General features: G+C 37.6%; 2 protein-coding genes across 7 annotated transcripts; both read right to left on the bottom strand.

The window, feature by feature from the left end:
- Window positions 1–3,518: 3,518 nt before the first annotated feature.
- On the bottom strand, window positions 3,519–17,933 carry LOC127433898 (metal transporter CNNM3-like). 5 transcript variants are annotated; one of them, XM_051686218.1, is made up of 10 exons: window positions 16,466–17,931; window positions 15,201–15,344; window positions 14,954–15,112; window positions 14,212–14,381; window positions 11,269–11,365; window positions 10,841–10,971; window positions 8,500–8,626; window positions 8,125–8,189; window positions 7,895–7,913; window positions 3,519–4,961 (listed from the first exon to the last, which is right to left on the bottom strand). In XM_051686218.1, exons 1-8 carry the CDS (start codon window positions 17,847–17,849, stop codon window positions 8,140–8,142), a joined length of 2,262 nt encoding a protein of 753 aa, XP_051542178.1. In that variant the 5' UTR covers window positions 17,850–17,931; the 3' UTR covers window positions 3,519–4,961; window positions 7,895–7,913; window positions 8,125–8,139. The 5 variants fall into 5 exon arrangements, with proteins under 5 accessions (XP_051542178.1, XP_051542176.1, XP_051542175.1 ...); XM_051686216.1 differs by lacking the exon at window positions 7,895–7,913; XM_051686215.1 differs by lacking the exons at window positions 7,895–7,913; window positions 8,125–8,189 and having other exon boundaries at window positions 16,466–17,930.
- A 486-nt stretch (window positions 17,934–18,419) lies between these two features.
- On the bottom strand, window positions 18,420–59,956 carry LOC127433773 (metal transporter CNNM4-like). 2 transcript variants are annotated; one of them, XM_051685958.1, is made up of 8 exons: window positions 58,415–59,956; window positions 54,895–55,038; window positions 48,668–48,802; window positions 48,356–48,525; window positions 34,967–35,063; window positions 32,858–32,947; window positions 24,901–25,076; window positions 18,420–23,646 (listed from the first exon to the last, which is right to left on the bottom strand). In XM_051685958.1, the coding sequence occupies exons 1-8, from the start codon at window positions 59,790–59,792 to the stop codon at window positions 23,233–23,235; spliced, it is 2,604 nt and encodes an 867-aa protein (XP_051541918.1). In that variant the 5' UTR covers window positions 59,793–59,956; the 3' UTR covers window positions 18,420–23,232. The 2 variants fall into 2 exon arrangements, with proteins under 2 accessions (XP_051541918.1, XP_051541919.1); XM_051685959.1 differs by lacking the exon at window positions 32,858–32,947.
- Between the last annotated feature and the right edge of the window lie 992 nt (window positions 59,957–60,948).

The raw sequence follows: 60,948 nt of genomic DNA, 5'->3' as shown, positions 1-60,948 counted from the left end.
ATGCTATAACCTTTGATTGCTTTATCTTATCGATACAAAATTTTTCTCAGTTACAATTAACATGATTGGGAACAAAATAAAAGATTATTTACACCCAGAGATATATAATGTCAAATCAGAAAATTAAAGAGTACATTTTTGGCTTAAGTTTGTTTGTGAATTTTCAGCAGTTTCTTAGGATGTGAGAATTATTATTATTATTATTTTTTAAAGTTTTCTTTACAATGATACCAGACACTTGACCCTCATTTGTTTTTTGTATAAGCCTTTAATTTTGGGTATGCCATTGAAACAGGAAATCTTTAAAAACACCTTCAGAGCTTAAAGGGTTAAAGGCAGAAATGTGAAGCTTATAATTTTATAAAAGCACTTACATTAATTCTTCTGCTAAAATTGTGTTTAAATAATTGTTTTACAGTCGTTTCAGCAGTTACACCATCATGGATATCAGATCTTCTGTAACTTTACAAAGAAAAGGTTAGTAAGCTGATAACACGCACATTGTTTACACTTTGTGGCTATACTTTTCAAACAGTGAGTATTTTAATGTTTACGGATCACTTCCATTAAGTGCTTTGTACTTGTATATTTGTATATTTTATTAATAAAAAGGAGGGTGAGTCGATATTTATTTTTGCCACAAATGCTGTCAGTGGAGCTTAACTTGTATTGAGCCCATAATATTAGTTAAAAAACAACATTACATGACTCTCTGAGTCAGGCAACAATAGAACAGAAAAGGGAATTTCTTGATTAGAAACATTTCCTTACAAATATCACACCTTTCTTTGCACCAAGAAACCCAAAGTAGGCTGGAATGTCATTTAAAAGCTCAAATAAGCTACTAAGAATGTTTAAACTCAGAATTTCCAAGCATTCTTGCATCTCGGATAAGCAAATGGAACAGTTAGAGGATATGTTTGAACAAAATACCCTGTAATGGCAAAAAAAAAGCTGTAGAGTTGCTTCCAGGCTCTTCAAGAAATAGGTTAGAGATTAATTACCCATCTAGGCAATCTTAAAAATATGATACAACCTTAAATAGAGGGATTTTCAGTATTGCTAAAATGTATTTTCCAGTCTACATCAATGGAATGGTCTGTCAGCAATGGTATGGAAAAAGTTTGCGATGTTTTACGCTTACACTGTTAGCTAGATTGCTACAGTCATGCATTAGGTATCTAGTCACCTAATATTATTGAAATGTTTCTCAAATAGTGAATCAAAATGCATGCATGCTGTAAATATTGTGACAAGGAAGCATTGTTGTTTTGGACGTACCGCATGGCATAGAGAATTACGAATAGTGGTGTACATATCAAGTGTGCAAATGTCAATGCCCTCGCATCTGTCTCGCAAAACTGGACGGGTTTGGACTGCACTCAGAAATCTATCGAGTTTTAGATCAACAATACAATGTCTCTACAATAAACTTGAAACCTAAACCTAACTGATAATATCATAAAAGCAAATGTGAGATGAAAAACAATTGCTGAAGCAACCTCGTGATTTTGTGCTGCTTCAATGACACTTTCGGCTCAAGTTTCGACTCAAGTGCTCTTAAGGACTCGTACCTCTATCCTTTACATCGCAAGTGCAATGCTCTATCAGTTGAGCTAATGCGCTGTTTTACACGTAATTTGAGTGAAAGAGAATAGAAGTTGTTGTTTTAGTGCCTTGTGTTAAGTTCACTAGAAAACTGCCACAATATACAACGAGCCATGGAAAAACTCCTTTTTGCAAAAATGTAGGTATAGTAACATTTATATAGTAATGTAAGATTCTATGAGACAAGGTTGCAGCAATAAGCATGATGTCACTTTCAAAATTATGCTTTTGGGAGTTTTGAGATTTGATGCAGGTACAAAACATTAAGGCATGGGTCTTTAAAAAGTAATGATTATCTATGGGACCATTGTAGACATTTCCAAAAGTAAGGGGGACATGTCCCCTCCCCAGTAAATGAATGCTACGCCCCTTCATCTAAAACATATGTGATAACACTTCAAGATGTCCCTAGATTATATATATATATATACACAGGTGCATCTCAATAAATTAGAATGTCGTGGAAAAGTTCATTTATTTCAGTAATTCAACTCAAATTGTGAAACTCGTGTATTAAATAAATTCAATGCACACAGACTGAAGTAGTTTAAGTCTTTGGTTCTTTTAATTGTGATGATTTTGGCTCACATTTAACAAAAACCCACCAATTCACTATCTCAAAAAATTAGAATACATCATAAGACCAATAAAAAAAACATTTTTAGTGAATTGTTAGCCTTCTGGAAAGTATGTTCATTTACTGTATATGTACTCAATACTTGGTAGAGGCTCCTTTTGCTTTAATTACTGCCTCAATTCGGCGTGGCATGGAGGTGATCAGTTTGTGGCACTGCTGAGGTGGTATGGAAGCCCAGGTTTCTTTGACAGTGGCCTTCAGCTCATCTGCATTTTTTGGTCTCTTGTTTCTCATTTTCCTCTTGACAATACCCCATAGATTCTCTATGGGGTTCAGGTCTGGTGAGTTTGCTGGCCAGTCAAGCACACCAACACCATCGTCATTTAACCAACTTTTGGTGCTTTTGGCAGTGTGGGCAGGTGCCAAATCCTGCTGGAAAATGAAAGCATCTTTAAAAAGCTGGTCAGCAGAAGGAAGCTTGAAGTGCTCCAAAATTTCTTGGTAAACGGGTGCAGTGACTTTGGTTTTCAAAAAACACAATGGACCAACACCAGCAGATGACATTGCACCCCAAATCATCACAGACTGTGGAAACTTAACACTGGACTTCAAGCAACTTGGGCTATGAGCTTCTCCACCCTTCCTCCAGACTCTAGGACCTTGGTTTCCAAATGAAATACAAAACTTGCTCTCATCTGAAAACAGGACTTTGGACCACTGGGCAACAGTCCAGTTCTTCTTCTCCTTAGCCCAGGTAAGACGCCTCTGACGTTGTCTGTGGTTCAGGAGTGGCTTAACAAGAGGAATACGACAACTGTAGCCAAATTCCTTGACATGTCTGTGTGTGGTGGCTCTTGATGCCTTGACCCCAGCCTCAGTCCATTCCTTGTGAAGTTCACCCAAATTCTTGAATCGATTTTGCTGGACAATCATAAGGCTGCGGTTCTCTCGGTTGGTTGTGCATCTTTTTCTTCAACACTTTTTCCTTCCACTCAACTTTCTGTTAACATGCTTGGATACAGCACTTTGTGAACAGCCAGCTTCTTTGGCAATGAATGTTTGTGGCTTACCCTCCTTGTGAAGGATGTCAATGATTGTCTTCTGGACAACTGTCACATCAACAGTCTTCCCCATGATTGTGTAGCCTAGTGAACCAAACTGAGAGACCATTTTGAAGGCTCAGGAAACCTTTGCAGGTGTTTTGAGTTGATTAGCTGATTGGCATGTCACCATATTCTAATTTTTTGAGATAGTGAATTGGTGGGTTTTTGTTAAATGTGAGCCAAAATCATCACAATTAAAAGAACCAAAGACTTAAACTACTTCAGTCTGTGTGCATTGAATTTATTTAATACACGAGTTTCACAATTTGAGTTGAATTACTGAAATAAATGAACTTTTCCACGACATCCTAATTTATTGAGATGCACCTGTATATATAAAGAGGTTTCGTCAAAGACACTTACAATGGAAGTGAATTGGGCCAGTCCATAAACAGACTGATCTCACTCCATAAACACTAAAATACTCACTGTTTCTAAAGTAAAGCCACAAGATGTAAATATTATAAATGTTGACAGGATTTTAATGTGATTAAATCCCTTTCAGGGTTTACCAGCATTACGTCATCATGGCAAATAAGTTGTTACATTGGATATAACCTTACACTGATGAGGTTAGTGAGCGATTTATCATACTAACATCATGTTAACATGTATAATGTTTACGTCTTGTGAATATACTTTTAATATAGTGTGTATTTTAGTGTTTATGAACTGGCCCCATTCACTCCATTGCTAAGGTAACAATGATTTTTGCATTTCTTAATTATATTTTAAATAAATGAGGGACGAGGTGAAATTATTATTGCTGATAATCAACACTATGCCACAAATGCTGCCGATTGAGCTTAACTTGTATTGAACTTGTCATTATTTACCCAAAGAACTGCTGTTACATGAAAACAAAATCAATAATAAAAGATAATATGATTTTCGTTTTTACGTGATTTTTTTTTTTTAACTATTTCTATAAGTATTTTCAGGATGCTCTCTTCTTCTGCTATATCTCTCTCACTCTGAATTTTGGCACATTAGGGCTTTACAAATATGGAAGCATTAATACTGCCTCTATAATACAGCAGGGATGGTTAATTGGCACACCATCATTTCATTTAGAGGGAAATTGCAAACGTACACACCTTAAAGAAACAACTGAATTTAAAAGAAATGCTCAAGAGGAAGTGACATCTGAGGGAATGACTAATTAAATACAATAGTAAGAACAGTTCCCATGTGACCAGCATTACATGTTCTGAACATAATTTTCCCCCCATCTGGCTCAATCGCTGCAATACAGGAGTAAAATAATAATTTAAAGCGATTAGTTCACTCAAAAATAAAAATTCTGTCATTACTTACTCAACATGCTGTTCCAGACCCATATGACTTTCTTTCTTAAGTGGAACACAAAAGGAGATGTTCTCAGTCACCATTCACTTCCATTGCATTTTTTTCTCTCCATACAATAAAGTGAATGGTGACTAAAGCCCTAAAATGTCTTTTTGTGTCCCATGCAAGACTGGAACAACATAAAGGCAAGTAAATGATAGAATTTGTATTTTTGGGTGAACTATCCCTTTAAGACGACAAAAACAAATCAGCTGTCATAATAAAATCCTTGTGAGTTCTGGAGAAAGTTCAGCTAGAAGGTCAAAAAGCTCCTCTCTGGCTGTGAGGCTCCTCGTCTGAGCTAGATTCCTGATTCTTGCTCGCACCTGCAGATCCCAAAAATGAAATGATCCATAAGAAATAATGATTAATTCTTCTGTGTTAACATATTCTGACATCATTCAGTGGACTGTGTCCAAAATTAACAGACAGACTGTAGTGAAATATTTTTAAATAGTTTGAGAAATCCATTTAATTTTACAAATATCTATGAATTGTACTGATTCACTGGAACAAACATCATTATGAGTAGAGGCACAGTCAAAAGTCACATAAAGTTTAGAAATACAAGTCAGAAGGGGGGTGGGGTGTCACATAATGATTAAAAAAAAGTCTGATAAAAATAGGGATGCAGCAGTTGTTTTGTGGCTTATGTCGATCATTTTTTAATTTTAATTTATGGACAATAATGCCTGAATAATATTTTACCTGCTTTTATGCAAACAATCTTAACAGAATGTCCCAGGTTCAATAGATACCTTAAGTCCAGATAAGCTTAAATGGCAGCATTTGTGGCATAATGTTGATCACTAAAAAAATTCTAATTTCAACTCGTCCCTTGTTTATTTTTAAAAAAGCAATTACAAAGCAAAGGCAATTACAATGGAAGTGAATGGGGCCAGTTCATAAAAATTTAAATACACACTGTTTCAAAAGTATAGCCACGAGACGTAAACGTTATATGTGTTAACATGATTTTAGTGTGATAAAATCAGGGATTTAATGGTTTTATAGCATCAAGAAGATTAAAGGGTTTACTGCTGTTATGTCGTCATGGCAAAAAGTTATAATACCGGATATTACTTCACACAGAAAAGTTAGTAAGTGATATTATCAACACGTATAATGTTTACATCTTGTGGCAATCCTCGGAAACAGTGAATATTTTAATGTTTATGGACTGGCCCCATTCACTTCCATTGTAAGTGCCTCACTGTAACCGTGTTTTTTCTTTTAATAAACTTAATATTTTTTGTATTAAATCAACATTATGCCACAAATGCTGTCAATTGAGCTCAACTTGTATTGAGTCCAGAATATTCCTTTAACTGTCCTAAAAATATGCTTCATTTTGTAAATGTAATATATACAGTAGACATATATAAGAGCTGTCAAAATAAACGCGGACCTCTTATCGCTATTTGTATGTACAAAGCAAGACTTGTGACAGAAAGTAAGTACTTTGCGGCCTCTGTAAGGCACACTTTAACTACCACAGAAGCACGTCAAGTCTTAACTATAACGAAATCGCAGAATGAGACGTTGTCTGCAACGTTTTTCAGGTTGGCATTGACGCCCTAATGCGAATCATAAACGCAGCTTTGATTGCTATAACAAAGCGGATAGCCACAGTCTACCGGTAGATTAATATTGTGGAGGATGAGAGTTTAAGAGATTTAATGCCCATTGCAATGAAAATGCAACCTGTGGGGAAACTAGTTCTTTCAATTAGTCAAACTCCCACTTAAGACTTTAGGAAACGTTTAATGTTACTTGAATTGGTGCTATTTTAGTGCATTTCTATCTTTATACTGTCATCATTATATTGTTACAAATTTTGTTTTGTTTTCTTTCCTAAAAAAGGAAATAAATACATTTTGATAAGAAGTGTATATAGAGTCAAATTGCAGCACTTTCATAATCTGCGGTTAATCACGATTAACTATGAAAAAATATGCGATTAATCGAGAAAATATGTATTTATTTTTTAGGTTACATTTTACCCATATACACTATATTGCCAAAAGTATTCGCTCATCTGCCTTTAGACGCATATGAACTTAAGTGACATCCCATTCTTAATCCATAGGGTTTAATATGACGTCAGCCCACCCTTTGCAGCTATAACAGCTTCAACTCTTCTGGGAAGGCTTTCCACAAGGTTTAGGAGTGTGTTTATGGGAATTTTTGACCATTCTTCCAGAAGCGCATTTGTGAGGTCAGACACTGATGTTGGACCAGAAGGCCTGGCTCGCAGTCTTCGCTCTAATTCATCCCAAAGGTGCTCTATCGGGTTGAGGTCAGGACTCTGTGCAGGCCAGTCAAGTTCTTCCAGCATCCGCTGACCCCGCTCTGTCGTTTTACGTGGCCTACCACTTCGTGGCTGAGTTGCTGTCATTCCCAATCGCTTCCACTTTGTTATAATACCACTGACAGTTGACTGTGGAATATTTAGTAGCGAGGACATTTCACGACTGGACTTGTTGCACAGGTGGCATCCTATCACAGTACCACGCTGGAATTCACTGAGCTCCTGAGAGCGGCCCATTCTTTCACAAATGTTTGTAGAAGCAGTCTGCATGCCTAGGTGCTTCATTTTATACACCTGTGGCCATGGAAGTGATTGGAACACCTGAATTCAATTATTTGGATGGGTGAGCGAATACTTTTGGCAATATAGTGTATGTTCTTGAAGGGTTTTGTGAGAATCACCCGTATCCTGTTCGAATTGTGCTGAGTATTACTGTCTTAAAAAAAAAGATTTTTGATAAATACAAACATGGTCGTAGATATCGTGCATCTCTAAAGAAAATTGGGACCCACTTTATATTAGTTGTATTTAACTACTATGTACATAAACATTTGATCAAATGTACATATGTGTTGTCACATTGTATTTAGATTTAAAAAACTGCATTTATAGTTACACTGTTAAACTTACCTCTAACATTAAACCTAACCCTACCCCAAACCATACCCTAATCTAAACCCTAACCCCAACCCTAAACCTACCCGTACCTCAACCTCAGTAGCCGCAAATGTGAATTTTGCAGAACAGCATGTAGTTACACAATAAATACATTGTATTTTATTGTATATAAAGACACCTATTATAAAGTGGGACTGAACATTTTACTATATTAATATTTAAGGACATCCTAAAGTGTCTTTAGATTTACTGTTTATATATTGGCCATTTTATTAGTTACCAAACATTTTCTACCAGTTTGGTACAGTAAAGTGACAGAAAATGACTTACCTGGACATTTAAATCCTGTCTGAGAGTTTAATGTGGAGGTACCAACAGACAGAATTAATACAGAACAGGGTTTCTTTGCAAAACGGTGGCAGTAAAAAGTAAACAATAAGCTCATGACAGTAATGCAATCATAACCGCTTTTCCGCCCTGTGATGTCTCAACATGCTGGTGGAGTTTTTATGCATGTTTCAAGCTTAACATATCATGCGCAGAACTGCTCTTGCATTTACCTCATGCAAAGAACACTAACAGTAGTTGTCAATTGCATCAAAGAATGAAAAGTGTAGCTGAAACTCTAATGGAGATAAAAAGAGGGGGAAAATAAAGGGAGGGAGAGAAAAGACAAAGAGAAAACAGTCTTAGTTCAGCGTAAGACAGGGATGAATACAGAAGCCGGACACATTTCCTGCTCTCGCTTATAGAACACATAGTTTCACAGACGTTCCCATATGACCTGTTCTTGCATGTTTCGATTTCACAACATTCCATAGCTAGCCCATTAAATGAAAACATGAAAAGAAAAACAAACAGAAAATCAAAGCACACCTTATGTACTCGCTTACATGCGCATTTACTGGAATGTTCATGCTACATTTTCTTTGTACCTTGTGTAGTGTTTTTTTCATTCAGGAGTTTTGTTTGACTGTTGGGTAGGATTTTTATTTCAGGGGCCTCGGGACTCTGTGCCACCCGGGAGGCCAACAAGGCGTTGAGGTACTGCAAACGGGTCACCTGTGGGACATGGTAAAGAAATTTTAACAGAAAAGCAAAGACGAACTCTACTAAAGGTCACAAACTTAGACTGTGTCCCAGCCAAGGTCAAGTATTTTTTCAGACTTAACTGAAATCAAAATGTTGTACTAAGTGAAATAAATCACAGCCAATCAGAACATATTAGATGTTTAATATACAACTAGGTGGAGCTCTAATCTTTCAGGTCTTTATTGAACACATCCCATTAAACATTCTAGCATCTTTATTGGGTTAATGTCTGGGCTCTGACTGGGTCACTCCAAAAGGTGGATTTACTTCAATGTTTAGGCTCCTGTTGCATCACTCAACTTATACTGAGCTTCAGCTGGCACACAGCTACCCTGACATTATCCTTTAGGATATCTTGATAAACTTTGGAATTCATTTTTCTCTTGATGATGGCAAGCGGTCCAGGTCCCGATGCAGCAAAGCAGCCCCAAATCATGATGCTCCCTCCACCGTACTTCACTGTTGGGATGATGTTTTCATGTTGGTATGTGGTGCCCTTTTTACGCCATACGTAGTGCTGCATGTTCTTTCCAAACAATTCAACCTTAGTTTCATCAGTCCACAAAATATTTTCCCAGTAGCTTTGTGGAGTGTCAAAGTGGTCTTTGGCAAACTTCAGATGCGCAGTAATGTTTTTGTTGGAAAGCAGCGGCTTCCTTCGTGGTGTCCTGCCATGGACATCATGCCTGTTTAATGTTTTCCATATAGTAAACTCATGAACAGAGCTGTTACCCAGTTCCAATGATTCCTTCAATGGTTCTTTTTTTTACCTCATTGAGCATTCTGCGGTGTGCCCTTTGAATCATCTAGCTGGACGGCCACTTCTAGGGAGAGTAGCCACAGTACTAAATCGTCTTTATAGACAATTTGTCTATCTGTGGACAGATGAATATCTAAGCTCTCCAAGATAACTTTGTAACCCTTTTCAGCTTCATTCAAAGCAACAATTCTTGATCACAGGTCTTCTGAGATCTCTTTTTTAGCAAGGCATGGTCCACTTCAGCAAATGCTTCTTGTGAATAGCAAGAGTGCCAAGTCAAATTAGCTCAAACCCAGACCTCTAATCTTGTTTCAATACTTAAATGCCAGGTTTGCCAACTCCTGGCTCTAATTAGCTTTTGTTGACGTCATTAGCCTAGGGGTTCACATAATTTTTCCAAACTACACTGTGAATGTTTGAATGATGCAATCAATATGTACAAGAACAATACAATTATTTGTGTGTTATTAGATAAAACAGATTGTGTTTTTTTCATTACTGTAACTTAGATGATTAAACCAGACTTTAAGACAAATTTATACATAAATGCAGGTAATTCCAAAGGGTTGACACCGTATTTTGTTTTATCATACTTTGTTTCTATGAAAAATACTACTGGGTGTGTTCAAATGGGCAAGTGTTCCAGGGGTATATTTTCATTGATTTGTTTGATGTATTTAAAGCTTTAAGTGTTTAAGCTTAAAGTACCCAATTCAAGTGATTTTAATAGGTGAGCATGTAAGTAAAAGTAAGAATAAATTAAAAATGACTAAATAAACAATTTAACTTAAAAAAATGTTACTTTAGCCAAAAGGGGAGTAGTTTGCATCCCAAATGAGTCAATGATGTCACCCTTTTTTTTTTTTCACTGGATCTATTGAAAAATGCAATTCAGAGAAAACAGTTACTTGAATACACCTCTTCTATAATAAACACGTTTTTATTTTCTGAGTTCGAAGTCATTTTGATATTTCTTCTGGGTGGTGCAACCATCTAGAGATAAATAAGTCTCATTAAAAGCAGAAACTATTTTATAACAATTAAATAAAATCAGCAGTGACACAATTTTGTTTTAAAATATTATTAAAATCAAAGTCATGTGGTGTAAACAACATGCAGGTAACCATTCTGTTGTCACATGACAAAAAACATAAAACATAGAGGGACCCCTTCAGACCCTCATGACTGTGTGTGAAGTTTAAAGAAATATCAGATATTTTCACATTTTTATGAAAAATGTGTTCAAGTCAAATGGAGTAACCCTAAGAAATAATCAAGATGACTCAAACACTCATAATATTTGTCAAGGACCCAAATCTGGATGTGTATGTATTTCAACAGTCAGACTGTGGATAAAACCAAGAATATCCACAAACTAAGAATGTGTGAGTAAGATGAAAGCACTTCCTGTTGGGTTCGCTTACCTTGATGAACTGTAGGTCTGTGAGGGCTCTGACTGTGTAGTCGGGACAGTAGCTGGACGGGCTGGTGGCATCTGCGAGTTCAAAGGGGTCTCTGGGGGACTGACGCTGTGTTGAGACTGGAGACTGGTGGACTGATCATACAAATAAAACATTACAGTCAATATACAAGGATATACACTGCAAAGCATAATTGCAGCAATGACACCTGTGCTTTAATCAGGTGTGATGCAATAAAACAACAAACGATAAATCTTATCTCTTCCACAGATGTTTATCTGAGTTGTTTGCCTAACCAGCCGCTACCACACCAAGCGATCCACAGCAAGACATTCAGCTCTCACAGTTTTTGGTTTTGTGATGGATGATCTGATTATTGAATATAGAGTTGATCTGTGATTCTCATAAAGTCATGTATTGCCACAACAAACCTGAGGAGGGAGCTGTGAGTGCTGAGACGCCATAATAGGTGAAAGCACCGTTCTCAAACTTTAAACCCTCTTTCCCAATCTCCACCTCCACACGGCCCTACACGCACACACACACACACACACACACACAAACAAACAAACAAACAAACAAACAAACATTTAACTGAAACACTGTGTGTAAATCTCAGGAAAACTTTCAAGAAATGCCTGGGTCATATTTCCCCCCAAAATAAAAAATAAGAAATTGATTTTAATTATAAATAAATTAATTTTAAAATGTAACATTTGTTTTTATTTCAAAACATATATCATCAAAATATATGTATTATTATTTATATGTATATTTTATATATTCATGCAAAATATTGATAATGTTTTACTAAATAAATATACATACAATTGATTTTTTTATATTAAAATAATAATATTAATGATTACATTTTGATCATGTGTATACATTACATTTAATATTTATACATTATAATATATATTTTAATATAATATTATACCATCTATATTTTTTTATATAATTTTACACTATTTATTATTGTTTATATGTATATTTATATATTCATGCAAAATATTGGTAATATTTGTATATTATATAAATAGACAACTTATAAATAAATAAACAATTCCATATGTACACATCATAATTTATATATATATATATATATATATATATATATATATATATATATATATATATATATATATACTGTACTATTATATATACTATTATAATAATGTTTGTGTATTTATATATATATATATATATATATATATATATATATATACATACACACACACACACACAAGTAACATTTGTATAATATTAATACAATATATCATAATATTATACTAATATGTATATTTATATATTCGTGCAAAATACTGGTAATATTTGTATATTATATAAATATACATAACTAATAAATAAAATAAAATTTTCATATGTATACATACAAATATTTATAATACACAAATTTTTTATTCTATATATTCTAATATATTATACTGTACTATTATATATACTACTATAATAATGTTTGTGTATATATATATACACACACACACACACACACACACACACACACACACGCACATTATATATAATATAAATATATATGTAACATAACATTTGTATAATATTAATACAATATATCATAATTTTATACTATAATATAATATATATACTGTATATATACATATATATATATATATATATATACACACCGATCAGCCACAACATTAAAACCCCCTGCTTAAAATAGTGTAGTTCCCTCTTGTGCCACAAAAACAGCACCAACCCGCATCTCAGAATAGCATTCAACCACAATTGTACAGAGTGGTTATCTGAGTTACCGTAGACTTTGTCAGTTCTAACCAGTTTGGCCATTTTCTGTTGACCTCTCTCATCAACAAGGCATTTCCATCCACAGAACTGCCGCTCACTGAATGTTTTTTGTTTTTGGCATCATTCTGAGTAAATTCTAGAGACTGTTGTGTGTGAAAATCCCAGGAGATCAGCAGTTACAGAAATACTCAAACCAGCCCATCTGGCACCAACAATCATCCATGCGATTATCTAATCAGCCAATCGTGTGGCAGCAGGGCATAACATCACGCAGATATGGGTCAGGAGCTTAAGATAATGTTCACATCAACCATCAGAATGGGGAAAAAATGTGATCTCATTGATCTGGAGCGTGGCATGATTGTTGGTGCCAGATGGGCTGGTTTGAAAAGAGTATTATTATATTTTATTTTCTTTTTTTCTTTTGATTTCGGGATGAAAAATGACCCGCACATTTCTTCTTGACATTCACCCTTGTACTACAAAACATAAGGGCCATGGTCAAATTGAGCCTTTCTAGTTATAAGAATAATCTAGATTATTGTAATGCATTACTGGCAGGATGTCCTGCAGGTTCTATAAATAAACTTCAGTTAGTTCAAAATGCAGCAGCATATGGGAGCCACGCTGACTAGAACCAAGAAATATGATCATATCAGCCCAATCTTAGCCTGTGCCAGCCAGATATAACTTCAGTCTACTACGATGGACTTCACAGAAGATTAACTAATGCCAGCGCCAACCATCAGATATGGGATACTTCACTGGACACTGCCTGAAACTTGGATTTAAAATGGACTCCACCGGAAATTAATCTGCCACAAGATTACAGTCGAACTGCAGTGCACCTTACTGACCTCTGGATGGACTACACTCTTAAAATGGAATACATACTGTAGATTATAAATTAATTGCAGCCTTAATCAGCCAAATAACAATAGACAATGCATCTATTTGCACTTCCGCAGTTAATTAAGAATGTACATTCTAAGACTTTAGTCATTAATCTTACAGTTAATACAAAATCTTTTTGTTTAAACATTGGCCCCTAACACTTACTTAGTTTAATAATTGTAAATCTTGACTTGTACTACACATTAATAACTAATATTGGCATTATATTCATGTTGTTTCGCCAGAGGGGAACTAACCCCCACAGTGAGCCTGTTTTCCCACAAGGTTATTTTTCTCCTTTAACCAACATCTTATGGAGTTTTGTGTTCCTTTCAACAGTTGCCTTATGCTTGCTCACTAGGGTATAATATAATTATTTTCTATTATTTATTTTAAGGCACAATTTATAATCATGTCTTTCTTTGCTTTCTTTTTTTAAACCGCACTATTATGACTCGAAGGCATTACTATATTACAGGTTTTTCTGTTGAAGCATAATTTCTGTAAAGTTGCCTTGAAATGATGTGTTGTGAAAAGCGCTATACAAATATAAATGACTTGACTTAATCATCATCATCATAACCATCATTAAACTTTTACTTATATAGTACCTTTAAAAACCAGTGCTTAAAAAGCACTTTACAGGAAGCACATATGTCCATGAATACATTTACATACACACGTTCTTGTACCTGGAGCAGCAGAATGAAATAGTCCACAGGGTGGTTCCGTGTGTAGAGGTAGTGATCAGGACTAAGTCGGTTTCCTGGGTCAAACCTCACTTCTTGGTTGACACTCGGGTGCCGCAGCAAATGAAATAAAACTCTCTCCGACACACGCTGCGGGCAGAAATGTTCCACCTCTGCAATAAAGAGAAGAGGGGTGTGGTAGTTAATGGTGTATGAACAGACACTAATTGATCCCGAAATGTCCTTTATGAGTTGATGCTTGTTGCAGAGAAAAAGTTTTTCTTTATGGTTTGCTTTCTTCACCCAAACGTAAAAGTAGATCCAAAAAGTGAATTAGAAAATAGATAGTTCTGAGTCTAAAATCTGACTGGATGAGCCTAATATTTAAAAGCTGTGCATAACTAGAACAAACTATATTGACAAATTACAATGTTGAAATTTTAAGATTTGACTATTTCAATCTTGCGATAATAATATCGCAATTTTTTTAATAACGAATGTGATTTTGGCCATTTTTCCCTTATTTTTTCACAATTCAGATGGGAACATTTTGTCTTTACAAAGGTAAACAATATAGATATTGCACATGCTCATATCGTGATTTTATTGTGATTGCAATTCATTTGCACAGCCCCATGATTTTTCGAGGCCTGGGAAATGTACCATGACCGTTGACCGCTTAACCATGTTAAAATCGCGGTAACACACATCCTCTCACGGCTCAATGCTTTATTTTGAAGCAGACCTCTGGACAGGAAGCGGTGGGTGGCCAGCAGCAGCTGAGGCGAGGTGCGTATCTTCGGCTCGCCCTCTGGTGTTTTAAATATGGAGAACTCCTCATGCACACTGCGGGGCTCCAGGGGGATCTCCAGTGGGGCTGTTGGACGTTTCACCTTCATGTCCACTGTGGAATAAGACAAAAATACATTTTAATTCAATTAAAATAAATTATGCAAAATCGCATTTCCAAAACACATCATTCAGCTACTCACTGTAACCATCAGACTCGTCCAGGATCTCAGATTTGATGATCTCCTCAATAACGTCCTCCAGCGTGACCAGCCCGAGAACCTCATAAAACGGATCTCCTTCTCCTTCATTATTCACCTTCTGAACGATAGCCAGGTGGGAGTTTCCTAAGGAGAAACACAGTCAGAGAACACATGATGTAATATACAAAATGCATTTAGAAAACTTTAGAATATGGTTTTGAGATTGAGAAGAGGTCAAGGAGTGATATGGGAGCCATGAAACTAGCTAGCATGGCTCTGTGGGATGTGAGAACAAATGATTTGGTCATAGTTTTATTGTAAAATAATCACATATTTGTATAATATTATTAGGAATAATTAATTATACAGCATTCATTATACAAAAATATTTGACCACAGAATGCCATTATTAACCAATCAGAATCTAGTATTTTAGAGAGCCATGTAATAATAAACACTGTTATCAGAACCGTTTTGTACATAAAGTACGGGTAATTTTGAGTAGAAAATGAACTTCAGACTTCACAAAACAAGAAGTTACCAAACGTAACAACAACATAAAACAACTGTGTAAATAAAGTTGCAAACATTGAAACCATGCAAGCTCATTAATTATTCAAGGTGCATGCTGGTAACACCTGCATCGAAAAGTTAAGTAAAATTGACTTATTTTATTCAATTGTTAACTTTACTCAAATTAGCGAATATATATGAGACGCTTTTCTAAGAACTGATACATGATGACGCACTGTAAAGATAACAAACAATCACGAATAATATTAATTTATAATCTAGAGCAATCATTTAAAAAATGTTTAAATTGAGTACAAATATAGAATTTACTTAATATTTTCAAGTTCACATTTTAAATAATTCAATGTATAAAGTACTTAATCTTTTCTGCTATATTTACTTCACAATATTTCAGTGTATATATGAAAATGTAGAAAGAATAAAAAATCAAATAAAAATGAGCCCTGATGTTATCTGCTTCCATTAGACCGATACCGATAAAAGTTTTGCACATGAAAATATAATAAATTACAATATATATACACAGTATATATATATATATATATATATATATATATATATATATATATATATATATATATATATATAAAACTAAATAAAAACCCTGATATTATCTGCTTCCATTAGACCGATACCTGCTGATAAATGGCAAAATATTGGCCGATACTGATTTGGTCAACGATATATAATGAATCACTACATTGTAGGCATCTTTTTAGGCCTTTACATGCCTTTTTTGAATTCCTCCAGCATTGCATCCAGCTTGGTGTCATTAAAAACAAAATGCAGTGGATGATTGTAAAACTTTGTGATGGTGGTCATGGGGGTGCGATCTTCTGGATCAACCAATGCCAGGTCTTTCACATAGAGGATTTCCACAATATTGGACCTTTCCTCATCATACACAGGAACCCGAGTATATCCGCTCTGCATGATCTCTGACATAGTGCTGAAGTCCAGCACGGCCGTGGAGGGCAGCATGAAACAATCTTTCAAGGGTGTCAAGATATCCTCCACAGTTTTGGTCCTGAGAGCCCCCTTGCTGAACTCCACCTTGACAAACTCATTATAAGGATCATTCACACTAGTCCGAATCATTTCCATGGTTTTTTCACGGATGCCACAGGTGCTCACATCACGGCGCAGGACCAAGTCTAAAATGAGCCCAAGAGGACAACTAAGCGGACACGTCAAAATGAGACAGATCTGGGCCAGCCATATCAAACCTGGTGCCATTTGGAAACCATAGCCAGAACATATTATATGAGGTACCAACTCTGCAAGAACAAATATTAGGAAGCCACTAGTGAACACTGCAGGTAAGATGGACCCATATAGACGGTACAACAGCACACCAAGCACCGAATTCCCCAATGCACAAATGAACAACAGCGAGCAAACCAGAACATTTCCTCGCCTCCTAATGGGCTTGAGGCGCTTGGCTGCCCGCTTTTCGTCTTCTGAACCACAGCTGTGCAGAACATACAGCTCCAATGGATCCATCCACAGCAAACTCAGATTCAAGCATCTGACCACACTGCAAATCAAAACCAGCACCACAACAACCAAAACCAGACCCCAAAGTGGAATGTAATCGAATGGCACATCCGGGTCCTTTATAAGCAACTTGTCCGACCCAAACGTCACCCATGCCTGGCCCTTTAAGACACACACACGATGGAATACTGACGCTGCATCCTTATTCTCAGATTGGGATGATGCATTCTCGGTTCGGACCTCTATGAGTCCGTTATTCTCCTCGTCCGACCCGTACTGTCCAAGAACCTTGAACGCAGCGGCCCTGCGGAGGTCCTCCTGCGCGCACGGGTCACTCGAACCATCTCCAGCAGCGGCGAACGCGACCCACGACCAGCTCTCATTGACCAGATAGGACCCAAATAATCTGAGCTTGAAAGTGGACCCGTGCGGAGCTACGATGACCCGTTCGCGCATGTACACCCGCTCGCTGGCGTCCTCCAGGCGCAGCCCGAAAACCTGCGGTTCTTCCGGGCTGCAGGTTCCGAACCCGCACAAGAGTGAGATGATCAACGGGAGACGCAGCTCCGCCAAGCTGACCACCATATTGGAACAGGGCAGCCTGGCTTTATGAATCATGTGACGTTGATGTTGTGCTGTAGCTACCCTCCTACTTTTTCACTTGTTTTCATAGAAAACAGCGAGGAAAACTGGCTCGGTCCGGCCGCCATTTTGGCTCCGATATTATTAAGAAACATGCTCGTACGTGCCCTCTAGCTTCAGAGCCGCAATGAAAGCAGTTTCATGTTTATACGTACGCAATGTCCTCTCAAATATAGACCAATGGCAGTACAGCAGGCTTGTGTTTGACCAATCGAAGAACGGGCTGGTTTGTAAACCACGCCTACAACGGCGTGATAAACATCTTCTCAAGGCTGTTTGGAAAACAAACACCTTTATCTGGCTAAGAAAGACTGAATTGCAGTTTATATATATATATATATATATATATATATATATATATATATATATATATATATATATATAGAGCGAATTTATTAGTTAAAAACTGGCCAATGTTTTAGACCTGGCAAAATAGTTTTACCATTGTGAATAGTTTGTGACTAGTTTATAACGCGTTTATAAACAGGTTCCCATTGGAATAAAAGAATGAATCAGAACACAGACTGAGCAAAAGAGGCATTTTAATTGAGAAATATGTCTCTTTGAGTTACCATTTACCATCCTCATCAGAATTCAAACAGCATAATTATAAAATACTATGTACACATTGCTTTAAATAGGACCAACAAAGTTAATGGAAGGTGCAGTACATTTGCATTTTCCCTTATAAGACGAGCGACTTAAAAAAGAAAAGAAAAATGTATTAAAATCCCAACAGTGATGGTTTTTAAAAGTTAAAAGAAACCACTCATCATACCTCATCCATTCACAAAACAAAACAATTTTCAGAGGAAGAAATTATTAGAGAATTCAAAAGCTACCATGCCAATCAATTGCACTAGCAAACATGACTTTTTGTAACGGAAGACGAGTGCATTCCCATTCATTTTGTAGTGTAAAGCAAACCATTCAAATGGCTTAATTTGCTATGCAAGGCCCTGAACAGTTCAAAAGGTCAATTTAAAGGTCATGACCCCAAAAAGTAAATTATGCACAGTGGAAAATGCAACCATTTCCTGAAAACACACATTCAGAAACTTTAACCTTCACCGTCATCTAATTATCAAACTCTAGAAACACACAAGTCAAAACTTCTCTCCCATATCCTTTGGTGAAACAACTATGAACATTAAAAGCAGATTACTGAACTGAATTCAAAAGCTCAGCATCAGGCTCAAAGGAATTTCATTAGTTACAAGCGACAAAAGCATCCCCCACCAAATAAACCAAACGCACAAACAGTATCCCTGTGCAAGAATGTGTCACAGAGGAATTAAATGGACAAATCAAAGTGCAAAATGCTTTGGCCGATGTGTTGACTGACAAATTTTATTTCATGTAGTGTGGCAACTTTGGTCATTATACATCCTACACTGCTGTACAGAGTTTGAGCTCATAACACCCATGTTTTGGTATTAGTTAAACTAAAAACTAGTTAAATTTCACATACAAGAAATGACAATTGAGGTAAAATGCAACTCAAGTTCTCTCTCTGTGCAACAGTACATTGAACATGTTTAAAAAAAAAAAGAAACAAAACCCCTAACTACTTATTGCATTAGATAAAATCTCTCAAAGGCAACAAAACAGATATAAATAACTCATAAATCACCATACAAACTTCGAACAGTCCATTTCTTTTCAAGAAGCAAAACTGATAAATAACAATAACAACAATCCAATGCTGTTCTTCCAACCTACCATTGAGTAATCCATTTAAATACTTTATACTCTATAACTTGGACATCTCAGTGGGGTTTTTATACAATTACTGAAATAAAACAACACTTTTAACACTGTACCCTCTATGCATGCACTTACAGTGTGAATACCTTCTCTTGTAGAAAATCTATCACACTGACACTGTATACCAAGGAACGAGGCTTTAGATTAACTAACTCATGATTGGTTCATTTCTAAAGGTATAATTCATCCAAAAATGAAAATTCTGTCATTATTTATTCATCCTCATGTTGCTCTAAACCTATATGACTTACTTTCTTTTTTTGGTACACAAAGAGAGACATTTTCAAAATATGTTCTGCTCATTGATGTCATACAATGACAGGAGATGGTGACCACCTCTTCAAGTTTCAAAATGACCCAAAAGAATAATTCGGAGGTCTAATAAATGATTAAATGCGACTCATGCCTTGTTCTAAAGGCATACGATAAGATTTGTTGAGAACCAAACCAAAATCTAATGTATTATTTGGTGAAAATATTCAGGAACCGTTGCTCTCCTGTGCACGTGCGTTCATGAGAGTGCATGAGAGCAGCAGTTCATGCTGCCATTCAAGTGAGAAACTGCTTTGTTGTTGCTACAACCGCACCACTAGATATATTCATGAGAGAGAACACAACACAAATGCACAAAAACCATAGAACTGAACATACAAAACATGATCCATCAAACCCTTTGAGAAAAACAAAGAAAAAGTGGGTGAATCTCACAAAACCTGTCAAGAACATGTCTGGGTCGTATTTCCCCACAAAATAAAAATACATAAAATAAATACAATAAAATGATAAACTATAATAAACAGTTATTTGTAATATAATAATTGTAAAATAATAATTATTATAATAATTTTTTGGACCATTGTGAATTTATTTTCATAATTATATTTCCTCTCAATTTTTAATTTTTAATTTTCACATTACAGTAATATCTCAATTGTAAAGTATTTATTCATCATGGCAGTATGTTAGTATATATTGCCTTACAACATTTTTTTAAATTAAAATCAGCATAAATTATTTTGTTACATTATTATTATTATTATTATTATTATTATTATTTTGTAATACAATAAAGTGTTGTATTAAAATGATGATAATATAATGGGAATCATCGCTGACCATGGGAATTTGAAACCAACTCAAAAGTAAAATGTCCAAACACATTACAGATTGGTGGGAAATATGACCTTGACTTTTTTCTTTTTTGTGTATGTGTGTGTGTGATTTACTTGGAAGAATTATAATTATGTCCAAAGAGAATAAATAAAATATAAGCATACAAAATGTTGACTGTAGATATAGATCCAATACATATTTAGACAAAAATAAATACATTCAATCTTTTGAATATTTATTTAAATAATTTATATATTATATATTGTATTTCATATCAAAAAGTCTGTAGTTTGGTATTTTGCAAAGGTCAATGCTCAATACTTCTTTGCTACAAATAGCTCACATTTTTTGTATATACATTGACCATAAAGTTCTCCAAACCTTTTCCGCGTCAGCAAATTTCACGTCTCCAAACTAAATTTACAAAGAGGTTTCCTTCACGTTTGTCACGTAGAGCAACAATTTCATCACATAAAGCTACATCCTGTAGCGCAGTACACCAAATAAACTTGGCTTGATGCTTTCATCTTCAAAAGAAAGCTTTCATATAATCATATAGAACTACAATATACAGCAGGCAATCTAGATCAGAACTTTCTCTTTGAAAGGAATATAGTTTGTGCTAAAAGGTTAGTTCCACACAAACGTTACCAAGTCCATGGATTTCCCATGGTAATAATAGCTTATGAACTGAGCCTCAGAGTTCTCAAAGACCCCAAACTAAACACAACAGCATACAACATATGCCTCAGGGTCAGAGACATTATATAAGTGCATATCTTACAATAATTGTGTTATATACCAATTAAATTTTGTATAATGCCATTAAAATGACCTGGTTTTGCAAAGGGCACTGCTATTTGTCGCATACCAAGTACACACTTCACCAAAAGTTTTGGGAGAGGAGTGTCTACGTGAATATATGTCTAAATGACTATCATGCAATAGCAGACAAACAGGTCTGGATGAAAACAGTCACCACAACTTATCATGAACACCTTGACCTCCGGCTGAACCCGCAGCCCCTAAAACCGAAAACATCGTACCTCTTGAACAGTTAGACTAAAAATGAAAAATCTGTCATTATTTACTCACCCTCGTGTCCTAGCAAAAGGCTTTTTTCTTCAGTGGAACGCTAAAGGGGAATTTTTGAAGAGTATTATGGCCACTTTTTTTCTCCATATAATGAAAGTGCATGGGAACTAAGGTTGTCAAGCTCCTAAATGACAAAAAAGCCACTGACCCTTAAAGTAGTCCATATGGCTTGTGCACTATATTCCAAGCCTCTTGAAGCCATAAGACAGTTTTGTATGATTAAAGGATGTTGTTATTCACTGAAAATCTTGCCCTCTTGCACTCAAATCAAATATGGAACCATAGCGTCAGGTTTGACATCAATGTTTGGTCATGAGCAGTGTTGGATAACTTACTTAAAAATAGTAACCCACTACAAATGACTAATTATTTATCTAAAATTGAAATCAGATTACTTTACTAATTACTTCATTGAAAAGTAATCACATTACTAATTAAGTTACATTCTAAAACATTTTTACACTCAACAAATTCAAAATTATGTCTATATTTCTTGTTCATTGTTATACACAAGTCATACACACGGCACCTCACATTTTTCCTTTAGAATGACTCGTTACGGGGCCATAATTCATGTATTCTACATAAATAATATATTAGAAATAAGCATAACCCTACTGTACTTAAAAGTAATTAATTGAATTTAAAGTCAGTAACTGTAATCTGATTACAAGTATTTATGTAATTAGATGTAATGCATTACACTATTTTTTTTTTTTTTACTAAAAATTTATTACAGTAACTAATTACTTTGTAATTTGATTACACCAACACTGGTCACAAGAGACACAAAAAAAGACTTTTGATGTCATTGATGTCAAACCTGATGCGATGAATCTAACAGCACCATATCTGATTTAAAATCTACAGCGGAGGGCAAGATTTCAGTTAAATTCTGGTCTGTTCATCACACAACGCTATCATGTGGCTTCAGAAGACTTTGAATATAGCGGACAAGTCATATGGACTACTTTTATGATATTTTTATAGTTCTTTTGGAGCTTGAAGGCATCAGTCCCCATTCACTTTCAATATATGGAAAAGATTTTCCAGGATATTCTTGAAAAATTTACTTTTTTGTGTTTCACAGACACATGAGGGTGAGTAAAATAATGTCAGAATTTTCAGTTTTGGGTGAACTATTTCTTTAAAACACGCATTATCGTTTCACAAAACGATTACAAGAATCGGAAGCACAGTACACATCCTGTTGGGTGTTTTTAAGTTTTTTTTAGCTTAGTATCTAGCTGGAACTGACATGAAGGAAGGGTCCCTGCCAGCAGTTCAACAAGTTCAATTTTATCCGTGTTTGTGTATTGGTGTGTATGTGATTGCATTTGGTCAACTCTGGAGCTCTGTGTGACAGGGCTCCAGATTAGTTTCGTCATATGGTACTCTCAGTGTGTGAGATCGTGTGGAGGTTAGCGTTTGGATGCACATGAGTGTTGGGGAGTGACGTCGGGCTGCTGTTGCCGTGGGGATAAAGAGGTTTTGGGTGAATTTGAGGGTTCGGGCTGGAATTAGAGTTGACACTGGTGTTCAGGTGTGACTGATTCTGATGGTGGGTGTGGCGGCGTTTGGGGAGGCTGTTCTTGTCGTTGAGCAGTAAGGTGGTCTCATCGGGGCCATTCTCTTTAAGTGCCGGTGGCGCTGTGGTGTAGTTTATGATGGTGGTGTTGGGTGGAGTTGGAGGTGGTAGGGGGGCAGGATCCAGTCGCATATGGCTGCTCTCAGGGGACTGGGGGGTGCTGTCCAGCTTGGACGCCAGAAGTCCGTTTTGGTACTGTGAGCGTGTGACCTAAAAAAGAGAAATGCATACAGATAACACATGGACACCTGTCCAAGCTGAAGGCACAAAAGACTCGGGTACACTTCATTTTTCCGGGGTGCCCATCTGTCACATGGTTGAGCACTTTAGCCTTTCAAAGTATGCTCTTTTAACCACTATCCTGGAAACGTTCGACAGAGGCGCACTACGATACTTTTTTTAGTAGAGTGAACTAGAGGTAGACCTATATATCGGTTTCACAGATTAAATCGGTGCCGATAGTCATTTTGTGAAACTATCAGTTATCGGCAAAAATTTATCATGATAGTTGCCGATAGTTTTATTTTATGCCTCCATGTTCCTTAATTTTCATCATTGACAATACTCATCCATATTTGTATCCTCACTTCGAAGCATTTTTTGTTATTTTGATTAGATAATCAAGTACCTAAATTGAAGCAAGGACGTGGAATATAAAATGTGACTATATGGAAACGTGCCCCGTCAGCACACACATCTTGTCTCGAACTTCATATCTTGGTATCTGGTAAAGTATACATATACACAAAATATACACCTTCATCTGGTGAATATATAGGCTAATTTGGTTAATATTAAAAATAGAGCACTGTAAGGGAGTCAAGACTCCACCATTTCAAAATAAGAGTCCCCGGTGTGTTTCGGGCTTGTTTATAGTAAAACATTCCACACTATGCAACGAATCTTAATTTTTTCTGATAAATATTGGGATTTTGTTTGAACAATAAACTACATCTGGGATTTAATTTTCTGGGACTCTTGTAGCCTTGTGTTTGTGCCTGTCATAGTAAGGAACTACAAATTAAATTATAAATGTTTTTTTTTTTTTAACAAATCATTCTTTAAATCTATCGGCCGATTAATCGGTTATAGGCCTTTTTCACCACCTTAGTTATCTTTATAGGCAAAATCCACAATCGGTCGACCTCTAGAGTGAATGACAAGCACATGTGCAGACGATGCACGTGTCTAGAACACGTACTGAGCTGAAGACTAAATCTGCGTCACACACATTGTATAAATATATGATATAATACAATTTAATGATAGCAAATGAGATCTAATCAAAATAGCTGAAATTAAATGAGAAAGGGGGAGTTACCACTTCATTTCGGCCATGCAGTCATGGTTGTATGCCAGTAGTTTTTAAATTGCAAATATTGGCCAATTAATGGGTCTGTTTGAGATTTTTGACTATTAGCAATGTTGATATGGAGATTTATTTGAACTGTTTTGTTAACTTACCTTTACAAACTGTAGGTCAGTGAGGGCCCGCACATTAAAATCAGGGACGTACTGTGCAGATGGGCTGTTACTGAGCTGACTGTTACTTCCGCTGATAGATACAGACTCAACTCTCTCAGTACAGCTCAGAGACACTGAGCGATTCAATCCGCTCACATGTGACAGCGAGCGAAACTCTGGAATTCACAGTAAAACTATGTCAGTTCATGCCGAGACACGCTTGCTTACGCACACACACCAGCCCACACACTTACACAAACAGTTACTCCTCTATCTAAACAGGGTCATACACTAGACTTATTACATACACATTATGTTTCTAAATAAAGCAAATTATAATTACTATAGACTTACCCAGGAGTTTTCAAACTTTTCAAAGCCAAGGGCCCCATAATATGATGATCCCCTTGCAAGGACCCCCAGCTATTTATTTGAAGTGTAAGCAGGAAAAATGGGCAAGCGTAAGGATCTGAGCGACTTTGACAAAGGCCAAATTGTGATGGCTAGACGACTGGGTCATAGCATCTCCAAAACGGCAGGTCTTGCGGGGTGTTCCCGATATGCAGTGGTTAGTACCTACAAAAAGTGGTCCAAGGAAAAACAACCGGTGAACCGGCGAAGGCTAGCCCGTCTGGTCCGATGTCACAGAAGAGCTACTGTAGCACAAATTGCTGAAAAACTTAATGCTGGCCATGATAGAAAGGTGTCAGAACACACAGTGCATCGCAGCTTGCTGTGTATGGGGTTGCGTAGCTGCAGACCGGTCAGGGTGCCCATGCTGACCCCTGTCCACCGCTGAAAGCGCCTACAATGGGCATGTGAGTGTCAGAACTGGACCATGGAGCAATGGATGAATGTGGCCTGGTCTGATAAATCACGTTTTCTTTTAGATCACGTGGACGGCCGGGTGCGTGTGCATCGTTTACCTGGGAAAAGATGGCAGCAGTATGCACTATGGGAAGAAGGCAGGCCGGTGGAGGCAGTGTGATGCTGTGGGCAATGTTTTGCTGGGAAACCTTAGGTCCTGGCATTCATGTGGTTGTTACTTTGACATGTACCACCTACTGAAAGATTGTTGCAGACCACATACAGCCCTTCATGGCAACGGTATTCCCTGATGTCAGTGGCCTCTTTCAGCAGGATAATGTGCCCTGCCACACTGCAAAAATTGTTCAGGAATGGAGGAACATGACAAAGAGTTCAAGGTGTTGACCTGGCCTCCAAATTCTCCAAATCTCAATCCAATTGAGCATCTATGGGATGTGCTGGACCAACGAGTCCGATCTATGGAGGCCCCATCTCACAACTTACAGGACTTAAAGGATCTGCTGCTAATGTCTTGGTGCCAGATACCACAGGACAATTTAAGAGGTCTTGTGGAGTCCACGCCTCGACGGGTCAAAGCTGTTTTGGCAGCACAAGGGGGACCTATATGATATTAGGCAGGGGGTTTTAATGTTGTGGCTGATCGGTGTATATATATATATATATATATATATATATATATGTAGATTTGTTTTATTACTGTTCCAATCTACATTATGGCTTTTAATATTAAAAAAAAATAAGAATAAGCATAAAATAAATCAATCTCATGACGACCAGTCTATAGAAAGCAGAATGAAACAGTAATAATGTCACATTTGGAACTTTGAACATTTTTAAAACAATTTAAGCACTTTTTCTTCTCTGAAATTTTTCACTGACCCCCTAGCAACCCCATTGGGGGTCCCTGGACACGAGTTTGAAAACCCCAGGACAAACCTAAACCATAACCCTAATAGAAAGTTTTATATTTTAGATTTATAAAACATATAAATATAACTTTTTTCTTATGCATTTTAAAAAAATCAAGGGTGTCCCAAAATTTAGCTAACTTGTGGGGACTATCAAAGTTTGTACACACACACACACACTGAATTAAACAAAACATCAATGAAATGCATTCACACACATAATATACAAATGTTGAAATAAAAACCAACACTCATCTGGGAAAAGAATTCAGACACCATCCACAACATTGAAATAAAACCAATGAGACAGGGAAAGAAACAACGATAAACAAAACAATCACATTTGAATGGAAAGATGATTGCAAATGATTGGATGGTCATTATGGACTTCAAAAGCTTGCATGTGTGTATGATTTAAAATTAGTTGCAGAGACAGAAAACAGTATAGTATTCTACTGTATAAGTATGTAACAAAAACTAAAATATCTACACATACCTATGGACATGAAACCTCTAAAACATAAAAATGTCACCTAATTCAGGGATCAGTGTTCTGAATGTAATTTTAGTACTCTAGCGCAATCTAGAGGTGTAGTTGCAAACTACCTGCTGTACTGTCAGAGACTTCTAACACATTTTACTGCAACGACAACAGATACAAATGAATGCTGACTGATACAAGTAAATGGAGCACAAACATTTCACTTGATCCCATTGAAAAACATCAGAAGCTCATGGTAACTGATTCAAGAACAGGCGATTTCCCTTATCTTCTATATTTGTAAGCATAGGTAAGTTAGTCCTGCCTTAAAGTGATAGTTTGAAAATTCTCTCATCATTTACTCACCCTCATGCCATCCCAGATGTGTATGACTTACTTTCTTCTGCTGAACACAAACAAATATTTTAAGAATATTTTTGCTCTGTTGGTCCACACAATGCAAGTAAATGGTGGCCAGAACTCTGAAGCTCCAAAAAGAACATACAGAAAGCATAAAAGTAATCCATACGACTCCAGTGATTTAATCAATATCTTCTGAAGTGATATTATAGGTGTGGATGAGAAACAGATCAATATTTAAGTCCTTTTGTACTATAATTCTCCACTTTCACTTCCACATTCTTCTTCTTTTGCTTTTGGCGATTTGCATTATTCATGCATATCGCCACCTACTGGGCAGGAAGGATAATTTATAGTAAAAAAAGGACTTAATTATTGATCTGTTTCTCACCCACACTTATATCACTTCTGAAGACATGGATTAAACCACTGGAGTCATATAGATTACTTTTATGCTGCCTTTATGTGCTATTTTGAGCTTCAAAGTTCTGGCCACCAATTACTTGCATTGTATGGACCTACAGAGCTGAGATATTCTTTTAAAAATCTTAGTTTGTGTTGAGCAGAAGTAAGAAAGTCATACATCTGGGATGGAAAGAGGATGAGTAAATGATGAGAGAATTAACATTTTTGGTTGAACTACTTCATTAAGTTGAATGTTCATGGCAAACAGCGCTCTATAACGTGTTCCTTTTATAATAAACAACAGCTTTGTTGATTACAATGGGATCATTCTAGTTTTGTCACATTGTTTCATTCACTCTCAATGTAGATGGATGCAACTCTCTTAAAAATGTTCCTGGAATTGCCAGTTCTGAAAGAACTTAGGAGAGGTCTTGCTGACTAAACCAATCATCACAGCAATATCACAGAATTTGGATATCACAAGATTGCCTTAGTATCCAACTATATTAGTATACATTAAACTCCTACCAAGAGAGTCAGACTGCTCACATTTAAAGTGCTGCAAGCTATTATTTTGGAATACAGCGCATAAAATGTCCACACCTGACAGGAATCACTGAAATAGGTGTCCTGAGAAATCACACCTGTCTCTCTAAACATAAAAAAAAGAATACCAATACCAATCAGTGTTAGCCAATCAGAAAATGTAAGAGGCAGCTCTCTGCCAGTGGTGCGAGTTTGGGAGGGTGAGTGTTTGGGAAACTTGTGTGGTCATTTTTGCAATTCTGTTTTGTGTAGCAATAGCACTGAAATCAATTCAATTAAAGTAAAATAAAGTTTCATTTAAATGTGACTGTGGACACATTGGTTGACAGGTCTCCTACAGAGATACATACGAACTGCGATTGGTCCCCTATGGCATTCAGTCATCCGACGCCTCATCATGACATCACAAACAGATCTTAATGAAGCAGACAGATACTCAAGGCAGAAGCAGAGCATATTGGCTGGTACAGTCCAATACTAAGGCAACTCAGAAGATTTCAGGGTCGTGTGAATGTTGTGTTCAGTTGCACGAGGTCAGGCATGATGGAAAGGTCATGATGCGGGAAGCAGGGTAAGTGTGCTAGGGGTTAAAGAGGAGGAGCTCGCTGAAGATAGAGCTCATGAAGTCAATGCCACAGCCACATAGTCCAGGAAGCTTTCATTTTACTCCATTATATCTTTATCATGCTGGTCCAAAGGGTAAAGCTGTATGTATTACTCAAATACAGTGATCAAAATCTCCATACGTACTTGTGCATATAAAAGTACAACCATATGGACAAGATATACAGTTGAAGTCAGAAGTTTACATACACCTTAGCCAAATACATTTAAACTCGGTTTTTCACAATTCCTGACAATTAATTTTAGAAAACATTCCCTGTCTTAGGTCAGTTAGGATAACTACTTTATTTTAAGAATGTGAAATGTCAGAATAATAGTAGAGATAATAATATATTTCAGCTTTTATTTCTTTCATCACATTCCCAGTGGGTCAGAAGCTTACATACACTTTGTTAGTATTTGGTAGCATTGCCTTTAAATTGCTTAACTTGGGTCAAACGTTTTGGGTAGCCTTCCAAAAGCTTCTCACAATAAGTTGCTGGAATTTTGGCCCATTCCTCCAGACAGAACTGGTGTAACTGGAGTCAGGTTTGTAGGCCTCCTTTCTCGCACATGCTTTTTCAGTTCTGCCCACAAATTTTTTATCGTATTGAGGTCAGGACTTTGTGATGGCCACTCCAATACCTTGACTTTGTTGTCCTTAAGCCATTTTGCCACAACTCTGGAGGTATGCTTGGGGTCGTTGTCCATTTGGAAGACCCATTTGTGACCGAGCTTTAACTTGAGATGTTGCTTCAATATATCCACATAATTTTCCTTCCTCATGATGCCACCCACACAACATGATGCTGCCACCTCCATGCTTCACGGTTGGGATGGTGTTCTTCGGCTTGCAAGCCTCACCCTTTTTCCTCCAAACATAACAATGGTCATTATGGTCAAACAGTTCAATTATTGTTTCATCAGACCAGAGGACATTTCTTCAAAAAGTAAGATCTTTGTCCCCATGTGCACTTGCAAACTGTAGTCTGGCTTTTTTTATGGCAGTTTTGGAGCAGTGGCTCCTTCCTTGCTGAGCAGCCTTTCAGGTTATGTTGATATAGGACTCGTTTTACTGTGGATATAGATACTTGTCTACCTGTCTCCTCCAGCATCTTCACAAGGTCCTTTGCTGTTGTTCTGGGATTGATTTGCACTTTTCGCACCAAACTACATTCATCTCTAGAGACAGAATGAGTCTCCTTCCTGAGCGGTATGATGGCTGTGTGGTCTTATGGTGTTTATACTTGCGTCCTATTGTTTGTACAGATGAATGTGGTACCTTCAGGCATTTAGAAATTACTCCCAAGGATGAACCAGACTTATGGAGGTCCACAATTTTTTTTCTGAGGTCTTGGCTGATTTCTTTTGATTTTCCCATGATGTCAAGCAAAGAGGCACTGAGGTTGAAGGTAGGCCTTAAAATACATCCACAGGTACACCTCCAATTGACTCCAATTAGCCTATCAGAAGCTAATTGTCTCTTGACATAATTTTCTGGAATTTTCCAAGCTGCTTAAAGGCACAGTTAACTTAGTGTATGTAAAGTTCTGACCCACTGGAATTGTGATGTAGTCAATTAAAAGTGAAACAATCTGTCTGTAAACAACTGTTGAAAAAATTACTCGTGTCATGCACAAAGTGTCCTAAAAGACTTGCCAAAACTATAGTTTGCTAATATGAAACCTGTGGAGTGGTTAAAAAATGAGATTTAATGACTTCAACCTAAGTGTATGTAAACTTCTGACTTCAACTGTATGCGTGTTAATATTAGCACTGGTGTATGGGAGATATGCGGATATAAAAACACACCTTCTAGCTGTTTTTAACACCCTTAGGCAGCATCATTTTCATGTCGGTAGGACCTATGACACCAAAAAATGCTCTCTAGATAGTAGAGCAAGGTATCGATACAGATTTCCCGATTTTATTTGATTCCAAATCACAAACACTTTATTCAGTTCTGATTCATTTAGGTTTATTTCAGTTATAATGTAAATTTGCTTAAATATAAAAGACAATCTCTCTCAGCTAATGCTGTAAATTATACAGGGAACCTTCTAACTTGGTAATAGGGATGCACGATATATCGCCGTTCATATCGTTATCGGCTGATAAATGTGAATTTTAAAGTTATCGGCCCGATAAGACAATCTGTCCGATATATTAAATCCGATAAATTATGGCTTTTTCAAGTACACACTACTCACCATGAGGGTTTTTATTTGTGCCTTCTACATGACGTGACACGTCAGCACGCATCAGACTTTGCTTTAGAAGATCATACTAGATCTGAATAAACACCCCATTTTACTTATCCGTGCCACACATGCATTTTGTTTCTTTATTTTTTTTTGTATGTTAAAGCATATTATCATGTTGATAGTAAGTTTGAGACTTGTTTGCATTCCTTATTGTGGTCTTTTGATGAGTTTGAATTAAGTGCAATGCACTGTATTTATAAAAGTAGCTCACTCATCAAATTAATTACATACTTTAAAAAAAGGTTGGCCATAGGAATGTAAAATGTCTATATTTAACTGGTTCAAAGTAAACTACATTTGGTAAGTGATTATGGGAAATGAAAGATTTAGATGTTTCCTTACTGGTTCCTTGTTTTCTGCATTTGAAGTTGTTTTTAAATAAAAGGGATTATCCACTTTACATGGCTGATTTACATTCAGGCACGCAGAATGTTGATTTATATTCATATTTATCGGCAGATATATCGGCTGTCGGCCTCTAAATAAATTCCATATTGGTGCATCCCTACTTGGTACATTACAAGAATATTAATTAAAAAAAAGTAACAACAGGGCCCAAACTATGTAGGTCAATTACTATTTAACAGATATAACAATCAAAACTGAGGTAAACTTTTACGTAAAAGATCGATCTTGGGATTTTAAAAATCGGAATCAGGACTGTTCAAATTTAGGTTGCGATTAAAGGAATATTCTTGGTTGTGGTATAACGTTGATAACCAAAAAAAATAATTTCGACTCGTCCCTCCTATTCTTTAAAAAAATAAAATATTTAAAAATCGAAGTTAAAATGAGGCACTTACAATGGAAGTGAATGGGGCCAATTTTTGGAGGGTTTAAAGGCAGAAATGTGAAGCTTATAATTTTGTAAAAGCATCCTTAACAATAGTTCTTCTGTTAAAACTCATGTATTTAGTAAAGTTGTTTAAATAGTCATTTTTACGGTAGTTTGAGGGTTTCAGAGGTTACGCCATTAAATTGTCATGGCAACAAAGTTGCAAAATTGGACATAACTTTGCTCAGAAAAGGCTAGCGAGCAATGCTATCACAGTAAAATCATGTTAACACACATATTGTTTGTCTTGTGGCTATACTTTTGAAACAGTGAGCATTTTAACATTTACGGATTGGCCCCCATTCACTTTCCACTGTAAGTGTCTCACTGTAACCCAGATTTTTGCTTTTTTCTAAAGAAAAGGAGGGATGAGTCGAAATAAATTTTTGTGGTAATCAACATTATGCCACAAATGCTGTTGACTGAGCTTAACTTGTATTGAACTCAGAATATTTCTTTAAACAGAAAATCAAAATTTTACCCAGCCCTACTAGATCAGCAGCTCAGGGTTTAAAAGCGTTTAAATCGGCTAAACATTTCTCACTAATCACTAAATGAAAACTAAATTTGCACATTCAAAATGTGAACTTGCTGGACTGTGGTTTATGGCATGTAAAAGGGAAAAATTTGGGTTAAACTAGTTCCTGACCCACACCACCCTCATGTTAGTGCCACCCGGCTCCCCCTACGGCCCCCGGGGTTAGCACCCAACATGCAGGGACTTTACCTGGAAAACGAGAGAACAGAGAAAACCTCTTAAGCGAAAGGCGTCGCGGACGAGGCGACACCACGGTAGGAGAGAGAGGGGGGGTGACAGCTGAGAGAGGGGTGGGGGGAGCCAGAGCAGAGAGACAGAGAAGCTCTTTAAACACGTCACACATCAAAATCCTGCTGAGACAGTTAAAAATCATTTGTCGTTCAGACACTATGGTAAAGTATTTTTCTTAAAGGGGAGGGTTATGTTGTTTGTAGGGCTGCCAAAGTTGTCGTGACAACTTTTGAGGTCAATTAAAGGAGTAGTGCACCCAAAAATTAAATTCTGTAATTATTTACTCACCCTCATGTGGTTCCAAACCCATACGGGTTTTTTTTCTACCCGTGAAATTTTTAAGAGCTCATGTTAATGCAATGACAGTTCATAGTGTACAACATCTGTCAAGCTCCAAAAAAAGCTAGAAATAACACTATAAATAATAGTCCTGTGAAAGCCATACGATAGCTTTATGTGTGAGGAATAGGCCGAATTATGGTCTTTATTCATTAAAAATCTCTGTGAAATCTGTTCCTCACACAAAGTTATCATATGACTTTATTTATTGTTTTGTTTTTTGCACTTTTTACGCTTTTTACGTTCTTGGAGCTGTGTGAAAATTCTTAAATTCCTGTTACATAAATCCAAAAATAATATGGGTTTGGAACAACATGAGGGTGTGTAAATGATTATAGAATTTTAATTTGTGGGTGAACTATCCTTTATGACCTTTAATGTGACATATGTCTTGTATGCAATGTTTCTTAAAGCACACAAAGGCACATTTAGAGACACGCTAAAGCACATAAAGGTGATGTTTGACACACTGACAGACTGCGGCACAGCTGGAGGTGATGGCACACAATCAGACAGCATCATGACACAATCTGACACTCGGCCCGCAGATGTCCTTGCAGTCAAACGTATCCTATTCATTCCTTTATTACATGACAGCACAGACTAAACTTACAGTGACAGATCATGACAAAGAGCTTGAGTCTTTGCTTGGACAAACTCTAAAAAAGGTGCAGCAAATACATCAACAGATATACAAATCATCCTCCCCATAAATCAACCTTAAATAGCGTTTATTACAGAAACTGGTGTATTTATTCATAATTAATGAACAGCAGTTTATAGAGGGACATTTACACTGCAAAAATCATTTTTATAATAATATCAAAACATCTTAAATCTAAACATCCTTAAACAAAACACATTTACTTGAGAAACAGAATAGTGCAAGATAACTATTTCAGAGAATATATCTTGAGGTTTATTTATCTTACCCCATTGGAATTTGTTTTAAGCATAAACCTGATAGATGCATGCATAAAACAAGAAATTAACTTAATTAGCTTAACTTAAAAGAGATATATTCTCCACAAACAAGTCTTCATATCTTTTTCAATTTTGCTTCTCAAGTAAATTTATCTTGTATTTAGGATGTTGAGACACTTTCACTGGTAAACAAGAAAAGAATACAGATTAAGGAAATATATAATTCTTTTAAGTGTAATGCACAGTTTATTTTATAAAAGGACATTCAACTACAGCAAATCACATTATACTGACTTTTTTGTTGTTTTTTGTTGGTATGTTTCACACTCTTTAAAAGAATAGTTTAATGCATAAAGTGCAAGTCAACAGGGTCCAAAACGTTCAAGCTCCAAAAAGGACATAAAGGCAGCATAAAGGTAAAGCGCAAGGAAGTGTAATCGAGCAATTTATGATTGTGCCAAGGAGACTGCAGGTGTCAAGATTTATAGTGAAAAAAGAGTTACATTTTAGTCTATCACCCAAAACCAGTCATATCGCTTCAGAAGACATGGATTAAACCACTTGAGTCGTATGGATTATCTTTATGCTGCATTTATATCCTTTTTGAAGCCCATCGACTTGCATTGTATGGATACAAACATACATCTATTAAAATATCTGTGTTCTACAGAAGAAAGTCATACAACTTTGCAACGACATGAGGGTGAGTAAATGATGATAGAATTATAATTTTGGGGTGAACTATTCCTTTAAACCAATTGGAGAAAGCAAGGGTGAAAAAGACAAGTAAGGTAAAATACTAACCCAGGGATGATGCAGTCAGAGCCATGACTCCATAATAAGAAAAAGGGCCCGTTTCAAACTTCATATTCTCATTTCCTGCCTCCACTTCCACTCGACCCTAAAGGGACAAAGGAGAGTTTGTTAGTTTGTACTTGTCTGTTGTGAAAATCTAGAACTTCGAGGTATGTCAGTGTTACACTGATGCCATTTAATTTGTTCATTAGATGGATGCTCATCATTGTAAACCAACCAGCACACGACAGGGGTGCAAACTATTGGAGGGACACCCCATAGGATTTCCCCCATAGGAAGTAAAAACAAGCACATACTAAACAGCTTTTTTTTCCCTTTTCTCCCCAATTTGGAATGCCCAATTTCCAATACGCTCCAAGTCCTGGTGGTGGCATAGTGACTCAATCCGGGTGGCGGAGGAAGAATCTCAGTTGCCTCCGTGTCTGAGACCATCAATCCGTGCATCTTATCACGTGGTTTGTTGAGCGTGTTACCGCGGAGATGTAGCACGTGTGGAGGCTTCACGCTATTCTCCGCGGCATCCACGCACAACTCACCACATGCTCCACCGAGAGCAAACCACATTATAGTGACCAAGAGGAGGTTAATCTATGTAACTCTACCTTCCCTAGCAACCGGGCCAATTTGGTTGCTTAGGAGACCACTCAGCACACCCTGGATTCGAACTTGCGAATCCAGGGGTGGTAGTCAGCGTCAATACTCGCTGAGCTACCCAGGCCTCCCCTAAACAGCTTTACATTTTCATATTACATAAGGAACATTGTAACAGCGCTTTCAAATAATATTTCAGTGGCCTTAAAAGTGTGCAAACAGAAGAGGTAACCATAGCAACAAAAGACTGCTTGAGCGCTTTCCTTCAGTATTGACAAAACAAGCATAAGGGGATAGTTCACCCAAAAATGAAAATTCTCTCATCATTTTCTCACCCTCATGGCATCTCAGATGTGTATGACTTTCTTTCTTCTGCTGAATACAAATGAAGATTTTAAGAAGAATATTTCAGCTGTGTAGGTCCATACAATGCAAGTGAATGGTGGCCAGAACTTTGAATTCTCAAAAAGCACATAAATGCAGCATACAAGTTATCCATAAGACTCCAGTGGTTAAATCCATATCTTCAGAAGCGATATGATAGGTGTGGCTGAGAAACAGATTTAGTCCTTTTTTATTTTATTTTTTTAAATCTCCACATTTGACCAACCCTGACCAGAAGGTGGCAAAATGCATGAAGACTGCAAATTGCCAAAAAAAAAAAAAAAAAAAAAAAAAACAACAGAAGAAGAATGTGAAAGTGAAAGTGGAGATTTATGGTAAAAAAGGACTTAAATATTGATCTGTTTCTCACCCACACCTAGAATATAAATTCTCAAGATATGGATTTAACTACTGGAGTATGGATTACATTTATGCTGCCTTTATGTGCTTTTTGGAGTGTCAAAGTTCTGGTCACCATTCACTTGCATTGTATGGACCTACAGAGCTGAAATATTCTTTTAAAAATCTTTGTTTGTGTTCAGCAGAAGAAAGTAAGTCATACACATCTGGGATGGCAAGAAGGCGAGTAAATGATGAGTGAATTTTCAGTTTTGGGGGAACTAACCCTTTGATATTATTTATCACTTTATTATATATTTACATATCTCAGAAACTCAGCGGTTTGTATAAAGGTCTTTAAAATGCAGTTGAACGAACCTCAACAGATTGTGATTCGAAAATCCTTTAAAAAACATTGACTCCCCTTGAACATCATCGTATAAATTGCACACAGTACATTACATTTTGTTATTCATGTATGTCAAAAATAATTTGGAGACAATGGTCAACAATGAGTACAGAGCTAATCAAATGATTAAAGAGTAAACATACTCTACGCAAGTATGTAAACTAGATTTTGTGCGTTGTTGCATTCTAAAATGTGTCAGAACACAATTCATAACACATGTACGAGTTCTTAACGTCGCCACAAGGGGCGCAACAGCGGACATTATTGTGAACTGTCTGCTTCTAGACTTTTGAAGGCAACTCTATCGAAGGTATTTTTACCGCCACAGTAACGCAAATTGCACGTTATCTTTGTACAGTTTGTTTAACCAGACTACGCATTGGCAATGAGTGTGTGTGTACTTGCGTAAAGAATGTTTCTGACCGTAGCCACGTAAAAGATAGGACCACACGTTAGCTAAGAGGAAACTGCTGATATTCATTTAAAATACTGTTGGAGATTAAAAAAAAAAGCCATTTCTTTTGTAGCTTTCATAGGATATTTTTGTTTCTTTCTGTGCTGTCCTTTGAGATATTGAAACCCAAAGCCCCACCTGAGTCCACAGCAAGGAGTAGTTCTTAAATAATGAAAGAGTCTTTTATAAAAGAGTCTAACAAAATGTTTAAGTCAAATACTCCTTTTTTTAAAGGTCTCAACTGTTGTTCTTGAAAAAGAACCAAATGTTTGTCCATAATTAAAGACTGAATGGCACAAATCCAACTAAAATTCCCACAAGGAGGGTGAGCTGTTTACTTCTAGCATGGTAAAATCAAAGCTGTGCATGAGCAGTATGTCAAGGTGCTTCTGTGAGCGCACACACATCATTTCCAATGTCTCTGGCGTCATATTTACATAATTTTCCGCCCCCAACGGTGATTCACCTTTTCCTCTCATTCTCAAAAACCGTTGCCAGATCTGTGTAGATCGGATAGCATGACACAGATCCTGTCACTCGATCTGGCTCTCATCTGCTCTGCTATCTATATTCAGGTAGCCACCACAAACACAACTAAGCTAACCAACGCTTTACTGCCTTCTGCTGTATGACAGCAAATCAGAGTGGAAACAAATTAAACTGTACGTTTGTAGGACATAGCAAAACAAATTACTGAAAGGACTTGACACTGTTAACCAAATCTTAACATTCATAAACGTGAACTGTAATATATTAGAAAATAAGTCAATTAAAGTTTTTATAAAATACAATTAAATTAGAGATGCTTGTCTTTATCAATATGTATCATTTTTAAATAAAAAAAGTCTGATATTGACAGGAGATAATATTAGACCTTATTGTTTCCAATTCAAACTATTTTCCTGCCAGATTTCAAAGTACTAAACATTCTCCATCTTTTCTACTTCTCATTATAAAGTTTGATGTCTGCGTAATATTCGCTGTGTTGCTGTATGTTTTCCCCACTAACTTCAATTATTTAGTTTTTTACACACTGAGGGATGAGTTGAAATGATTGGAAACATTTTGCAGTAAGGTTTTATTTGTTAACAATAGTTAATGCATTAGATATTATAAACTAACAATGAAGAATACATTTGTAGAGCATTTAGGAATATTTTTTATGTTAATTTATGAAAACTCAATTGTTCATTGTTAGTTCATAATGCATTAACTAATGTTAACGCATGCAACTTTTAATTTGAAAATGTATATGTTGCAATTAACATTAAACAAGATTAATACAAGCTGTTTTTGTTAACTAATGTAGTTACCTAGTGTTATCAAATACAACCTTACTGTAAAGTCTAACAAAATTATTTTCTTTCATAACCAACAGCTAATGAGTGTATATATAACCCAGAATTTTTTTTTTTAAAGGCATGCAAGATTTTAGTTCAAAACAGTATAGACTTATGATATTAGATATCATATTCATTATCGGCCATAACATCCAATTGATTACTGGCCAAAATTTATATATTGTTGCATACCTACTTATTATGATTTAGCTTTGAGCGCTCAGTAATAATATGTTTTGATACCTGATTTCAATGTACAATATGATTTTTCTTACTGTGACCAGTATTATTTTGTTTAAAAACAGTGAAAACAGCATCAATTTATAGTCATCAACAAATCAGCAATAACAAACAATTATCTGCTCTCGGTATCAGCTAACATTTCTATAATCACTGCTTCCCTAAATTAAATAAATTATTAAGCAACCCAATATGCCCTTATTTAATATCACTGAGTCTTTTTATACAATGCTCTGCAAACAAAACCAGCACATTTGATAAATGTTGTTTAATGAATGTATTTGTACAAAACGAATTTTGAAATCTTTTAACTTAATTAGAGACAGTTTTACAAATGAATAATAATAATAATAATAATAATAAATAAATAAAAAAACAGTACACCCTACTTTTGTCACCTAGTCTTCATATACAGTTAACTGCATATAAAGCATGCATATATTTTACATTTGTTTTATAAATGCATTTGTACAAACGTCTAATTCTGGGATCTTATTTTGACTCTTTAAAATAAGCTAATTAGGGACAGATTCACTCTGGAAATCAGCAGATGTTCTTGATTTAAATGAGCCGAAGGAGTTTTGGTTTTGGCCAGTATGACGTAATGCACATGGCGTTTGTGCTTCGTCTGCCATTGTGCTAGGGGAGATGATAAACACACACACAGAGACTCTGAAAGGGTTAACCTTGTCCTGGCTGACCCCTCGCAGAGCAGCGTGCAAATCCAGGATGTGATTTACTGATCTCCTGCGGCCCGTATGTAACATCGCCCTGTGACCCGTCACAGCTCATTCCACCTTTGCCATCTTCAATCTAAAAGGGATAGATCATCCAAAAATGGAAATTCTGTCATTATGAACTCACCCCCATGTTGTTCAGAATCCACGACTTTCTCCCGTTGAACACAAAATGATATGTTAGGCAGAATGTTAGCCGCAGTCGACATTCACTTTCATTGCATCTTTTTTAATACAATGAAAGTGAATGGTGACTGAGGCTAACATTGACTCAAGATGGCGCCGAGTATGGCTTCTGCGTTGCGAGCTCCGACACAACATGGTAGTGTTTTGTTTGTTTTGTTTACAATTCTTGTGTTTTTTTGTCTTGGATGTTGTCTGCCTTATTGTCTATGACAGACAAACACTTTTGGACATTGGTTCAGCAATTTCACACCGTAAACCGGACTTCAAATTCCTCAATGCCGACCTGCTGTTTACAAACACGCAAGCGGAGCCCTTTGTCTGGGCAGCCTGGACGCGGAAACGCAGGAGGAAAACGGGAAACAGACCCTGCGTTCTCATCAGAGTAAGACGCCGTGCAAATCGATCCCCACTACCCAGTATTCTACTGGCAAATGTTCAGTCTCTGGATAACAAGCTCTGCGAGCTGAAAGCGCGGATCTCTTTCCAACGAGAGACGAGGGACTGCTGCATTATCTGCCTTACGGAAACTTGGATGTCTGCGGAGATTCCAGACTCAGCCATTGAACCCGCGGGATTCTCCGTGCACCGAGCGGACAGAGCGAAAGACCTCTCAGGTAAAAGCAGAGGTGGTGGTGTATGTTTTATGATCAACAAATCCTGGTGTGATCAGAGGAACGTACATTCTATTCAAGTCGACCATTCTGGCTACCGAGGGAATTCACAGCGGTCATTATCACTGCTGTGTACATCCTGCCACAAGCCGACACAGACCGGGACTCAAGGAACTGTATGGGATTATAAGTGAGCAGGAAACCGCGCACCCTGAGGCCGCGTTCATTGTGACCGGGGACTTTAATAAAGCCAGTTTCAAATCAGTCACACCAAAATACCACCAACACATTAGTTTCAACACACGAGGGGACCGGGTTTTGGACCATTGCTACTCTCCCTTCCGGGATGGCTACAAATCCCTCCCTCGCCCACCATTTGGCAAATCGGACCATTCTTCCATTCTGCTTCTGCCCGCTTACAGGCAGAAACTGAAACAGGAAGCACTCACCCTCAGATCGATCCAGTGCTGGTCGGACCAATCAGACTCTACGCTACAAGTCTGTTTTGATCACATGGACTGGGAGATGTTCCGGTCCGCCTCTGATGACGACATCGAGCTTTATGCTTATAGCGTAATGTGTTTCATCAGAAAGTGCGTAGAGGACGTTGTTCCGACCAGAACAACACGGATCTATCTGAACCAGAAGCCATGGATAAATAGCGATGTTCGCGCGGCACTTAATGTGCGGACCTCCGCTTTTAATTCCGGGAACGCGGAGGAGCATAAACAAGCAAGTTATGTCCTCCGAAAAAGAACAGTACAGGAACAAGTTTGAAGGACAGTTTAACACCACCAGCTCTAGAAGCATGTGGCAGGGAATTAACATCATCACGGACTTTAAAGGGAATAAAAACTCTGCCATGAACACCGCTGCCTTTCTCCCGGATGAGCTAAATACTTTTTATGCTCGTTTTGAGGGAAATAACACCGCCCTCGTGGAGAGAGCTCTCGCGGCCGAAGCTACAGAGGTTAGCTCACTCTCCGTCTCTGTAGCGGATTTAACCCGATCCTTCCGACGGTTGAATATCCGCAAAGCCGCGGGCCCAGACGGCATTCCGGGCCGCGTCATCAGAGCGTGCGCGAACCAGCTGGCTGGTGTTTTTACGGACATTTTCAACCTTACCCTCTCTTTGTCTGTAGTCCCCACATGCTTTAAAACATCCACCATTGTGCCTGTTCCAAAGCAATCAAAAATCACTTGCTTAAATGACTGGCGTACTGTTGCTCTGACCCCCATCAACAGCAAATGCTTTGAGAGACTAATCAGAGATTACATCTGCTCTGTGCTGCCTCTCTCTCTAGACCCATTGCAGTTTGCTTACCGCAACAACCACTCCACTGATGATGCCATTGCATCTACAATACACACTGCTCTCTCCCACCTGGAAAAAAAGAACACTTATGTGAGAATGCTGTTTGTAGACTACAGCTCAGCATTCAACACCTTAGTGCCCTCCAAGCTAGATGAGAAACTCTGGGCTCTGGGCTTAAACAGCTCGCTGTGCAGTTGGATCCTGGACTTCCTGTCAAGCAGACGCCAGGTGGTTAGAATAGGCAGCAACATCTCCTCATCACTGACCCTCAACACTGGAGCCCCACAGGGCTGTGTTCTCAGCCCACTCTTGTATTCCTTGTACACACATGACTGTGTGGCAACACACAGCTCCAATGCCATCATTAAGTTTGCTGATGACACGACGGTGGTAGGTCTGATCACTGACAATGATGAAACAGCCTACACACTGGTGTCAGGAGCACAACCTCTCCCTCAACGTCAGTAAGAAAAAGGAGCTTGTGGTGTACTTCAGAAGAAAAGACAGAGAACACAGTCCCATCACCATCAATGGAGCACCAGTGGAGAGAGTCAGCAGCTTCAAGTTCCTGGGTGTCCACATCACTGAGGGACTCACATGGTCCATCCACACTGAAGTCGTTGTGAAGAAGGCTCATCAGCACCTCTTCATCCCGAGACGGCTGAGGAAGTTTGGAATGAACCGCCACATCCTCACATGGTTCTACACCTGCACCGTAGAGAGCATCCTGACTGGCTGCATCTCCGCCTGGTACGGCAATAGCACCACCCACAACCACAAAGCATTGCAAAGGGTGGTGCGAACTGCCAGACACATCATCGGAGGTGAGCTTCCCTCCCTCCAGGACATATATACCAGGCGGTGTGTGAAAAAAGCTCGGAGGATCACCAGAGACTCCAGCCACCCAACCCATGGGCTGTTCTCACTGCTACCATCAGGTAGGCGGTATCGCAGTATCAGGACCCGCACCAGCCGACTCCATGATAGCTTCTTCCCCCAAGCAATCAGACTTCTGAACTCTTGATCTCCCACGATCAAAATACATCAGCACTGCACTTTACTACTCTTATATCTCACACTGGACTGTCATAAATTATATTATTATTATATTATATTCTCTCTTAACAACTTACTATCAACCGACAGCCTGAATGTCAATACAATACAATACAACCTACTGTACATTCTATATATACTTTTTTTATTGAATAATGTGTATCTATATTGTGTGTATTGTATACTGTACAGTGTATGTTATTATTTGTATATTGTGTTGTGTGTAATTATGTGTATATTAGACTTTAAATTGTGTTGTGTTAATTTGATGTTATTGTAAATTGGTATGTCTCATCACTGTCACGACTGCTATGTTGATCGGAACTGCACCCAAGAATTTCACACACCATTGCACTTGTGTATATGGCTGTGTGACAATAAAAGTGATTTGATTTTTATTTGATTTGACATTTTGCCTAACATATAATTTTGTGTTCAACAGGAGAACATCATACGCATTTGGAACAACACGGCTAAATAACGGTGAACTATCCCTTTAAAGGGTCATGAAACCCCATTTCTCCACAATTTGGCATGCCCAATTCCTAATGTGCTCTAAGTCCTCGTGGTGGCATAGTGACTCGCCTCAATCCGGGTGGTGGAGGACGACTCTCAGTTGCCTCCGCATCTGAGACAGTCAATACGCTCATCTTATCACGTGGCTTCTTATTAGGTGCGTTACCACGTAGACCTAGCGCGCTGTGGATGCTTCATGCTATTCTCCGCAGCATCCACGCACAACTCACCACGCGCCCCACCGAGAGCGAGGACAACATTATAGCGACCACGAGGAGGTTAACCCAACGTGACTCCACCCGCCCTAGCAACTGGTTGCTTAGGAAGCCTGACTGGAGTCACTCAGCAGGCCCTGGATTCGAACTTGCGACTCCAGGTGTGGCCAAAACAAATTTTTTGAGATGTCAACAGATATGTACCTGTTGCACATCACTGAAAACAATTATAGCACACATTATGATTATTGTTAAGGGTAAAGTGATTTTTTCCTCCCCTTTTCTCCCCAATTTGGCATGCCCAATTCCCAATGCGCTCTAGGTCCTTGTGGTGGTGACTCACCACAATCCGGGTGGTGGAGGACAAATCTGCGTCTGAGACAGACAATCCACACATCTTATCACGTGGCTTGTTGAGCGTGTTACCGCAGAGACCTAGCGCATGTGGAGGCTTCACGCTACACTCCGCGGCATCCACACACAACTCATCACGCGCCCCACCGAGAGCGAGAACCACATTATAGCGATCACGAGGAGGTTAACCCAACGTGACTCTTCCTACCCTAGCAACCAGGCCATTTGGTTGCTTAGGAAGCCTGACTGGAATCACTCAGCACGCCCTGGATTTGAACTTGCGACTCCAGGTGTGGTAGTCAGCATCTTTACTTGCTGAGCTACCCAGGCCCCCCCAGGGTAAAGTGATTATTGAAAAAAGATTTTTTATCCATTTCGTTCTTCAGAGTATATGCAGTATACGTGTAAATTCTGAGATGTGGCTGGTAGAAAAGTACGCTAATATGTCATTCAATTCAGTGTTTATCCACATTATTCATGAGAAGGAATGCTTTCATCCTATCACAGTGCTGCCTCATGCATGAGCTTGCATTACAGTGAGAATTCAAACTCATTCACAGACGTAATTCACGGAACAGAAATGAAAGGGGCTTTTACACAAAACATTGTGGTGAGATCGGAATCACTCACTAGATTGGGCCGCAGTCGATGTCCGAAGTTCTGTTACTCACGCTCCAAACATGAAGCAGCTTAAAGACCATCACGTCTTCTCAAGAAAAGGATAACACAACAGCTTGTTTAAAAACAGAACACAATGATGAAAACCGAAATCTCAAAGTCATGTCAATTCTCTTATTGGTTTCTATACATTGTGCAAAAGTTAACAGGATTTAGGCCTACAGGGTTTATCGGCGCTCTGTCGTCAAGTTATCCAATACTGGATAATTTTACACAGACAATATTAGTAAGCGATCATACTAGAGTAGGGATGCACCGTTCTGAACATTTTTGACAGATACCGATTTTAACAAAAACCTTTCGATATTTTGCCACTTACCTTATTTTTTCATCAGATTACTGTTTTATTTATGGATTATGCTTTAATGTTGTACAAAGAGGTGCAAAAGCCTTTTCACTGTTCTAACAGTAAATCTTTTCCATTGAACATGGATTGGATCTGTTGTACAAGCCAACATTTTAAAGAGAGCCTAAATAAAAGATGAAAAGATAAAAAGATAAAAACAATACAAAAAATAACTAAATATGATAACATGAAGATTGATCTGAAAAAAAAATATTATTTTGTACTCCAAATACATTTTTGCACTGTTTTTGCTATTCAAAACAAAAGAACTCACATTTTACATGTATGTACTGTATATGATGGAACATTATAAATTCATACTATGCATATGTTGGGCAATTCAATGGAAATGTCAACAACATCATGGAAAAATAAAAAGGAACAAACCCCCCTTTTAAATTCTGTATTATAGTGGTATAATGGATTATGCCGTCAAGACCGCTAGAGGGCGCCGCTTGCTCACACAGTGCTGACTGAAGGGCTGAATGCAAAAACGCAGCCTTTTAAGGTTTCGTAATCACGCAAGGCCATATTGCAATTTAAATCTTAATTTAATCAATTGTGCAGCATTAATGAATATCATACTGATGTTTCAGAAGTCAAAGTCTGCTGGTTCCAAAACATTTTGTATGGTTTCCCTCATCATGTAGCCTATAGGTAAGTACCGCATTCACAACGGTCATGTCTGTAACGCTGGTTTTTCCTCATTAATGAGGGAACAGGAAAGAATAAAAATTAAATATTACATGTTCTTAGGAGTGTCAACTCTTCAAATATTGTGGCTATTACTATTTCAGGATTGTTCATTTGAATTCACAGAGTTTTTACAAAGTGTGTTACTAATTATTTAAATCAACCATCGGTTCTTCATTTCAGCATTTTAATGCTTATAACCGATACGCCTATGGTAACTGGCCGATAAATAACGGCAGCCGATACATTACTAGAGTCATGTTAAAACATATGTTTAAATATTGCAGCTGTACTTTTGAAACAGTGTTTTTTTTTTCTTTAGAAAAAGAGGGATAAGTCCAAATTATTTTCTGTGGTAATCAACATTATGCCACAAATACTGTCAATGAATAGAGTTTAACATGAATTAAATTCAAAATTCCTTTTAAATTATAATTAAATTCCTTGTAAGAATAAATCAGTATCTATGAATTTATATTAGGTCTCTAGGCACTCCTGTATTAGGTGGCAAAGCCTGCATTCACTTCATTCTCAAAAGTTTAAACAAATTATAATAAATCTTTGATTTGAAATACTGTTCATATACAGCATACAGATATACAGCAAAGTGAGCCAAAACTCTGCTTTTGATTTGTGGCACTTTGGTGTATATCAATCATGGGACAAAAGTATGAATGTGAGAAGAGTAAAGACGACAGAACAGCTTTTGTTTCCTCTCACGTTTTGAGCTTGACCCCCTCCCGTCCTCCCCACCCACATTTTAACATAATTTCACACCCCTTTCAAGTCTGATGTGTGAATGACTGGTGCTGAACAAGGGGGGTTTCATGACACTTTAAGCCACAGTTTTAGCAAAACTAAGCTGTGGCGTATATATTAATCAGGATGAATGGAAAGTATACAGAGGTCAAAAGGTCATTCTATTGTGTTGATCCCTGCTGTACTGTTTGAGTTCACATGAGTCAATGTCTATATATAAAGTCAAGACTGTTTCCATCAATCTCCCTTCTAAGTGGACGGTTTCTAGAATGAGGGCACGGATGATGCACGGCTTTGATTGGTTGTGCATATGATTATGTGTGCGTTTGTGTTGTGAGCTGGCAGAAATGGGGCGGGATTAGAGCTGTAATGCACAGCATCCAGTTCTTACGTAAGAGGGATCAATTAGTGAAGGGCAGGCCTGTATGATGCAGCTGGGCCTCTCTAACTAAACCTTACAGTGAGGTCACAGATGCTCCATCCAGCCCTGTCTGTCTCAGTGCAATTCTACACCAGCTTCAGTTACGACGATTTCTATGACTTTTCCATGACCTTTCCAGTTGTTAGGGATTACTGGATAAGGATTTTTAAAAATCCTTTTGATTCAGAATGACTCATTCTTGATGAATCATAATCAATCATTCAAAGAATGTTCTGGGTTATTTACAAGTTAAGCTCAATCGACAGCATTGGTTGCAAAATTTTGATTAGCACAATAAGTTATTTTGACTTGTCCCTTGTTTATTTGTTAAAAAAAATAAAAATAAAAATAAATAAATGAAGCAAAAATCTGGGTTACAGTGAGGCACTTAGTGAATGGGGCCAATCCGTAAACATAAAAATACACACAGTTTCAAAAGTATAGCCACAAGATGTAAACATTGTGTGTTAACATGATTTTAGTGTGATAAAATATCGTTTTTATTTTACCGACATTGCATCATCATGGCAACAAAGTTGAATATTGGATATAACTTTACGCAGATAAGGTTAGTAAGCGATTTCATTACACTAAAATCATGTTAACATGCATAATGGTTACGTCATGTGGCTATGCATTTTGAAACAGTGTGTATTTTAGCATTTATGGACTGGCCCCATTCACTTCCATTGTAAGTGCCTCACTGCAACCGCAATTTTTGCATTGTCTTGTATTGAACCCTGGAATATTCCTTTCAGATCAACTTGTGAACCAGTTTAACTGATGCATTAAAAAGAACAGATTTAAAAGCAGTCAAAAGAAGCAAGCAAGTTTTATTCTAGATAAGGACAATGTGGTGAGCAGGGCGGAGCCGTGCGGCGTCTGGGCAGAGCGAGGCCAGGAAGATAAGTAGCGAATGACTTCCATCTGCGTGCCACACCGGCCTCGCATTCCAGCGAGGGGAGGTGGGAGTATTTAAGGAGAAGAGACAGCGGGGCAGACGGGAGAAAGATGCACGAAGCTTGTAAGGAAATCGCTTACTCTTGTGTGTATTTTATGATTTGACGCAGCTGGCTGAAAAGCAGTGTGTTTTTGTTTCTTTACACACTGAAAAGTGTTATTAAATGTCTATGTGTTTGTCAAGCTGGACCCAGCTTCCTCCTTTGCCATCGTTAATTGTTACAGACAATATCTAGCCGATTAAATATTTTAGTGTAACTAGTGTAAATTGTATAATCATGACAGACATTTGTGACTTTTCTTAAAAACTGCCTGATATTTGCAAGTTTCCATAACTATGGGGACCCGTTACTTGTCTGTTTTATTTTTGTCCAGTTGTTCTGTACTTGCTCACACCTAAATGTTAATAAAGCACAAGGTAGAGATGTGAAATTCTGACCAATGAAAGGCAGAGAGCAAAATCTATGTAAGACTGACACTCCTGGAGCGTACGAGAGGGGTGAGTGTCCTTCACATGGTCAAAATTCTCTGAGGTTACATGTAATCTACGGAATAACATTGCACCAGCCCTAGGGAACATATGACTTTTTAGTGTCGTGCCATTAACTGCCTCTTGTTCTCCCAAACCTTCCACCCTTTCAAGTGCTAAAAGTCCTAGACTTGTGCAATAGGGTATAGTACATTTCTCAATTATTTCATAATATAAGCAGGAATTGATTTGGTATTGGAATTCTGCAGATTTAATGATCAGTTCGGCACTAAGTGTCACCCACCTGAAGGATTAGGACGAAATAGTCGACAGGTTTTCCACGCTGATATAAGTAGTGCTGTTGTGCACGCTTGTCGTCTTCGTTGAACTTTACCGCCTGAATGACATCTGGATGTTTGAGGATTCGTAGTAACACCTTATCTGAAATCTGGAGTGGACTGAAGATAGTCACCTCTGAAGAGAAATGGATAACAATATATAAAAAAAACTGTGGCTGTGATTTGCAATAGACATTGCCATTGACGTGAACAGAGGTGGAGGTTCATAGAGTAAGGTGATAATTTGTCCGGTATGGACTCAACGGCTGTGAGCTCACCTGTGGCGAGGAATCGGTGTGCAGCAAGCATTAGCTGAGGGGAGATCTTCAGCTTGGATTCCCTCTCATGTTTAAAAGCAGAGAAGTCCCTTTTGTTCTTGTTGGGATCCACTTTCTTTCTGTTACGATTGTCAGCTAGAAAAAAAATACATTCACAAACACATAAATAATCACTGAATCAATTAACAGGGGGCGGAATGGTCTGTAATGCTGCTTATATCTGTTACTTGGCCAAAAATTGTAATTGCTACTAATTAAAATAAGAAAAACAATTAGTCATCCTCTGACTATAGGTTTGAGGGTTACACCCTTACAAAAAAAGTACCATAGTTGCGACAAATACCGTAGCTATGACAGCTATTTTTACTACTGTAAAATCATAATTGTTATAGAATTTCTTTTTTGATGTCAGTGGTGACTAAAATTTACCAGTTTTATTGTAGTAACATGGTTCCCACATCTTTTAACCAATACGTTTCCATGGGTTTTCTAGTCATACATGATTACTGGATAAGAATTTAAAAAAATATTTTACAGAGATTGCAATATACTATGAAATAACTTACAGATGGAAGCAACTAGAAACATTTTTGTTCTCCACAGAGAACTTTTAAACCTTTTATCAATTCCAGACCTGTAAATTCCACAATAATTCCAGATTTTTCATGTTTGTGAGAATCCAGTTATAAAGAATTAGCTATTTTAGCAGAAACTTTGTTGATTAGCATGGTAAATTGTTGTAAATTGTTCATGCTATAGACTGGCTTCAGTACCAAAAAGAATTCTGGACAGAATGAGACAAAGCAAGAATATTATCTTGATAAAACGAGACGACAATGCAAGAGAATTATCCTGACAAAATAAGACAACAAAACAATTATTTTGATAAGACAACAAAGAATATAATTTGATATAATGAGACAACAAAGCAAGAAAATTATCTTAATAAAATTAAACAAAAAAGCACGAAAATTGTCTTGACAAAACGAGATAAAGGAAATTCTCTTGATAAAGTGAGATAAAGCAAGAAAATTCTTTTGAAAAAACAAGATGACAAAGCAAGAAATTTATCTTGACCAAAAGAGATGCCAAAAAAAAAAAAAATGATCTTGATAAAATGAGACAAAGCAATAAAATTATCTTTACAAAATGAGACAAGGCAAGAAAGTTATCTTGAACAAAAGAGATGACAAAGAAAGAAAATTATATTGACAAAACGAGATGACAAAGAAAATTCTCTTGACAAAATGAACGATAAACTGACACAACAAAGCAAGAAAATGATCTTGACAAAACAAGATGACAAAGCAACCAAATGATCTTGATAAAAATGATATTGTCGCTTGCTAGCCTGCTTAGCGTTGCTTATTCTTATACGTTCATCATTTTATCCTTTGCCATTTTATAACGTGCTTCAGGTTTTCCCGCTTTGCTACTGTTTCAACTGCGTGTAATTTACAGCGCACACCCATTTTCTCTCTTTTTTCTTTTCCCGTTTGTCTACATCTCGTGTCTCGACTGCATGCATTCGTTTTCTCCACTGTGTTTTACATGGATTATTGCATCAATCTCAAACATCTGTTGATTAGGAACCACATCGATCTCAAACCCTCGCTGGTCAAGAACAACCATAACAACAACAACAACAAAAAAATGTGGTAAGTTATGGCATCCTCTCATGTTATTTCTTCCTGCATTGCCTACCACATGTTTACTATAGCTTCTTCCATCAGCAGTGAAGCATTTACATGTATTAAATGTAAGGAATTAGTCAGGCTGACGGAGAAGATTAATGAGTTAGAGACACGCATCCGAACGCTAGTGGAGGTCAGTGAGAAAGAGAAGCCAGTAGATACTGTTTCGGATGCGGGTAGTACAGCAAGCAACACACACACACTTTGGTTTAGGCTGTAGAGCCCCTGCAGCAGGACATTTGAGTGACGTCTCGGCAGCATACTCGCTCAGCAAAGCGACACCAATCTCCCGTTCCTGTTAGGGTTTACAATAGATTCTCCCCACTCAGTGATGCACCCACTGAGAATCATGTTGAAAGAGCCTTAATAACTGGTGATTCTATTGTAAGGAATGTGGAAATAGAGACTCCAGCCACAATCATTAAATGCACTTCCGGGGCTCGAGCATCTGATATCCGATCAAATTTACAAGTGCTGGCTAATGCTAAACATAGATTTTCTAAAACTGTTATTCATGTAGGCACTAACGATGTCTGGCTTCGCCAGTCGGAGATCACTAAAGATAATATTAAAGAGGTGTGTGAACGGGGGCCTGGGTAGCTCAGCGAGTACTGATGCTGACTACCACCCCTGGAGTTGCGAATTCGAATCCAGGGTGTGCTGAGTGGCTCCAGCCAGGTCTCCTAAGCAACCAAATGGGCCCGGTTGCTAGGGAGGGTAGTGTCACATGGGGTAACCTCCTCGTGGTCGCGATTAGGGGTTCTCGCTCTCAATGGGGCATGTGGTAAGTTGTGTGTGGATCCCGGAGAGTAGCATGAGCCTCCACATGCGGAGTCTCCACGGTGTTATGCACAACAAGCCATGTGATAAGATGCGCGGATTGACGGTCTCAGAAGCGGAGGCAACTGAGACTTGTCCTCTGATACCCGGATTAAGGTGAATAACCACGCAACCATGAGGACCTACTAAGTAGTGGGAATTGGGCAGCAGAAAAGGGGATAAAAAAAATAGAGGTGTGCTCTGGCCCCCTCCCTACACGTCATGGTGATGAGGTTTATAGTAGATTAGTGTCACTGAATGGCTGGATGTCTGAGTGGTGCCCAGAGAATAGCACAGAATTTATAGACAACTGGAAGAGTTTTTGGGGTAGACCCGAATTGCTAAAGAGAGACGGACTTCATCCCTCCAGGGAAGGTGCTGCTCTCCTCTCTAGTAATTTGGCTCATAGTCTTAATAGTGATAGTATTTGACTAATTGGGGCCCAGGTCAGGAAACAGACAAATTGGTTAATCCGAACGTCTGCTAGCTGCCTTGAGACGTCACACAGGTCACATAAACTACAACACATAGAGACTGTATCACATAGATATCACATAGAGACTGTGTCTGTTCCTCGAACTCCCAAACACAAACTCCTCACTAAATCATTTAGAAAAAATGTGATTAAGGTCAAACTTGGGAAAAAAAAAAAAAAAAAAAAAAATTTTTAAGATAAACATCATATAAATGTAGGGCTACAAAACATTAGATCTTTTTCTGCCAAAACACTAATTGTAAATGAAATTATTACAGATCATAGTTTGGATGCGCTCTGTTTGACTGAAACCTGGCTTAAACCGGATGAATATATTAGTTTAAATGAATCTACTCCCTCAGGATTTTGTTATAAACATGAGCTTTGCCTGAAGAGTCGAGGAAGAGGTGTTGCTACAATTTACAGTGAAGTTTTTGGTGTTACTCAGAGGACAGGATATAAGTTTAAGTCTTTTGAACTAATTATGCTTTATGTGACACCGTCAGATATAAATAAAAAAACTCCTTTGCTACAGTATATAGATCACCCGGGCCTTATTCTGATTTCCTTGGTGAATTTGCTCATTTTCTATCAGATCTAGTAGTTAATGTAGATAGAGCTTTAATTGTTTGTGAATTCAACATTCACATATATAATGAAAATGACACACAATGATACTCTCTTGGAATCAGACAAAATGTGACAGGACCAACTCATCGCCATAATCATACGCTAGATTTAATTCTGTAATATGGAGTTGATGTTGATACTATAGAAATTCTACCGCAGAGCGATGACATCTCAGATCATTACCTTGTCTCTTGTTTGCTGCGATCAGCTAATGTCACTCAATCTACACCACGCTATTGTTCAGGTAGAACTATTCTTTCGACCACTAAAGATAGCTTCACTAATAATCTTCCAGAATTGTCTCACATACTCAGTAAGCCAAAAAGTCTAGAAGAACTTGATGTAATAACAGAAATATAAATACAGTCTTCTCTAGCACTCTTGATAGTGTCGCCCCCCTTCGATTAAAGAAAATTAAAGAAAAAAAGCCCACACCATGGTACAATGATCACACTCATGCTCTCAAGAGAGCAGCTCGGAAAATGGTGCACAAGTGGAAGAATACAAAATTAGAGGTATTTCGCGGTGCATGGAAGGATAGTGTCTGTAGCTACAGACAGGCATTAAAAGCTGCCAGGTCAGCATATTTGAGCAAACTCATAGAAAATAACCACAACAATCCTAAGTGTTTATTCAGTACTGTGGCTAAATTGGTTAGGAATAAAGCATCGACTGAACCAGATATTCCTTTGCAGCACAATAGTAATGACTTCATGAATTTCTTTACTGATAAAATTGAAATAATCAGAAATAAAACTGGAACTATGCAATCAACTGTCAAAAACCTCTTAAAATAAGCAGCTAAAATATAATTTGATATTTGATGGATGTACTGTTACGTCGTCTTCTATAGCGAAGAATGTAAGTGATACCAATCTGTCCTTTGAAAATCAAATTACCAATGTTTGCAGAACAGCATTCTTCCACCTCAGAAATATTGCTAATTAAGACACATGCTCTCTGTTGCTGATGCCGAAAAAATAATTCATGTGTTCATGACCTCAAAACTAGATTATTGTAATGCATTACTGGGAGGATGTCCAGCAAGTTCAATAAATAAACTTTAATTGGTTCAAAATGCAGCAGCCAGAGTGCTGACTACAACCAAGAAATATGATCATATTAACCCCATTTTATCACTGTTACACTGGCTACCTGTTAAATTTCGTATTCTATTTGTTTCCCTGTCTCAACCTCGGGATTCATATCCTGAGGTCACCAGAACTGGCTGGATCCAGCTCCGATCCTGCTTGGTGTCAGACTCCACTGCTATGTGTTTCTGAGTGATGACGACTAAATGCAGCCGGTGCCAGCCAGACATCACTTCAGTCTTTAACGATGGACTTCAGAGGATGAACTGATGCCATCTACAACTTTAAGACATCAGATACTTCATATGCCATTGCCTGAACCTTGGATTTAGGATGGACCCCACCGAACCTCACCGAAATGACCTGCCGGTTGAACTGCGATGCACCTCATTGATCTCGGCCTGCATCACCTCGGTCTACTGATGGACTACACTCTTGAAATGGAATACATAGACTATCATTTTATTGCCAACAAAACCCTTCATCAGCCAACTAACAAAGGACAATGCATCTATGTGAACTTCTGCAGTTAATCCAGAATGGACTTCAAAGACATCAGTCATTAATCTTACATTTCATACTAAATCTTTTTTTTTTTTTTAAACATTGGACCTTAACACTTACTTAGTTTACTAATCTTAAACCATGACCTGCACTGCACATAAATAACTAATATTATATTCATGATGTTAACCAGTCTGGAACTGGCCCCCACAGTGAGTCTGGTTTCTCCCAAGGTTATTTTTCTCCATTAACCAACATCTTATGGAGTTTTGTGTTCCTTGCCACAGTCGCCTTTATAGATATTACAGTTTCATTTTCTGTTAATGCATGATTTTCTGTAAAGCTTTGAAACGATGTGTGTTGTGAAAAGTGCTAAACAATAAAAATGACTTGATGACAAAACAAGACGACAAAGAAAATTATCTTGATAAAACAAGATGAAAAGGCAAGAAAGTCATCTTGACCAAATGAGATGACAAAAGAAAATTATCTTGATAAAATGAGATGAAAATTAGACTGATAAAACAAGATGACAGAAGCAAGAAAATTATTTTGGCAAAACGAGACGATAAACCGAGACAAGAAAGCAAGAAAATGATCTTGAAAAAGAGCCAAGAAAGCAAGGAAATAATCTTGACAATATGACAACTAAGCAAGAACATTTTCTTGACAAAACAAGATGACAAAGCAACCAAATTATCTTGATAAAATGAGACGGCACAGCAAGAAAATTATCTTGACAAAACGGGACGAGAAAGCAAGAAAATGATCTTGATAAAATGAGACAAATACATTTTTCTTGACAAAATTACATTATAAAGAAAATTCTCTTGATAAAACAAGACAACAAAGCCAGAAAATTATCTTGGAAAAAAACAAGACGAGAATGTAAGACAATTTCCTTGAAAAAACTAGATGATAAAGAAAGAAAATTATATTGATAAAATTAGATGACAAAGCAAGAAAATGATCTTAACAGAATGAGACAAAGTAAGAAAATGATCGTTAACGTACTATAGAGATCAGACTCGTCCAGGATCTCAGATTTGATGATCTCCTCAATAACGTCCTCCAGCGTGACCAGCCCCACAACCTCATAAAACGGATCTCCTTCTCCTTCATTATTCACCTTCTGAACGATAACCAGGTGAGATTTACCTGTGAACAGAAACACCTGAGTCACAAACCCACGGACAGATTTGATTTATATATTGTATTCTGGCATCAGATTTGATGCCAGAATACACGTTCATCTCAAGGAAAATGGAGGACAAAATGCACTACAGGAAATATTTTAATTACAAATTAATGGCTATTTAAAAGTGATTTAAAAAAGATTTAGTTGAAACTTGGCAAAGACTCTCATTAAGTGGGTGCAACATAGTTTAAAGCACATTCAGATTGAAGCACCGAATGGCCATACATATTAATGAGCTCATTTATGACTGCAAAGGCTGAAATCCCCATGTTTTGAATTATTAATAATTTTGCTCTAATTACTATCAGAGGGGCCGGATCAATCACAATTATTTAAGCAATACTAGACCATTAGTGTTTCATGTTTGTTGCCAAGAGAGAATCTACTAAAGTAGAGAGTGCTACTAAACTTAGAGTTAAGAGCTTAAGAGGTGGAAATGACGAAGATGTCTAGTGATAAGATTAGAAAAAGAAAGAAAAGCGAAGGATGTTACACACTGACTTTCACAACCATTTAAAAAGCAGTTCTCTCTCAACATCATTAAACTAAAACTGAATAATATTGCTTCTGTGCAGTAATGAATGCAGGGATGCAACGCTCATTTCTTCTGAGATAAACTGTCCTTAGAGGGATTCACAGTACATGATCAAGCCTTGTTTGTGGTATAGAAAGTGGCAGAAAAAAGCAGATTGCTTGAGGGCTGATCTATTTTGTATTTTTGCTGAGATACTTCTGTGGGACCAGCACTTTGCAATCACCCACATTTACTTACATACTCATAAACATGTTTAAATTCATGCATATATCAGTGGAGTTCACTTTAAACAAATATCAAAACACATTTAAAGACTGTATTAAGGGTTTGGATTAGTGGTCGACCGATATATCGCCGAGGCCGATAAATCGCCCGATATTCTGACTTTTTTTAATTATTGCATCAGCCGATAAATTTTCCTGTTTGGCTGATTTTTTTCAATAGATCAGCGGTCATTGAGTCTGTCCTCTGCACTTCAGTAACTGCCTGGTTTTGTGCAGCTACGAAATCAGATATCAGAAGACTACAAAGGACAGATTGGACTGCTGAGAGGAATATTGGTTGCCCCCTGCCCTCCCTTCAAGAAATATACACTTCCAGAGTGAGGAAAAAGGCTGGTAAAATCACTCTGGACCCTACTCACCCTGCCCACTACCTTTTTGAACTGTTGCCTTCTGGCCGACGCTTCAGAGCTCTGAGCACCAGAACCGTCATTGTCCCATTGTGTATTTCTATATATACTTTATTTTCTATTTTTATTTTTATTTTTTTATTATTATTATCTCTGTCTTGTTGCTGTATTGTTTGTGCACTGGAAGCTTCTGTCACCAAGACAAATTCCTTGTATGTGTAAGCATACTTGGCAGTAAAGCTCATTCTGATTCATATCGGTCGACCACTAGTTTGGATGTACGGGTTTATCATGACATGAAGCCAAATTAATGTCCTGTGTAGAACTACGTGCATTTCACATCAGTTTTGTCCTTCTGTGGCTTCTCTGCAGTGCTGCAGTGATTGGTACAAATAAAAAGATTTCAGAGGGACTTAATGTCAATCATTTTAAAGCTCCGCCTACAAAACTCATGTATAATCTAACAAATAAATACTTTGCCACAAGACTCTAGGGCAAATTTCTGTTTCCACACAAATCTGGTTCTATTGATCTGCATTTTGTAATTAATTTGTTTCAACAGTTTGTACTAAACTGTAAAAGCACAATCATCATGTCAATAAATAAATAATAATAATTAATAAAAAAGCTAAATATTTAAAAACAGTGGGGTTCAAAAAGTCTGGGACAATAATTATCTGTGAGTTTTTTTATTTTTTCATTTAAACCTGGCAATAAGCAGAATTTTGATATATTTAAAGGGATAGTTCACCCAAAAATGTAAATGCTTTCATCATTTACTCACTCTCATGCCATCCCAGATGTGTATGACTTTCTTTCTTCAGCAGAACACAAACAAAGTTTTTTTTTAGAAGAATATCTCAACTCTTTAGGTCCATAAAACAAATCAATATTCAAGTCCTTTTTTACTATAAATCTCCACTTTCACATTCTTTTTGTTTTTGGCAATTTGCTTTCTTCGTGCATATCACAACCTACTGGGCAGGGAGGAGAATTTATAGTAAAAAAGGACTTAAATATTGATCTGTTTTTCACCCACACTTATATCTCTTTTAAAGACATGGATTAAACCACTGGAGTCATTTGGGTTACTTTTATGCTGCCTTTATGTCCTTTTTGGAGCTTCAAAGTTCTGGCCACCATTCACTTTCATTGTATGAACCTACAGAGCTGAAATATTCTTCTAAAAATCTTCGTTTGTGTTCTACAGAGTAAGAAGAAAAAAAAAAAAAAAGAGTCATACACTTCTGGGATGGCATGAGGGTGAGTAATAGATGAGAATTTTCATTTTTGGTTAAGCTATCCGTTTAACCCAAAGAAACATTTTGATCTAAAATGAAGTAAAATACAAGTATGTGAGCAAATATAGTGAGTCAAAAGGTAAGATTCTGAAAAAATTTTAAGGTCACTAGTCAAATGTAACATATTTGTGTAAAGGGAGGTTTCAAAATGTCCTTTTCACTCAAATTCTTATGCTGATAACATAATTTGCAATTAAACATTTTGTTTTAGAACACTGCAAATTAGAAGCATTTTCCTTAGTAATCTACAACTTTTGGACCCAATTGAAATTAAAATAAATATTTTAATAATATATGAACATTGCTTAAATGTTTTCGGTGAGCTGATGGTAAAAGTGTGTGGGAGTTTTGTGCTGTAAAACATAGTGAGAAGGCAAAATCTCTGCCAGCATTTGATTGCTGGATTGGATGATATTGTGTATTTTTTATGAGTGACAGGTGCATTTGGCAGCATGTGCTTCCTCTGCCATTTGAAGAGAAGAGCTTCAAACTGATTGTAACCTGATACGGGAGCATATGGTTATTGATCCAGCTGCCAGGGGGGGAGAATGAGCAACCATTATAATCAATGGTAGGACAAAAACAACTGTGCATGAAGCAAAAAAAAAAAAAAAAGGTACGAGCTTTGCGAGTTCTGTGCTATAACGCCAGGGTCTGTGGATTCCTGGGGTCCCATGAAGTTAGTGCAGGGGGCCCGATATAAGACGTAAAGACATTTTACAAACATTTCAAAATTAATGTCAAAAATTAGTAAATGTTTTTAACCACTTTTTATTCCTTCAAAGACACGTCTGCTTTAGTTAGGTTTGTTGCATCTACTTAATTACACATCTAACACCACAATGGCGCATAATCAAAGCATCACTAACCTTTCTTAAACTCCTCCAGCATGGCATCCAACTTGGTGTCATGGAAGACAAAATTAGCCGGGTGGTTGTAGAACTTGGTGACTGTTTTGAGTGTCGTGCAATCGTCTGGGTCAACGAAGGCCAAGTCCTTGACATACAGGATGTCTACGATGTTGGAGCGTTCCATGTCATACACGGGTATCCGTGTGTAGCCACTTTCCATGATCTCAGTCATGGTGTTGAAGTCCAGCACCGCATCAATGTGAATCATGAAGCAGTCGCTTAGAGGCGTCATTATGTCCTCAACTGTTTTGGTTCTCAGTTCTAAAGCACCTTGTATGATGTTCATCTCTTCCTTGACTAGGTCGTTGTAGGGTTCGGTGACTTTCAGCATCTCCACCAACTTCTCACGGTTGTACACGGTGCCAATTTCCTGCCCAAGGATACAGTCCAGGAGCTTGCTGATTGGAAATGACAATGGAAAGGTGAGCAGCATGAAGAACTTGGTTAATACAATGGTGTTGGCACCCACGGCCAAACCGTGGCGAGAGCAAAGTGCTTGTGGCACAATTTCACCAAATATGACAATGCCAACCGTTGATGCCAGCACGGCACCCAAGCCAGACCCAATCAAATCGTCTATAAGGATTGTCAACGTAGTGTTCACCAAAACATTTCCAAGCAATAATGAGCAAAGCAAATAGTTGCCCTTGCTCCGGATGGGTTCGATTTTACGCGCATACTTCTTCTCCTTACTGGTGCCACAACTCTGCACGATGCGAAGCTCCATTGGGTCCAAAGCCATGAGCCCAAGATTGAGTCCACTGAACATGCCTGACAGCATCAGCAAGCATGACACCAGTATCATCTGAAGCCAAAGAGGCAGAAGAGAAGCTTTTTCCTCCACAACTATCAATCTACCATCATTATCACCCAAAATAACCCATTTATCATCCAAACCCTGCCTGACACAGAGGCTGTAGGTCTTTTCTCGTTCACTTTTACGCAGTGCCTTTATATACACACTCACCAACCCTGATGTACCTCTGCTGCTCACATTCATATAACTGCTGATACTAAAGTCTTTGGTGAAATCTTCACAAGTCCTGTTTGCTACGTCACTGTCACCCGTATCCACGTCCTCCGTGAACCTGATGTGGGATGCTGCGTCCGGGCTCAGATGTACCCCATAAAGCCGGAGCAACACGCTGCTCTCCTCCGTCACCTGGATGAGCCCGTCCTCCGTGGTGCTCGCCGGCTTCTCGCTCCTCTCCAGCCGCATGCCCAGAATCTGACTGCTCGAGCCGGGGCTCGGTGTCTCCGTTCTCCCGCCGACAGAGCTCCAGAGGAACACGATGAAAGTTAGAAGACACCCATGTCCGCTCCGCTCTGTTGCCATGTTTGTTGCGATCGCTCTCTCTCTCTCTCTCTCTCTCTCGCAGTGTCCGAAATCGTTCACTCATTCACTCATTCACTCATTTCGAATATAGTGAATGGCAGTGAGCGCACTATGTCACAGCAGTGAGAGAACGAAATGAGTGAGTGAATTCGGACGCTGACGTATACACCGAGCGTCGGAGCTCTGGGGCTGTCGCAGAAACAACGTCACATATGAACTTTTAACCCTTGAGCGACCTTCGGGACATTTGTGTCAATGCCAACGGCATACATTTTGTCAAAGGAGTGTTTTTTTTTTTTTTTGTCTTTTTTTTTGTCTTTTTTTGAGGAATTTTGATATTTCAATCTCAGTTCCTATAATACATGTATAAAACGCTGTGTACACAAAATAGTTACACTCAGGACCTTAAGGACAAAAATGTCCCCATTGAAACCCATTAAAACTGCAATATTTTATCCCAGTGGCATTAAAGTATAAATCATGAATTCTATGATATTCTTTCATTCCGGAGCCCTGGCTTCAAATTTATTTATTTATTTATTTTATTTATTTATTTTTTCTATATATATATTTTCCACCAGTTGGCACCATTTTTCTCATGTTCAGCCTATGGAGCAAATACATGCTTTTTTCCTGTTTTCTGTTTGCTGTATTATAGAGCACTGCAGGCCAATTGAATAAATGATGCAGCTAAAATTGCATGGGTGTGTTGGTATGGATGTCATTGAGAAATTTGTGTGTGTGTGTAAAAAATAAAAGTGGCATTGTGTAAACAAACTGGCATTTAAAATTCTGAAAATGAATAAATATTTGGTAGTTATGATCAGGAATGATGTTGGTTAAAAAAATGAACTAACTGAAAGTGGAAAATAATATTAATATATAATACTTTTATGACAGTTTTTTGACGCAGATATTTTTGTCCTCTAAGGTCCTGAGTGTGAGTTTTTTTTTTTTTTTTTTTTTTTTTTTTTAAATCTGACACAGCACAAAAAATAATAATGCATCAAAATCAATGTTGTTGCTAATCATTGACATATCCCAGACTGTGATAATCCCAAAAATTAATTCCCCATAGCATTTAGTGTATGGAAATTTTCTGGTTGTGTTTTTTTTTTTTTTCATAAAAAACAACAGTGGCATTATATAAACAAAC

Source organism: Myxocyprinus asiaticus, chromosome 43 (genome assembly GCF_019703515.2).
Source record: "Myxocyprinus asiaticus isolate MX2 ecotype Aquarium Trade chromosome 43, UBuf_Myxa_2, whole genome shotgun sequence".
Classification (NCBI taxonomy): Eukaryota; Metazoa; Chordata; class Actinopteri; order Cypriniformes; family Catostomidae; genus Myxocyprinus; species Myxocyprinus asiaticus.
Note: the sequence above shows the minus strand (reverse complement) of the source record. Positions and strands in the feature narration are given on the sequence as shown.

What these genes read in the sequence shown, in the direction of transcription:
- LOC127433898 (XM_051686215.1), bottom strand. Translation starts at nt 17,849, where the DNA reads ATGATTCATAAAGCCAGGCTGCCCTGTTCCAATATGGTGGTCAGCTTG. An exon ending in ATTTCATTCTGCTGCTCCAG is followed by an intron (nt 11,366 to 14,211) that starts GTACAAGAACGT and finishes GTGTGCGTGTAG; the next exon opens with GGCCGTGTGGAGGTGGAGAT. An exon ending in TGAAAAAAACACTACACAAG is followed by an intron (nt 4,962 to 8,499) that starts GTACAAAGAAAA and finishes TGGGATCTGCAG; the next exon opens with GTGCGAGCAAGAATCAGGAA.
- LOC127433773 (XM_051685958.1), bottom strand. Translation starts at nt 59,792, where the DNA reads ATGGCAACAGAGCGGAGCGGACATGGGTGTCTTCTAACTTTCATCGTG. An exon ending in ACACCGATTCCTCGCCACAG is followed by an intron (nt 48,526 to 48,667) that starts GTGAGCTCACAG and finishes ATTTCTCTTCAG; the next exon opens with AGGTGACTATCTTCAGTCCA. An exon ending in TCTGACTGCATCATCCCTGG is followed by an intron (nt 32,948 to 34,966) that starts GTTAGTATTTTA and finishes CCCCTCTCTCAG; the next exon opens with CTGTCACCCCCCCTCTCTCT.